This window comes from Brassica napus, chromosome C3, assembly GCF_020379485.1.
Source record: "Brassica napus cultivar Da-Ae chromosome C3, Da-Ae, whole genome shotgun sequence".
Classification (NCBI taxonomy): domain Eukaryota; kingdom Viridiplantae; phylum Streptophyta; class Magnoliopsida; order Brassicales; family Brassicaceae; genus Brassica; species Brassica napus.
Window position 1 is genome coordinate 67,765,786 of NC_063446.1, and position 64,814 is coordinate 67,830,599.

General features: G+C 33.5%; 3 protein-coding genes and 1 long non-coding RNA gene across 4 annotated transcripts in view; all 4 read right to left on the minus strand.

Annotated features, from left to right (window-relative positions):
* Nucleotides 1-422, minus strand: part of LOC106434449 (ethylene-responsive transcription factor ERF109-like) — a 1,127-nt gene extending 705 nt beyond the window's left edge. Inside the window, exon 1 of the mRNA XM_013875322.3 lies at nucleotides 1-422. This exon is cut by the window's left edge and continues 705 nt beyond it. Coding sequence (XP_013730776.2) covers nucleotides 1-340 — 340 coding nt within the window. The 5' untranslated portion in view covers nucleotides 341-422.
* An 11,354-nt stretch (nucleotides 423-11,776) lies between these two features.
* LOC106434472 (extra-large guanine nucleotide-binding protein 2-like) lies at nucleotides 11,777-17,271 on the minus strand. The gene is made up of 7 exons (XM_013875342.3): nucleotides 16,036-17,271; nucleotides 15,816-15,956; nucleotides 15,619-15,723; nucleotides 15,350-15,508; nucleotides 14,894-15,277; nucleotides 14,654-14,817; nucleotides 11,777-12,525 (listed from the first exon to the last, which is right to left on the minus strand). Exons 1-7 carry the CDS (start codon nucleotides 16,987-16,989, stop codon nucleotides 11,931-11,933), a joined length of 2,502 nt encoding a protein of 833 aa, XP_013730796.2. The 5' UTR covers nucleotides 16,990-17,271; the 3' UTR covers nucleotides 11,777-11,930.
* Nucleotides 17,272-38,815: 21,544 nt separating this feature from the next.
* On the minus strand, nucleotides 38,816-41,089 carry LOC106358937 (protein JINGUBANG-like). Its single transcript, XM_013798719.3, has one exon. It carries the CDS (start codon nucleotides 40,794-40,796, stop codon nucleotides 39,327-39,329), a length of 1,470 nt encoding a protein of 489 aa, XP_013654173.2. The 5' UTR covers nucleotides 40,797-41,089; the 3' UTR covers nucleotides 38,816-39,326.
* Nucleotides 41,090-49,887: 8,798 nt separating this feature from the next.
* On the minus strand, nucleotides 49,888-51,153 carry LOC111204122. Its single transcript, XR_007320439.1, has 4 exons — nucleotides 50,832-51,153; nucleotides 50,554-50,670; nucleotides 50,370-50,456; nucleotides 49,888-49,998 (listed from the first exon to the last, which is right to left on the minus strand). It is a non-coding gene; the product is annotated as an uncharacterized LOC111204122 (long non-coding RNA).
* Between the last annotated feature and the right edge of the window lie 13,661 nt (nucleotides 51,154-64,814).

The following is a 64,814-nucleotide window of genomic DNA, read 5'->3' on the forward strand; positions in this document are numbered from 1 at the left end:
TTCCACCACTAGTACTAGTAACCCCATCTTCTTCTACTACGACATGTTGCCTCTTTTCAATTCTCTGATTTGGCGCGAAAAAGTAATCGCAGCCCAGACAACCATCGATTCTACAAACTTGACAAGTGTTAGAATCTGACCGAGGCATTATCACTGTGCTGTCGCTGGAGAAACCTTGATACGGCGTCGTGTCGCTTTCACCTGAGATGACGTGTTGCAAGGCGGAGACTATAACTGACAGTTCTTGCTCCGGGGACAACGGCTCTTGATACTGATACCAGGTCCGGGTCTGGGTATCTGAAGCTCCGATGAATCCGGGTCTGGTGTAAGGATATTGCATGCCCGATTAAAATTTGAATTTGGATTTAAGAAAAAAAAGATTTGGTTCTTTGTGTTTTCTGTTGTGTCTGAGGAAACTGAAAGTGGAAGGAAGCTCTCTTATATATACGGTTCCGTGTTTCCACTTGCCAACTGGCACACTCTTCAGACACGGGGTCGTTTTGTGTTCTGTCTTTTTTTTGAAACACGTGCGTTATTTTCTCGAATGTTTTTTTCGAATAAAAGGATTTTTTTTCTCGAATGTTTTTTTTATTTTATTTTTATTAACCAGGTGTTGACCAGTCTTCGGACAGTCCACCACCTAGGCCCGGCGCCAGCCTGCGCCTATACCGGTTAGGGCCCTGGGCACGCCTGCTCGCCTGCGAATCGAACAGCTGACCTCCCAAAGTTGAGGGGCAGATACCACTGGACTATCGAGTCCGGGTAAGGTTTTGGGTTAGGTTTGATTAAATGACAGTGATAATGACATTTAATTAAACATAAAGTATTTAATCATTAATTATCACGTGTGACGATTTTCACGGACCACTTTTTGTGATTTGTGATTTAATTATCATTACATTATTACAGGGCTTATGTACGTTTTCAATTTGTTTACATTAAAATTTAAACACGTTTAGTGAACTAGGTATCTAAGGTACGTAATTGATTGGCTTAGAATAAATCACGTGCTGTTATTAAATTTTATTATTTTGGCCTGCGCTATTATCTTCGCATGTATCCATTATAGATACCAACTTGTCTTTGTAGATGACTAGATCCATCGTCTCAAACCTCATTTGCAAATCTATCTTTTTGTCTTTTTATACTTTAAAGTTAAACTGTGGTACGTCGAATCAATCCAACAACAATTCTTTTTCAAATTATGTCAAAAGACATGTGTAACATTACAATAACATGGCGGTTACACAAATGGTAAATTTGAGACTGAATAAATTATACAAAGAACGCATGTTCATCTCATTGGCACATATATAAACTTTTTTTTTTTCGAACAACCAAAGACATTTCATAGAAGAAAGCTACGGAAGTAGGACATAGTTTGCATGATACAAAGCAGATTTAGTCAGAGCATCTGCAGCAGAGCTTAAATTTCTTGGAACATAAGAGAAAAAAACAGATGAAAAAGATGAAAATAGGTTTTCAATATCCAAGTTGATTTTTAGCAAAAAAAAAAAAAAAAAAAAATCAAAGTTGATTTCGTAGATTTCCACCGGATGTTGCTTTACTCAAATTTCTGTTTTGGGGACTAGATTTATCAAACTGCTTTTATAGACTTGATAATTCATTTTTTCTTTGAAAAGATTTTATGAATAGTTCAAAACAGATATTATTCCATATCCCACTAACACGATTATGTCTTAAGTTCAAACAGAAAAAACAAAACATGATAACAAAGGTCTAAAAACGCCTTATGAGATGAAACATTAAATTATTGTAGTAAAGATATGGGTGTTATTTCACTAATTGTTGATTTTTACCATAGTCATATTGACCAAAGTATGGTATTATAGATTCTAAAGTTGGATACAATTTAGAAGATCGTAAAGTTCGTATCTCAAAAAAAATGTGTCAAAAGACTCACCAGATTATTATCTAAAATAATATATAAATTGTATTAACTATCTACTTAATTTCAATTAGTTTTAAGTCAACAATCTATAAAACTTAACATTTGGTATCGTTTTTTAGAGTTTGCATTGTCTTTAAGATCTACAAATTAACACCACTCTTTGGCATCTACATTCAGTGTCTCTTACTTCAAACCATGGTTGTAAATTCATTTCCGTCTTAGTTTTCAATTAGTATAAATTAATGATGAGTTTTAAAAGGCTTTTTACACAAATATATGAAACTAACATTGCAAAAAATATTATTTGAAAATTGTAGGAAAATTACATTGAAAAGAATTACGTTAGTAAGTTACAATTCATCATTAATTTATCACATGAGCATTAAATCCAAGTTAAAGAAGATAAAGGCCATATGAGAAATTCAACTAACATGAGACAAAATGACATTTTGGATAATATTCTTCTTATGGTTAAATAAGAAAAATAAAGATGGATCAAAAGAAATGGAGGAGAAAATGAGTTTAAAGGTAATGAATGAAAGTGAATGTCTCACTGTTTCTCACTATTCTCAGATATTACAATGATTTATTTATTTTTTCGTTTTCGGGGTCAAATATTTCAATGATTTAGAAGTTGAAGTGTATATATACACATCGTGATGCTAAGCTGGCATCTGGATTCAGTAAGCTCTTACCTCATTTTTATTAGGACTGGACACGGATCGGATATCCGGGTTTTGAATGTATTTGTGATTTGCTTCGTATGTTACGGATATCTAATTTTTTTATTTGCTTTGCTTCGGAAAAATACGGATATCCGTTTTCCGGATATCCGAAAAATAAATAGATATTTGCGGATATTTACGAATACTTGCGGATATTTACGAATACTTACGGATATCTCATCCGCTTTGATTAATATAAACAATCTTAAAAATTCAATACAGATTTATTTTTTTTCATATATTTTTTTGCATGATATATAAAATAAAAACTAAAAGAAATAGTGAAACTACATATTTTGTTAATTTTAAACTTAGTTAACAATTATAGTTATCATAAATATTTTCTCTTCTTTTTATGTAATACTTTTATATAAGTAATAATGTGAACAGAATTTGTTAAATCATATGTTATAATAATAACAAAATTTTGATGCGCGCTTTAAAAGCGCGGGATATAAAACTTGTAAAAATATAATAAAAATTCATCGAATGCTTAAATAAAAAATGATAAAATGGTAGATTCACCTTATTTAAAGCCGTCTCATTTTCGACGAAAACATATACGTCTCGGCCGTTTGAACCCATTTACTTTTAAGTTTTCATTAATATTATCTATTTAGATTCATGAAATTGTATTGATCATCTATTTTGACCGGTTTGGGTTTATTTTGAGAGACCAAAATCATTTAGTTTTGCGAAAATATATTTTTATTGTATTTTTCTTAAGAAATGTTTAGTTCATTTCTAAAAATTGAAAACAATGTTTAGATTTTTTATTTAAAAAAATAGAAAATTAAATCAATGTAATTCATGTATAAAAATCTTTACATATATGGTTGTCATGCTTAGTGGGTAAATTTAGTTAAAAACCATAAAATAAAAGTTAGTAAAAAAAAATTGATACACGTGCAAATTTACATTGTGAAAGTGAACCGGCCTCCACATTGATCAAACGAAATCAAATAATTATTCACAATAATTTATAACCTAGATTCGAGAATATTCAATAAATTTAAAATTAGATATGATTATATGTATATGTTATTGATAAAATCGTTTTTGTTAAGTATTAAATTGAAAGATTGCAATCCTTTAAAATGGCTAAATATTAGGTAATTTAATATAATACCTATGATTTATAAGGAAACTCATATTCATCATGTTTTTTTTAATTCATTTATTAAAATTAATTATATTTATGAGTGAAAAAGAAATGACATTAGATGTAAATATAATAAAAATTCAAGGGTAGAATCCAAAATTTTTAAAATAGAATTCTGCTTTAATATTATAGATTATATAAATGTATACATTTAAAACATTAAGTATAATCAAGATGTACATGTATTTATATATTTCTGGATCGGAGCGGATATTCGTTTCCCAAAATTTTGATATTTGTGATTTGTTTCGATTTTAACGGATATTGATTTTTATTATTTGCTTTGGTTCAGAAGTTTACAGAAATCCAAAAATTTCGGATCGAATCGAGACGGATAACAAATCGAATCTAATTTAACAGATAAAATGTTCGGCCCTAACTTTTAGAACTGTGTTGACCCTTTCTCGACGCTGATCCACCACGTCTTCGCGTTCCAGACTCCCTTCACGCTGACCTTTGATTATTTATGTTTTCTTCCGGGTCTTTGACTTGGTCTCTAGCCAATTATATACAAACACATACATTGACTCTTCTGAATATCATAGGGGTATAAAGTACTTTATTTGATAAAGGAATATGAACAAATTTTACTTTCTATTAGTATACTTTTTCATCTATAAAACTTATTTATGGAGAACTTTTATTGTTAAGGAAATATGTAGGAAAACTACTTCAAAACATAGAATACTATCATGTCCACTTTTCTTGATATAGTATTAATTCTAAAAAATATTGGTTTAACATATGTTTTTATTCGATGTGATCCAATTTGATAACTTCTTATACTTCATTTGTTCATATGCATAATGTTGTGTCTCAGTGCATATATAATACATATATATAATACACATATATTATAGGGGGTTTTGCCAAAACTAACCCACAACTTGATTTTAATCCCAAACCTATACCCAAACTTGAATCAAATGCAAAACTAACCTAAAAGTCTAGTGAAATTACAGCTCAACCCCTTGTGACCAAACAAAAAAACAGAAGTCATTTTTACGAATATAGCCCCAGTAAATCGTCTAAGTCGTCTGAGATGTTGGAAGTCGTCTGGACGACTGAAGTGTAAGTCGTCTGGTACCAGTTTATTTTAAAAATAATTTATAAAGCTTGTAAAAAAATATTTTGATGCGTGAAAAATAAAAATCAAGTAATTATAAACAGTTTTAAGTGATATAAATTAAGATATGATAAAATTAATTTGTTTTAAAGATAGATGAGTGGAAGTAGTGAATCATGAAATACTTTGGTTTAGGAGTTTGGCAAACATATGTTGTAGTATTGTATGTATTGTTAGGGTTAGATTTTGGAAAACTAAAATGTTTTTTTCAAAAATTAGTTTTCACCTATATGTGTTTATTTCTGTGTATAGTAAACACTTTTCAAGTTTGATTTGGTTTTATGAAGTGCTTAATTAGATAAATAAGTTTAGGGGTTATGTTTAGGGTGTGGACGACTTATATTTCAGTCGTCTGTTGAATAATTTACCCGGACGACGTATATTTCAGTCGTCCACATCGTACCGAACCTTTAATTTTACCAATGTACGTTTTAACCTAACCGGATCATTTTACTCGGACGACTTACATTTCAGTCGTCTGGTGAAGAAATTAAAACAGACGACTTACATGTAAGTCGTCCAAATATTCCCGCCTAAATTTTTTCTTAAAAATTATTTTCCCGCTTAAATAATTTAAACCAGACGACTTACTTGTAAGTCGTCTGGAAAGTCTTCTATTTTAGTTTCCCGCTAAAAATATTTAATTTCCCACTAAAAATATTAAACTCTTCTAGATTACTTACATGTAAGTCGTCTGTTTTAATTTCTTCAACAGACGACTGAAATGTAAGTCGTCTAGGAAGTCGTCTGAGTCAAAAATATTTAACCTAATTGGATTTTTTGTCTCCCTATATAAAAAAAATTTTACACATTCTCTCTCCTCCTCTCAAATGGCTGCAACAAAAATGTAATGTTCATCATTCTAAAACTCTCCAACCTCTCTCTAATCTCTTTGACTTGAAAACACCAAACTTTATATGAATTTTTCAGTTTTGTCTCATGTATTTCTTACTAATCTATCTCTTTTGCAGGTTTTTAATCAAATGGTACTCATCTTCCACTAATTTAAAGGTAGATCTATTAATTTTAGATATGTATTTTTGTGTGTTCTATAAATGTAGATTTATCTAATTTTTCACTCATTTTCTCTATTTTTAAGTTATTTGAACGTTTTTGGATATGCAGGTTTTTCAGATCTGGATTTGATATGCAGGTTTTTCAGATCTGGAAGACTTTTGAGACAACTTACTTGTTAGTCGTCTGGAAGTCGTCTGGAAGTCGTCTGGACTTCTTAGAAGTCTTCTGACAAAGTCGTCTGGACTTCCAGGAAGTCGTCTGGACTTCCAGGAAGTCGTCTGGACTTCCAGGAAGTCGTCTGGATTTTTCTGAGCGTTTTGGTAAGTTCTTATGTCTGATTTTTCTTCATTTGGTAACTTCTTGTTGTATAAAGTTCTTACTTTTTTCCCAAACTAAAACTCTCCAAACCCACTCTAATCTCTTTGACTTGAAAACACCAAACTTTATATGAATTTTTCAGTTTTGTCTCATGTCTTTCTTACTAATATATCTTTTTTGCAGGTTTTTAATTAGATGGTACTCATCTTCCACTAATTTAAAGGTAGATATATTATTTTTAGATATGTATTTTTGTGTGTTCTGTAAAGGTAGATTTATCTAATCTTCCACTCATTTTTCTGTTTTTAAGCCATTTGAACGTTTTTGAATGTGCAGGTTTTTCAGATCTGGAAGACTTCTGGGACGACTTACTTGTTAGTCGTTTGGAAGTCGTCTGGAAGTCGTCTGAAAGTCATCTGGAAGTCGTCCGGAAGTCTGGAAGTCGTCCGGAAGTCGTCTGAAAGTCGTCTGGACTTCCTAAAAGTCGTCTGGACTTCCTAAAAGTCGTCTGGACTTCCTGTAAAGTCGTCTGGAAGTCGTCTGAACTTCCTAAAAGTCTTCTGACAAAGTCGTCTGAACTTCCTGGAAGTCGTCTGGACTTCTTAAAAGTCGTCTGGTCTTGTCTACTCAAGTGGAATCCAAGCTTGTCTTTGTAGAGGAATGATCTATAATAGTTTTGTTTGTGGTCTGTTTTGTGAATTGCATGTCTACTCTTTTAGTTGTGATTTTTTTGTAAAATCAGTAATAATGTTTTCCAAGATGTATTAAATGTGCTATCAATGTGTTTAAACATTTACAAATCAATGAAATAATAAACTTCAGTAGCTTTTTTCTTATCTTTGGATCTCTCATATGCAATAATAAACTCCAATGGCCTTTTCTCATCTTAATAAACAAGAATGTTGGTAGCTTCATATTGATACAATATTTTAAGAAGCATTTAACCCTTCTTCCAACTCATAACAATAGTCATCATTATTGTCTATAACAATAATACTTAAGAGATAGAAACAAACAATAGTAACTAGTCAAAACATATCATATTTTTTTATAAGTTTGCGTTGAAAAACTTAGTCAAATTTAGTAAAACTAAGGGAGAGAACATATTTTGTAAATATGAGTTTTACATATCTTGAAGTTACTTATCACTCTTAAAAATACAAGTTATTCAAAAACTAACGTAGAAGACTTAAAAACTAGCGGAGAAGACGTGGACGACTTCAATCTAAGTTGTCCAGACGACTAAACTATACGTCGTCTTGTCAACGCAGAGGTTATTTTTGTAATTGACTTTGAAATCTGTTATTTCGGACGACTGAAAAATAAGTCGTCTACTATTGTTTGGTTAAAATAAAAACTCCAAAAAAGCTAGACGACTTACATTTCAGTCGTCATAGGTTAGTTTTGCATTTGACTGGATTATTTCAGAAGTTTGACTTTTCTGGACGACTTACATTTCAGTCGTCTAGTGAAAATTAAAATAATAATATTTTTTTTAAAAGTAGACGACTTACAGTTAAGTCGTCATAGGTTAGTTTTGCAATTGAAAAAAAAAACTTCAAGATTTAATTATATGCAGACGACTTATAATTCAGTCATCCACGAGACGACTGAAATGTAAGTCGTCGAGGATTTACGAGGTTTGACCAGAATCTCGGAAAAAAATCCTCGACGACTTACAAGTAAGTCGTCTGGTGGATGACTGAATTATAAGTCGTCTGTGTATAATTAAATCTTGAAGTTTTTTTTTCAATTACAAAACTAACCTATGACTACTTAATTGTAAGTCGTTTACTTTTAAAAAAATATTATTATTTTAATTTTCGACAGACGACTGAAATGTAAGTCGTCTGGGGAAGTCAAACTTCTGTAATTATCCAGTCAAATGCAAAACTAACCTATGACGACTGAAATGTAAGTCGTCTAGGTTCTTTGGAAATTTTTTTGAAACCAAACAATAGTAGACGACTTAACTTTCAGTCGTCTCAGGTTACAGATTTCAAAGTCAATTGCAAAAATAACCTTTGCGTTGACCAGACGACTTCCAGGTAAGTCGTCTACAGCCAGACGACTTCCAGTTAAGTCGTCTACAGCCAGACGACTTCCCAAGTAAGTCGTCTGACGAACAGATCTGGAAAAAAACTCGATGTCATACCTTAAATTGGTGAGATAAGTTCCTTAGCATACATAAGGCTTCTCCAAGCACACAGAATCACAAACGAAAGTCACCCACCCAGAATTGTTAGCTTCTATGACTCTATGAACCATAAAAATTTTAGAATCAAAATCTTGGGTTTTTTAGCTCATTGTGGAGAGAAAGTGAGAGATATGTTGTGTTTAGTTCACAAGAATGAAAAAAGAAGAAGTGTAAATCGATTTTGGGAGCATTAAGAGCTTCAAATTGGTTGTTCGTGGTGGTTGTGGTATTGATGACAATGTCAATCTTGTAATTACTTGAAGATGATGAGGGTGAGAGAGTAAAGATGTCATTTTCGAAAAAAAAGAAAAAAAAATTGATGGCATTTTCATAAATTATATGAACTTGTGGGGTGAATAGGGCAAAACCAATTTTCAAAAAAAAAGAGGTTAGTTTTGTGTTTGACTTTAAGTTGTAGGTCAATTTTGCAAAAAGTCCTATATTATATATATATATATATATATTTTTTAAAACTACCACTAATATAATTTAAAATCAATTTATATAACCATAAATAAATAGTAAAAATGCAATTAATTATACAGTTTTTTATGAATTTAAAATTATCTAGAATATAAAAACATATATATTATGAAATAACAAAAAATTCATAAACATCTTACATATTAAAACGGAGAAAGTATAATAATAACTAAGCCTTGAGATTTAACATCCTCGGTAAACTTTAGTTGTTACTTATGCTCACATTTTACCCTAGAATTCTGTAGCCAGAAGGTTAAGGCATCACTAGTTTCTTCTGTTCAGGTGTCTAAGCCAAAGTAATATAAACATTGACAGCATCAAAATTTTGGGAACTTTTTTTATGGAAAAATTGCTTTAGTGTACTGTATTTTAATGTATAAAACATTTCTTCTAACAAGTATGTGATTAAGAGACTTCAGACGACAGGTAGGCGTGGGCATAATAACCAAAACCCGAATCCGAACCAACCCGAAAAATCCGAACCGAAAACTGAACCGAAGTTAAAAAAAACCCAAACGGGTTTAGAATTTAATCAGTCCGGATACCCGTACCCGATCAGTTATATCTGATACCCGAACCAATTTCTCGAAGTACCTGAATATATATATCACTAACTCTAAACTTACATCTTCCATTCTCATTTATCTTTCCGTCTTCTCCTTCTTCAACGTATATGTTCAGTACATACTCAAACCTATTTTATAACCGATACATGTATGAATTACTATACTTTGCGATTTTTATTTATGTTTGATTTCAAGTAGGATTTGCGATTTGTTTTCTCTTTGCTCTTTTATTTGCTCTTTACATATGCATGAGCTCATAACATGCATGAGCTCATAACATTCATGATTATTCAGGTTTGATTTCTGTTTGATTTTGATGCCTCTTTGATTTTGATTTATGAATAGATAGTTTTTTTACCATTTTCTATTCAAGATAATACAAATTGAAATTACACGAAGAAAAAAAATACAGGATCATGTTCATCAACGTAATAACAAATCAGAAAGATCATAAATCTTATATTAAGTCGTTTAATCTTTTAACTTCAACAGTAATGTTTCTAGTCTCACAAGGTCAAATAAAAGATACATAGAATTTTTTGTATGATTTGTCACAGAGTTCAGTTATATCCGAAATAACCTGAATCCGAACCCGATCCGAAGTATAAAATAATCCGAAAGAGTTCTGTATCTCTCCATCCGAAAACCCGAAAATCTTAAGTACCCGATCCGAATCCGAACGGGTATCCGAGCGCACATGTCTAAAGACAGACTCGAATACAAGTAAAATTTAATTAAAAGAAAAAACAAAAATAGGAACGAGAAGTAAAAGCACTAGCCATCAAAGGCAGAAACGCACGTTGAGCACATGCATAATGATTAAAACACGTTTTTGCGCTGACCAACGTTTTCCTTCATTTCTCGCCGCGTCATTACCTTTTTCACTTTATCTTCTCTTAGATTCTATGGGTTAGTAGTACTACTAAACACTGATATACCTTCAATATTTTAACTGCTAACGGTCAATCACCAACCAATCTCTTTATCCTTTTACTTTTTCTAATGTTTATTTTTCATTCCCAATATAATCATGAATCATTCATCTATTCTAATTTATTAACTATAAATAAGTATCTCAGCAACTTGAATACTTGGACAGTCAATCTTATTATGTAAAACTTGAATCTTCATAATTACTTCTCTTAAATAAGTATCTCAGCAACTTGAATACTTGAACAGTCAATCTTATTATGTAAAACTCGAATCTTCATAATTACTTCTCTTTAACTACAATCTTCCATGTACAAGATCTACTCACTCTCCTGTTTAGTTCGCCTTGTGTCTGTTTCTTTGCTTGGAAGAACTTTTTTTTTTTGAAAAAAGAGCGCCTAAGAACTCTTTTTGTTTGCCAAATATTAGAATATCATATTAGTAAAGTGAGAAGGGGATGTTTTTTTTAAAAAATATAAACAAGAGAAATACTCTAACATAAATCTAAAAAATAAAAAAAATAAATATTTTAAATAATAGTTTTAGAAAGCATTTTCGAATTTCAAAAAGAATTTTTTTTAAAAATTATAAAAAATTATAAAAAATAGAAAAAATCCGAATTTGAAAACATATAATTCAGAATTTGTCTTTTTATATTTTATTTATATATATATATATAAGCAATGGATAATAACGTATTTTGGCTCTTTAATAAAACTTATGTTGGTGATTTTTCTCTTTGTGCGATTTTTTACGAGAAAAACATAAAAATAGTCTATTTGGGAGAATTGCCCATATAACAAATAGTTAAAGAAATTTTAGGATTATCTTGGTTAATATCATAAAAAAAGTTGATGTCCAGATGACTGATAATCTGTGATGGTTTACTCATTTGCGAGCAAGAATTGCATTAGATAGCCAATTTTTTTCGTTTTCTCAGCATTTCAATCCATCTCTATATTTTCTTAATAGGATTTAAAAACAAAATTACCCTAGTCCATATTTAATTATTTCTCTAAAATAGATCTTACTATTTTTCCTTTACAATTAGGAGAAAAATAGCATTTCTTTGTTTTTCACTATATATTTGAATGAATGTTATTTGATAGAAATACATTCTATCTCTATTGTAAAATTCATTTATTTTAGAGAAAAAATAGCTTAAAGACGGAATCTTGTATGAATTGGTCAATGATCTTGAAGATTGCAACGGCAATGTATGCAGTCTTTTATTTCTCTCTGACTAGATGCTCTAGATGGTTGCCAGAGACAGTATAGACAAAAATTTGCTTTGAGGATATGTGTACTGTACCCTTTCACATTGGAGTTCAAAGACTGAATCTCCCAACTGTAATCACTTTATTTCTCATTTTCTTCTTCAGAAAAATCAAATTACATGTATATTTCTTCTCCTACGCTTGAAGATTAACTATTGTACACACGCACACATAATGCAAACAAACATGGTAATACACTACACAAAAATTAAAAGAATCAAGAGGATAAGCTGGCGTCGATGCTAGTAGTAGACGTTTCTTGGATCATAGACGTCTCTTCAACATGCCACTTGAGAATCTCTCTCGCATACTTCATTGCATTGTCCACAGTATCACTCTCCAAACTCACTTGAGAAACAAACAGCTTCGGTCTAAACGTCCTTCCACGCATCCAGAAGGGTCCCACAAGTGAGTCATACAGTCTCTTGAACTGATATCCAACGTAATGAAAAGCACGCTGAGCCATTGGAGGGTTATATCTGCTCGTCTGGTTCTGGCTTATCAACGGGTTGAAGTCTTTGAACCACTCACATGTTCTTAGAGGAACCTCTTCGATTTTCTCTTGTAAGAGATCGAATTTGGTTAGAACTAGAAGGAACCTTTTGTTAGCTAGGCTAGGGTGAGTCACCATTCTCTCGAAGAGTTGCTTGTTAGCTATCATCTTGTTCACAAGAACACCATCACCGTCTTCCATGTACTCTCCATAATCTGTTAGGGAGACGCAGAATATCACCAAGTCAGCATCTTCAAACATCTCCAGCCATTTCCAGTTTTCTCCTAGCCTTCTCGGATTTAACCTGATGAGTTGGTACCTAAAGAAAGAAAGAGAGTAAGTTCAACGGTTATCATTAGGCCTGCGATTTTGAACCAAACCGAACCCGCTTCGGTGGGAAGTTTGTTTCGATTCGGTAGGTTTATAAAAAAACTTTGGTTTTTGGTTTGATAATCAGCTAGTTCGGTTTTTGAAAAAGAAAAAAAATTGTTAACCATTCGGACCGAACTAACCATATTAACCAAAATTTCAAACTGAAGTTGTTAGATCCGGGTTTATTATGTGCTTCCAACTTAAAACCAACTAGATTTTAACGTGCGGATATTTTTTCCTTTTATAAATATATTTGACATTATTACAAATGTTTTAAATATAATTTCTATTTTAGTATTATGTATTGTGTAACTCTATAATATTATTGTTTATATTTCTTATTTGACATTATTAATATATATTTATTTGTTTAATACATTTTATTTTGTTATTAATTTTTATTACTTGTTAATATATTTCAAAAAGGTACAATAAAATAACATTATGAAATAATCAAATAGATAACCTCCTTCAAAATATGTTTTTTCTTTAATTTATATATTTTGCTATAATACATTTTTAAATTTTATTTATTTATATTATAGAAAAGAAATATGTTTAAGATAATTTATATTTAAATGTTGTGTTTTAAAAATATACTTTAACATATATTATTTTATTATTTTACGGGATTTATAAGTAAAAATATTGTTTTGTTTAAATAATATAGCTCTATTATTTTTCATAGTAGCATCTATCATATTACTTTAGTAAATTTTATTGATATAAGATATTTTTGGATGTTATGATATTATGTTTTCTTTTCATTTTTAATTAAGATTTCAAAATATTATATTGCCTTAATTTTTACAACATATATAGTTTATTTTTTCGTGGTCATTTCAAAAAGTTATTCTTTATTATCAATGATTTTATCTTTTGTCAAATTTGAAATATTATCATTTTGAGTTTGAATATTTATTTTCAAAATCTTATATTTTGTCAAGAAAACTTTTAAAGATTACACTACTATTTTTGAATTTGGAAGTATACATAAATTTGAATTTGCTTTTGTTACTACATTAATACATTATTTTATAAACTTTTTTTGAATTTTTGGTAATATTGTCTAAATTTTTCTCAACATATTTTGTTATAATTTTTAAAAGAATTATAATTACAATTTTATTTGTCATTAATATTTGTCATTATATACTATTATATTTTTGTATATAAACATTTTAAACAATATACTGTTGAGAATAGATTTAAAATTTTAGCCTATGTTAATAAATTTATTTTTATTTAATGTATTATATAGTTTACGAATTTTAACCTATTTTAATGATGAGTGATAAATTTTTTCAATGAAACAATTTTAAAAAAATAAATTTGTTAATTTACGTATTTAATATAATTTTTTCATATTTAATTCATATAGCACTTCTATTTTTATATAATACCAAATATAATTATAGAATTTATAAAAAAAGTATATAATTTTTATTTTCTTTTTTCATAATAAAATTTTAGTTAACATTGATTTATAACAATATTATATTACTAATTACAAAATTAATTAATATGTTATTTTATAAAAATATTTAAATTTTTAAGTAAGATTTTGTTAGATTTTTTCTCAACAGATTTTGTTAGATTTTTTCTCAACAGATTTTGTTATAATTTAGAAAAATTGAAATTTATAGTTGGTTTTATTAATGTAAATAATCAAATATGTCATATTAATTAATTCTCTAAGTTGCCCTATTGAGACTTGTTAATGGTAGATAAAATATGACCCTACATTAATAGATTAGATTGGTGATAAGTGAATTGACCATATCCCTTTATATATTAGTTAAGGTTGCCTTAAATTTCCGATGTATGATACTTATCCCTAATAGAAGTAACCAAACTAACCAATACTTTCCCAATTTAACCGATTTTTAACCAAAATATAATCGAAACCAAAAACCTCGGTTAGTTTCAGTAAAATTTTCAAAAAACGAACTAATTACCGAACTGAAATTTTTCTGGTTCAATTCGGCGAGATTTTGGTTGAACCGAACTACCCAAACCCCATGCCTAGTTTCATATAGCTAGAATGCAACTCAAGGAAAAGATACAGAACTAACTTCATGTTTGGATCATGTTGATCATCGGTATCAAGAGAGACTTCTTGAGTATTTGATGGGAATGAGAAGTCCACACAAGAAAGTCCTTCCATAGAAGAGAGTCCTTCCGCTTGCAATATGTCCATATCAGAAGGTTCGTACTCTGATCTCGAGACCTCAAGAATCTGAAAACATAAGTTTAGGTTAGACCTCAAAAAAACGTTTATAGACAAAGAAAGCATTTGAAGAAAACAAACTCACTCGTTCGAGAAAATAAACAGCGTTTCTAGGAAGTGTATCACGAAGTAGCTTGTATGTGTCTTGAATGGCTGGTACTCTCCATAGATCTGCAACGGTTTGTGCATTCTCTCGGCTTGATGCTGGAAATATCTTGAGGTTTCCGTCTTCCTTTTCTTTCAGAAGCCAATCTGCAAAATGTTTTAGTCTCGGGCTGATTGAGCTAACAGTTATAGCAGTGATCTCATCTCCTGTTTGGTCAGAGTAGTGGTTATTGTTCATCTCTTCTTCAAATCTTTCGTGTGCCTCAAGAACCATGGCGAGATAAGCATAGAGATTTGTTTGGATTATGAATTTGATTCTTTCACGATCGTCTTCAGAGAATGGGATTCCATAGAGAGACCTTGCCTGAAACAAAAAGAAGTCATTAGTACATATGAAACATTTCGAGTGGAGGGCATTAAAAGATGAATAGCTCACTTGTTTGTAAACGGTAGTGGCGCCACATGTGTCGTTACCAACCAGAAGAAGCTTGTTAAGCTTTTTCTTATTAGATATGGGCTCAACATTTGGCTCTACTGCAGATGAAGTCGGAGGTAATGGCAGTGAGAACATAGCACAAGCAAGCTTAGCTCTTTTCTGAAGAAAAAAACATCCATAACGGTTTAATGTTCAAGAAATCGCTAGACGGTAACTAAGCGCTCTGGAGAGGACTAACGACTAGGCGGATTATATACAAGAGATCATACCTTATTCCAAATGTTCCCAAGGACACGGTTCTGACCTTCTTCTAAGTATGTTCCATCTGGATTGACCCAAAAATGAGGCTTTCCTTCACAGTGCACACCAACCATCTACAACAAAGCAAAGAGACATTCACTTTCACATGAAAAAAAGAAAGAAAAACAGTAACATCTTAATTCTTAAGGTAGTCCAGGCAAAGAACCTTGAGCATCATGAGCTCTGTCTTAGTTATTTCCCGGTTGTTAATACAAATCTCAGTGTCACCATTGCTTGCTTCCTTCTTGATGTTACTGCCTCCTATTTTCATATCAGGACTTATAATATGGCAAGGTTTCTCTCCTACCTGTAATAAATACATAGAACCTGTCTTTCAGCTGAGTACTCAAGATAATAAACCTGATGATAACTACAAGAGATCTTACCTTGCCCCAGTATCCAGCAACTTTATCATACCAATAGTCCCCAGGTTTAAGCTTTTTAGGCGGATGTGGACAATTCTGCAACATGAAAAGCTCATCTTCATTCAAAGGCTTGCCATTAACAGCGATAAGCCGCGAAGGCATCTGATTCGCCCTGCAGGACATCTCATCGCTCATGACATGTTTAAGCTCTGAATCCGTGAGAACACGCTTCAGCATTCTCGAGCACTTCCCAAGACTCCTTCTATTGGACTCATCGATACCGAGACCAATACAAGTCACACACTTCCTTCCTTCAGGCATGGCACCCATAGCACGCCGCACGCAGTTGAAACAGTACTTGGCGTGGCAGACAATGCAGAGCTCCTTCTCAGTGAAGCGGTTCCCCATCAGGCATCGGTAGCACGACCCTTTCTTACCTTTCCTCTCAGCTCTAGGCGTTGGAGCTACACTCTCTTCTCCGTAAAAGTAAGAGCTCTCATCACCTTCACTGCCTTGACTTGGTGGTACAACGAATCTCACACGGTTCCCATTTCCTCCAGTGGAAGAATCCTCACCATCGGAGTCCTCCACATCCACAGCTAATGTAACCTCTGATGAAGATGCGGATGAGCCAGAAACCACGTGACGCGGCTTTAAGACCACACTAGGACAAGCTGCAGACTCAACCAAACCGTTCTTCTTCTTCTTCTTCTTGGTGACCTTAACGAGAGGCTGGACCACAGGGTAAGAGACACCACGCGACAAGGAAGAGAAGGAAACGGGAAGAGCGGTGGGAATCTGATCGATTTCGACGGGATCAGCTCGTGGGAGATTAGCGATAAGAGGACCTTTGTACTCGTTGGCGAATGAATAATCAATCTGAAAACTATTGCTATCGTCACTGCTATCGTGATCATCCTTTTTAGGAATCGGTGGTGATGCTAAAGGTAGTAACTTTCTTAAAACAGCAGCCATCTTCTCTACCTAATATAGATACAGAAATGGACGAAATTTGGAGTTTTTTTAATGCAAGGAGGAAGGGATTTTCCGGGAAAGTGGCGACGGGAGAAAGAAGAAGAAGAAGATATTGTTTTTTTTTTTTTTTGCGGGGAGAGGAGTTTGTAAGAGTGAACAAGAAGAAGAGAGACAGATGGTTTATCTCTCTCGGTAGTAAAAGACGAATCATGGACTGAAAGGGAAGACTTTCTCTTTTGTTTTTTCTTCTCTCTCTGTGTCCCCCAAAAGAAAGGGAAGTTGAAAGTTCTTTTTCCGGGAAAATTCTCGCCGTCAACGCGGGTTTGTGAGTTAGTAAACGGTGCGTTTTGCGGATGGCGTTGAGCGGGTCAAAGAGAGGGGTAGTTTAGTAAACCCGTCTTCTTTCCTAGCCAACACGTTCGAATCTTGGTTTAGTATTGGTTCAATTATAAATGTCTAATATCGGTTAAGTTTGGTTTAGGAGCACGGGGATTACGCGGTTATTAGTAAACAGAGGTGATGTTTCTATTTTGAACCTCTTAATCTATACTAATAAAAGGGACTTTTTGAAGAGATTCCATAGCGCGTCCACATCAGCGGAAAAAATTTATTCTAAAAGATGACACGTGGCATTAACAAAAAATAAAAATAAAAATACATATAAATAAAAATAAATAATAAGTAAATATATAATATAAGAAATAGAAATGTTACATTAAACAACAATAAGTAAATATACAATATAAGGAAAATAAATAAAAACTAAATATACAATAAAAGAAATAGAAATATTACATTAAACATCTATCATAATTTATAATCTATACTAATAAAAGGGATCTTTTGAGGCTCCATAAGACGTCCACATCAGCAAAAAAAACTTCTCCCGAAAGATGACACGTGGCATAAAATATAGCTTTTCATTTTAATATTACTAATTTTCAAAAATTATAAATAATATGTAAACATACAACATAAAAAATGGAAAAACTACATTAAACATATGTAAAATTACCATTTTTCACTTAGAAAAAAGACGGCTTATCTCCATAATGTAACATTACCGCTTTATAAAAAAAAACAAAAAACATTATATATAATTTCGAAAATAATAAATATATGTAAACATAAAACATAAAAAATGGAAATACTACATTAAACATATGTAAGATTACCATTTTACATTTTTATTTTTAAAAAATAATATGTAAACATACAGCATAAAAAATGGAAAAATTACATTAAACGTATGTAAGATTACAATTTATAGTTTAATCAATAATAAGTGAATATACAATATAAAAATATTACACTAAACATTTATTATAATATTACAATAAGTAAATATAAAACATAAAAAATAATAAGTAAATATACAATATAAAAAATACAAAAAAATACATTAAACTTCTATCTGAAAAAATATATTATAAAATAAATAATAAGTAAATATATAATATAAGAAATAGAAATATTATATTAAACATCTATCGTAATATTACAATTTGATATAAAAGAAAAACAATTAGATAAGTAAATATAACATATAAGACATAGAAACACTACATTAAACATCTATCTGAAAAATGTATAGTTTTACATTTTTATTATTTCCAAATATTTTATAAATAAATATACAATATAAGTAAAACAAGCATACAATATATGTAAAAGAAGCATACAATATGAAATATAAATATTACATTAAACCTCTATCATAATACTAATATTTGGTATAAAAGGAAGAAAATTAAAATAAATAAATATACAATATAAGAAAAAATAAAAAATAGGTAAAATAAAATTAAGAAATTAAAAACTAAATTAAACATTTCTCTAAAAAAAATGTTTAGTAAAATGAATAATAAGTAAATATACAATTTAACAAATAGAAATATTATATTAAACATCTATCGTAATATTAGAATTAATAAATATATAATATAAGAAAAAATACACAATAAGTAAATATACAATATTATAACTTAAACAACTAAATTAAACATCAATCTGAAAAATGTATAGTAAAATAAATAATAATTAAGTATATTTTTTTGACAACAATAATTAAGTATAAGAAATAAAAATATTACATTAAGCATCTATCATAATATTAGAATAAAAAAGCAAATATACAATATATAAAAAATAAATTATAAGTAAATATACAATATAAGATATAAAAACTAATATCAAACATCTATCTGAAAAATGTATTTTTACATTTTTATTATTTACAAATACTTTTATAAGTAAATATATATACAATATTGGAAGAAATAAATAGTAAGTAAATATACAATATAAGAGATAGAAATGTTACATATTATAATAAGTAAAAATATAATAAAAAAAATAATTAGTAAATATTGTATATAAAAACTAAAAATATTACATTAAATATATATCATAATATTATCATTGATATAAAATCAAGAAATTTAGAAAAAGTAAATATACAAAATAATAAAAGATAAATAGTAAGTAAATATACAATAAAAAAATATATACATTTATCTCAAAAATGTATAGTTAAATGGAAAATGTATAGTTAAATAAATAATAAGCAAATATACAATATAAGACATAGAAATATTACTTTAAATATCTATTGTAATTTTACCATTTGATATAAAATCAAGAAAATTAAAATAAATAAATATACAATATAGAGAAATTCCTTAAGATGACTAGTTTAACTTTTTGTCACAAAATAGCCTTAATTAGAAAAATGACCAAAAGAAGTTTTATTAAAGAGTAAAAATACATTTATGCCGTAGGGTTAACTAATCTCGATTTAGGGTTTAAAGTTAAGGGTGAAGTTTTGAGTATAGGATTTCAAATTAAAAAAAAAAAATTAAAATTTTCAAAATAAAAAGTGGCTATTTTGGTCATTTTACTTATTTAATGTTATTTTTGTAACAAAAACTTAAAAAAAATATTTGAGAGAGTTGCCCTACAATATAAGAAAACCTAAATAATAAGTAAATATATAATATAAGAAATGAAAAACTATATTAAACATTTATCTGAAAAAGTATAGTTTTCCGTTTTTTCCAAAGAAATATATATTCACACAAACATATAATTCAGAATTTTGTTGTTGTTTAGAATACAATGTAAAAAAAAACTATATAGTTAACATTTGAAAATCAAAATAGCTCCGCGCGTAGCGCGGATTAACTCCTATTCCTTACTAATAAAAATGACCTTTTGAGGCTCCATAGAGCGTCCACATCAGCGAAAAAAAATTCTCCCAATAGATGACACGTGGCATAAAATATAGTTTTACATTTTAATATTACTAATTTTCGAAAATTATAAATAATATGTAAACATACATCATAAAAAAAAGAAAAACTACATTAAACATATGTAAAATTACCATTTTCCACTTAAAAAAAAGACGGCCTATCTCCATAATGTAACATTACCGTTTTATAAAAAAAAAACAAAAAACATTATATATAATTTCGAAAATAATAAATATATGTAAACATACAACATAAAAAATGGAAATACTACATTAAACATATGTAAGATTACCATTTTACATTTAAAAATAACAAAAATATGTAAACATACAACTTAAAAAAAATAGAAAAACTACATTAAACATATGTAAGATTACTATTTTTCACTAAAAAATGGCTTATCTCCATAATGTAACACTACCATTTTATAAAAAAAGAAAAAAACATAAATATAACTATTTGACTATTTGTCCAAGTTCTTCTATTAAACATTGCCGTTTTACAATAAAAATAGAAAAAAACATTAAGATATCTATCTTAAAATATAAAATATAGATATTAACTAAATATAAAGTATAAGAAAGAAAAATACTCAATATATAGAAAAATAAATAATAAGTAAATATTATAAATATATAAATATATGAATTATATATACAATAATAAGTAAATGCATAATTTTTAAAATATGGAAAGAGTACATTAAATATTAAACATCTATCTTAAAATGTAAAATATAGATATTAAGTAAATAGAAAGTATAAGAAAAAGAAATACGCAACTTAAAAACAGTGGAAAAAGTATATTAATATTTAAACATTTATCTTAAAATGTAAATATAGATATTACGCAAATAGAAAGTATAAGAAAAGGAAATACACAGTTTAAAAAAATGGAAAAAGTACATTAGTATTTAAACATCTATATTAAAATGTAAATCTATTTTAAAATATAAAATTATTAGTAAATAGAAAGTATAAGAAATAGAAATACACAATATAAAGAAAAATAAATAATAAGTAAATATATAATATAAGTAAATACACAATTTAAAAATAGAAAATTACTTTAAGATTTAAAAATATATCTTAAAATTTAAAATATAGATATTACGAAAATAGAAAGTATAATAAATGGAAATATACAATTTAAAGAAAATGGAAAATGTACATTAAGATTTAAACATCTATCTTAAAATGTAAAATAGAGATATTAAGTAAATAAAAAGTACAAGAAATAGAAATACATATACAGGAAAACAAATAATAAGTAAATAATGTAAATATATAATATATGAATTATATATATAATAATAAGTAAATACACAATTTTTTTAAAAAAATGGAAAAAATTTCATTCAGCATTAAACATCTATCTTAAAATGTAAAATATATAATATAAGTAAATACACAATTTAAAAAAAAATGGAAAAAGTACATTAAGATTTAAATATCTATTTTAAAATATAAAATATAAATATAGATATTACGTAAATAAAAAATATAAAAAATGGAAATAAACATTTTTAAAAATGGAAAATGTACATTGAGATTTAAACATCTATATTAAAATGTACATCTATCTTAAAATGGTAGTAAATTATATAAAAATGGAAATACCACATCAAACAAAAAAAAAATGTATAGTTTTACATCAAGAAAGTCCATATAAAATTCATTATTCCATCAACATCAACCTCACACTATTAAGGAAAACTTCAAAGCACTCGAGCAAAAAAATGGTTCCACCGTCAACTTTTGCCGTCCTAAAAACCTTTAATGACCTTGAAGGAGATTTTTTATAACAACAAACTTTTTGTTAGGTGGATTCATTGTTGGGAAACCCGCAACTTCCAAAAGTCAAACTTATTCATGGAAATTGAATTGCTTTTCATAGACTCAAAAGTATTCTTACAAATTTAAATTAATCTAATCCATAATTTTATTGTTGATATTCATATTACTCTTTCATGATCAAACCATTACAGTTAATAACCATTCAAGCGTTTATCCCGAAACACTTTTTTCCTCGCCGAATCATGTATTGGTTCATGTTGGTTTAGTATTGTTTTTGGTTTATTAACCGGTTTAGAATGGTCCTATTGTAAATATAATTTAAGTTGGTTTAGCATATATTATGCTTAAAATAACTTAAATTAAATAATAGTAATATTATGCTTAAAATATAATTTTACAGAATTTTCAAATATAGTTTACAAAACATTATAGGTGATGAATTTAATTTATTAAATTCGTTTATTACTTAAAACTAAGTTTTTTTTAAAAAACATACTGAGTTATAAATATCAATGCTGGATTGGTGAGTATAACATGAAGACAAAAATATAAATATTTCATTTTCAAGATAAGAAATTCAGCTTTTATTCAGTTACTCAATATATAATATCTTAAATTATTTTTTAAAAAATATACATAATTTATATATATAGATTAATCTTCCAAACTTAAACTATTATATTATATATGAATAATGTTTTTAAATAAAAATAATTCCTGATTTAAAAAAAAAATAAAAACAACAAATGGTTATTTTCAAATAATGGATGTAATTTACATTATATTATCATTTAACAAGTATTAGATACGTTTTGATATATCATTATTTTCTATTTCCAGAAAAAAATAAATTGTTAAACATCAATATCATCTATGTTAAGTATACTAACAACACAAATTCAAACATCACAAAAAATATTTACATAAACATTATAATACAATAATTTAATCAAAAAATACAATTCAAAAAAAAAATATTCAAAAGAATAGTTATATACTTAATATTTGATAATCAAAGATATTTTTACTAAAATTGTACTTACCTGGCCAAGGAGATCGACCATCTTTTTACGGATCGATCGATTGTTGAGCATGTGGTCGATCCGAAAATACTTTGCAGTTTAATTAAATATCTAAAACATTTATTCCAACACTCAACATATAGTTTTGCTAAATATGATAACTAGATAGCCAACAAAATTACAAAATATATATTTAAATAGTAAAAAACATGTTAATTTAATGTGTTAAAATTTAAAAATAAATTTTAATTATGACATGCATCTTAACATTTATATAAATATATATCATAACCTAAATATAAATAATTTAACAACTTAAATTAGAAAAAAAAAAAATTCGGGCGTAGCCCGGGTTAATCCCTAGTTATATATATGAAGAATGATAATAACAATTTGATAGTTTTTTTTTGGTCCATGTTGTATATTGAGTTGTTTTCTATGGTCCCATATGTCACCAAGGAGATAGGTCTCAGTGATCCATCGTACTCTAAATTTTCTAACGTATTGCCAAACAAAACAAAAAATCCACAATACTACTTTTTCCAATTATTGTTGTAGTTTGAATTTTTTAACCATGAAATATTTGTTATATGACTAGTATGTGTATATCAAAAGAGTAGGTATATTCTTTCTTTTACCTTAAAAGATAGATTAGGTATAACTATGGTAACTGTGAATTCACAGATTTACCATTTCTAACAACTATGGGTTAGTCCACTCTGTAACACTAAGAGCGTTCCTCCCGGAGCCGACCGGATCAGCCGACGGAATTTATCAAAAAAAAAAAAAAAAACAACAACTATGGGTTACAAGTTAAGTTGAACAGAAATGAAATTTGACAGTTAAATTTTAATTTCATGGTTTATCAAGGGGTATGTAAACCCTATTCTACACAACAAATTCAAACACGTTCAAATTGATTACCATTTCATTCACGGAAAATAGGGCTCCTTTTGGTTCAATCATCACGAAACATGCATACATAATATGTCTGGAACAAATGATACATTGAACTTAGTTGGTGATATTTTATGTTTTGATCTCTAAATGAAAAGAAGAAGAATTTTTTAAGACACTTTCTCACATTAAAATTACACTATAAGACACTTATCACTTGAGACACACTTCCTTTTGTCAAAAAGACTCTTATGACCCTAAATTAAAGAGAAACTCTCTCCTTTTCTTATTTCATTTTATTATTTTTCTTATTCTACTTTATGTATTTATTTACTTTTATCTCAAGTTCTAAAATATATTAAACAAAAATAATTATCATAATAAACTATATATAATATTCTCTATCTTTTAAGATCTATGTTCATATATATATTATATATATTAATGTGGACGTGGACATCAAAGCGTGGATAACAGAATTATAAATTAGTTGTGGATATGAATCTTAACATAATTATAAACTAGTTGTGGATATGAACAATATTCCTTCGATTCCATTCATCATCTCGGGATCTAAATTCAACTCTAATCAAAATTACATCCATCCACATCATGACAAAGCGCAAATTCCTTAGATCAGAAATCTCTGACGTGAAAGATCTATTACTCTCCGACAAAAGGTAAACGCTTCTTCGATTTTTCTCTCCGCTCATACTCACAATATCATCTCTTTCTCATCTTGATTAAAGTTTAACTGCAGATAATTTATCAATAGAGCTGAAGAAGCCAAGTGTTTGTATTAGAGATAATAGAGTCCACTACAAGAAAACAGAAGCCTAACGAGGAAATATAACGAGGAAAAACAATCTTCGTAAATTTACGTCGATTTTACGAGAAACTTACGTGGAAAGATAGTGTCATCGTTATTTCCTCGTAAAGTAACGACAAAAGCGTTTCGTCGTAAAATCGATGTAAATTGATGTGTCTTTTACGAGGAAATACTATTTCCTCGTAAATACGACGTAAACGTCGCGTGTTATTTACGAGGAAATAATTTACGTGTATTTAGCGAGGCAATTTTGAATCCACCAACTTTGTAGGTGTTACACGTTTTTTTCCACCTAATTAATTTTCGTCGTAAATTCATAGGAAAATTACAACTACCAGATTCGAAATTTCCTATAAATATGGATGTTTGAACATCATTTTAAACACACCAACAACAAAAAACGTGAAAGAAAAAAATGGTTGGCTCCAGGACTATTTATGAGTTGCGGAAGTGATGTATATGCATAGAGATGCTAGCGGGAGAGTGACGAAAGAATACCTTGTGGGGCTGGAGACATTTATGCATCAAGCAGATTCAACACAGCTCGCCCAAGAAAGTGGTAAGATGTTCTGTCCTTGTCGGAAATGCAATAATTCGAAACTGGCAAACCGTGAAAATGTTTGGAAGCATTTAATAAATAGAGGTTTCACGCCAAATTACTATATCTGGTTTCAACATGGAGAAGGTTTTAATTATGATCAGAACAAAGCTAGTAGTAGTAATAGCAATTTTCAGGAAAAAGAACCGGTTGATCATCATTTGCATAATGAACATAGTTACCATCAGGAGGAGATAGTAGATTATGATAGGGTTCATGATATGGTAGCTGATGCATTCGTAGCTCATGATGAAGATGAAAAACCTAATATAGATACAAAAAAGTTTTACGAAATGTTAAACGCGGCGAATCAACCACTTTACAGTGGTTGTAGAGAAGGTCTCTCTAAATTGTCGTTGGCTGCTAGAATGATAAATATTAAAACTGATCACAATCTACCTGAAAGTTGCATGAACAAATGGGCAGACTTGTTTAAAGAGTATTTGCCGGAAGACAATGTGTCTGCTGATTCTTATTATGAGATTCAAAAACTGGTTTATAGTCTTGGGTTGCGTTCGGAGATGATAGATGTTTGCATCGACAACTGCATGATCTATTGGGGAGATGATGAGAAGCTAGAAGAATGTCGATTCTGCAAGAAGCCACGATTCAAGCCGCAAGGACGGGGACGTAATAGGGTACCGTACCAAAGGATGTGGTACCTTCCAATTACAGACAGATTGAAAAGATTGTATCAATCAGAGCAGTTTGCTGGAAAGATGAGATGGCATGCCGAGTATACTCAGACGGATAGTGAGATGACTCATCCATCAGATGCAAGAGCCTGGAAATATTTAAACAAAGTACATCCGGATTTTGCTAGCAATAGCCGGAATGTGTATCTCGGACTATGCACAGATGGATTTAGTCCGTTCGGAATGTCAGGGAGACAATATTCATTGTGGCCAGTCTTTCTTACACCATACAACCTGACACCGAAGATGTGCATGCAACGGGAGTTGCTATTCTTGACCATATTAATACCTGGTCTGAACCATCCAAAAAGGTCCCTGGATGTTTTCCTACAACCATTGATAAAAGAGTTGAACGATTTGTGGTCAACAGGGGTGAGGACGTATGACTGTTCAACGAAGATGAATTTTACGATGCGAGAGGTGCTTTTGTGGACCATAAGTGATTTTCCTACCTATGGGATGTTGTCTGGATGGACTACACACGGGAGATTAGCTTGTCCATATTGTAATGGAACGACAGATGCGTTTCAACTGAAGAATGGTAGGAAGACAAGTTGGTTTGATTGTCACCGTCGATTTCTTCCCATTGGCCATCCTTACCGAAGAAACAAGAATTTGTTTAAGCACAAAAGGGTTGTGAGAGACACTCCTCCTCCATATCTAACTGGAGAACAAATTGAAGCGCAAATTGACTACTACGGAGCTAACGAAACAGTTCGTTGGGGTGGTAATTGGCATATCCCTCGTAATATGCCTGATTCTTACGGTGTTCATCACAACTGGCACAAGAAGAGTATATTTTGGTAGTTGCCATATTGGAAGGATCTTCTTCTGCGCCACAACCTCGATGTGATGCATATAGAGAAGAATTTCTTTGAGAACATTATGAATACAATATTGAATGTCCCAGGGAAGACAAAAGAAAACATAAAATCGAGGTTGGACTTGCCGGATATTTGCTCAAGAAGCGAGTTACATATTAAAAGCAATGGACAAGTTCTCGTTCCGATATTCAGATTATCTTCAGAAAAAAAGTCGGTGTTGTTCAACTGGATGGCATCAGAAGTGAAGTTCCCCGATGGGTATGTTTCGAATCTCTCTAAATGTGTTGAAAAGGGTCAAAAGTTCTCCGGGATGAAGAGTCATGAATGTCATGAAGCACTTGCAGGTACGTAGTTTATTATATCACATTAATTTTATAACGGTCTAATTTGCAAAATAATATATGACTAACAATGTGTTTAATTTTTTTGGAATATAAAAGGCATTGGAGCATTTTTCAGGGATCTGAGCACACACACTCTTAAAGAAGAAGTTGTGGAACAGCTTCAGTAGAACATTCCCATCTTATTGTGCAACTTGGAGAAGATATTTCCTCCCGGATTTTTTGCATCTAGCTGTCCACTGATTACGCGTTTAAGCACACACCAATTAACCTAATGTGCCAACAATACCACAATCGAATGGTATGTCATTGTAGCATTTTAGGATCGAATCCACAGAGAACTAGAGACTTATAACACCAAGAATACACAAACCTTCCTAATCTAAGCAAACAAGAAGATAGATGATTTGTAACAAACTAATATCCTAGAAATATAAACAAGTGAATCCATGGGCTAAGGGAATTGACTTCAAGTAACTAAGATCCAATCTAGGTGACAAGCTTTCAATCAAAGTAATCTCTTAAGTCTAAACACAATTTTAGACAAGTCCTATGTCTAGGTAAATGTCCATTTGCTTAGAAATCATTAAACATCAAATGTCTTTGGCTTAATTCAATCAAGCAATCTTTAAGTTCAAGTTTAATAACTATCTAGCAATTTTAACATCAAGTGTCCTTGGCTAATCTCACTAGAGCTTAGTTGAGTTGATTCAAACACTTCATCTAATCATGTCTGATGAGAAGTGTTTAGAAATCAGGTTTAGAGTGATCAAGACTAAACAAGCATTAAAAATACTCAACAAGCAAGTTCATACAAGGATCTAATACAATAACACCATAGATCTTCACTAAGTTACTCTAATCTCCCTAACCCATGAATTCTTAAGGAAACTACTCACTAATCTCCATGAAAACACTTAATCTCATAATAGATTGAAGCATATTCAAGTAGATACAACAGAGAATAAAGATAAACAAGGATTAAACAAGCAAATTCAAGAGAATAAGAAGAAAAGAAACTAAAGATTCAAGCTTTCTCTCTCAAGAGTTCTTGTGTTCTTCATAAAAAAGTAGATAGATCCCCCATTATTGTCTGAAAAGTAGTTATATATTACTAAAACTCGAGCTGGGGTTGACCCATAAAAACAGATATTTTTCTCCGTAGTGACCATAAAAGGTCGCTACAAGAGGTCACTACGCCTGTAGCGACCTGAAATGCCCGCTACGGGTGGCCGCTAGGACACTTAGACGATTTTTTCGCATTCTTGAACTCATAGCAACCTCATTATGCCGCTACGGAAGACCGCTACAGAAAGCGCTTCAACTATAGCGGTCTCTCTAACCCGCTAAACACTCCCGCTACGGTACTTAGGCGCCTCAGCTCTATCTTCTGTAGCGACCATCTTTTGCCGCTACGCCTGGCCGCTAGGAATGTCATATTGATATGTGTGTTGTATTTTGATCATAAATCCCTCAATACAGCTCCAAACGACTTGAAACCACCTCCATTGTAAAGCTAACTCAATTTCCAGTGTCTCCACAAATTTTGAGCTTCAGAAGAGATCTTTAAGGCCTTCATCCGTGTTCATCTTTCACTCTTTGGACTCAAAATCCCTCCAATGGTCTTCTAACTCATCCATGGTGCTCTCCAACACCTGATATGTACAAATGCAATGATATGCAACCTAAATGTGCCTAAATGATACTCTAAATGACCAAACCATGCAAGAATAAGAAGTTAAAAACATGTAAATTCACAAGATATCAACTCCCCCACACTAGTCCTTTACTTGTCCTCAAGTAAACTTTCAAGTCCTAAGAAGGAAGAAGTTTGAAAAAGGGAGCTCATATCCAAAAGACACACATCCTAGCTCTTCTACAACATTCCAAATGATCATAGCAAACAATCATTGGTCATTCTTTTACCAGTCTAGCTTCTCAATGCCTATCAAACTCTTTTTATTTCTTTATACAAAGTGCAATGCTCATCAATCAACAAGTAACTTCAACCAATTCTCACATTCATTCACACACACACATGGTGGATTCTCACAAATGGGCACATGATCTCAATCACTTGGCTAGGTAGATTAATGGTCTTTTATGAATGAAAAGAAAGGTTCAAATACAATCTTTTTAATGGTGGTAATCACTCAAGAACAAGGAGCATGATCATTATGCAAAATTTATCTAAGACTAGGAGCAATTCATGCATACATAGCTCATTCACATCATTCTACTCTTCTTCCTAAGTGATTACAAATTCTACCCATCTTTTATATTTCAAAACCCAAGTATATACACTTCACTCACATTTCTCACCAAGTGAACTCTCTTTTTTTTTTTTTATTTACATGATCAACCAACTAAGAACTTGACACTCTTTTTCTTTCCCCATTATGATCTTTCATTCATTTTTTTTTTACTTTGGGGAATTCTAATTGACACACTTAAGAGTTTTTCTTCTTTTATTTTCTTGGTTCCTATTGGTTTTCTTTTCTTATTGACACTCTTTGATCTTTTTTTTTTTTTTTCTTCTCTCAAACCCAAGATATAACAACTTAAAAACACACAAACTCACTCACCATCCTAGATGCTAGTTCAAATGAGGATCTTATGCTAGCAATAGATGAGAAGAAACATATGTCGCTCCCAATACTCTCAAGATTTTGCACATAACAAGCTATCAATAAGAGACCTCACTCAACAAATCAATATTGGTTTCAAAGAATGGCAAGGGTTCAAGGGTAGGGGAGTGCCATTTGGGTTAATCAAAGGATAATACATGGAATAAGATAACCCAAATGTGTATGAAATCCATGATCAAGTATGCAAGTGCCCATATGCAAGAGAGATTAAATTCATTATGCCCAAGTTCAGTTTGTAATTGGTTTCAAGAACAATGTCAATATCATATGAGCAACATGTTTCAAAAAGAGTTTTCAAGGCTCAAGAGATGCTTGTAGATATGTTCTTTTCATGGCAATTTCAATCATGGCTCCCTATGCATAATTCAAAACACACAACTCTTTTTTTTATTTTTTTTTTTTTTTTTTTTTTTTTTTTTTTGAAATTTTCTATGCAATGCAATGCATGAGACTCATGACAAGTAAACAAAACAAAACACAATGTGAGATAGTAGACTCTCCCTCAAACTTACTTCACACAGTCCCTTGTGTGAGAGTAAGCTCAAAGAAGAGATCTAAGATAAACATGAAAACTAAATATGTACAAGGTTGATTGACACTTACTTGGAGTTATTGGCTGGTTCAGAGGAGGGTAGACAGAGAAAGCATCGTCTTTTGACCTCTAGCGATTTTGATTGACCTTTGAAAGATAACAGTGGACTGCCTCCCAAGTGCGCTTGTTTTAAGTCTTTAAGCTTGACTGCAGAGCCTTTTCAGGCAAGAGGTGGCCCACAGAAGGCCTTATCGAGACAACCATGATCACCAGGATCATACTCGTCGTAGAACCATCCCCTGAATTCGTTCATCCTGATTTCCTCAAATGGTATCTTCCTTGGATCATCACGTTTAAGTTCTTTGGTGGAGAGAATACCAAAGTGATTCTGAAAGGGCTTTTCTACTGGAGACTCTTCTTCTTGTACCTCTTCGGAGGATTCTTTGATGTAATTCATTTGATTCTCCACAGACTCTTCACCCTTTGCTTCTTCCTTGGCTACAGGGATCACACGCGTTTCTTCTTCACTCAAGAGCTCGTTTATAAAAACCAAGCTCTCTTTTGTCTCCTCAACGCATTCAACAACCAAATTCTCATCACCCAGATCTTCAAGAGTGTTCTCAACAAAGCCTACTTCTTCTTCATCGATGTTTGCATAATGACTCATGAATGTCATAGTCTTGGTTTGTTCTTCAGATCTTATAATAAGATTCTCATCTACCATGCATTCAGAGAGTGATTTAGACTCGTATATAGGCTCTTCAGCTTCATGTTGAAAATCATCCTCAAGCTGAGCATCCTCTTCAAAATCACATTCCATGTATGTGGTATGTGCTTCATAAGTGTTGGCGTTGTGAAGAGGAGTGGCGCTTTCTTCTTGGTCTTCGATCATGTGAGAGATGTTGTTGTTGAAAGACTTCACATGTGCTACAACTCTATCCAACCTTGAGCTAAGAGCTTTGCCATTAGCATCTATCTTGTTAGAAAGAGAATCAAGTTGCCTTTCCATCTCAATCCTTCCCCTTTCTTGATTCTCCAACAACTTCTCAAGCATGTTGGTGATGTCTTCTTCATTTGAGTCTTGGGGGAAGTTATCTTCTTCTTCTTCATACTCTAAATCCCAAGGTTGGTGTCTCTCACCATATCTATATTGGTGTCCTTGACCAAAGTCTCCGTGTGGTTGATACTCCAATGAGGTGGTTGGTTCATAAGCTCTTTCACAAGATGTGGAGCTTCTAGATATCACCCTTTCTTGACTCTCTAAAATAGCCTTGAGCATTGATTCCAAGTCAAGAGACATGATCTTCCTCTCTTGTGGATGTATCTTGCAAAAGAGCAATCACTTGAAAGGGAATTAGTAACCAAACAAAGCAAAATAAAACATATGAAAATAAAACTTAGTCTCAAGAAAGTTTGAAATCCTAATGACAAATCTACTTAGTTCCCCGGCAACGGCGCCAAATTGATTACGCGTTTAAGCACACACCAATTAACCTAATGTGCCAACAATACCACAATCGAATGGTATGTCATTGTAGCATTTTAGGATCGAATCCACAGAGAACTAGAGACTTATAACACCAAGAATACACAAACCTTCCTAATCTAAGCAAACAAGAAGATAGATGATTTGTAACAAACTAATATCCTAGAAATATAAACAAGTGAATCCATGGGCTAAGGGAATTGACTTCAAGTAACTAAGATCCAATCTAGGTGACAAGCTTTCAATCAAAGTAATCTCTTAAGTCTAAACACAATTTTAGACAAGTCCTATGTCTAGGTAAATGTCCATTTGCTTAGAAATCATTAAACATCAAATGTCTTTGGCTTAATTCAATCAAGCAATCTTTAAGTTCAAGTTTAATAACTATCTAGCAATTTTAACATCAAGTGTCCTTGGCTAATCTCACTAGAGCTTAGTTGAGTTGATTCAAACACTTCATCTAATCATGTCTGATGAGAAGTGTTTAGAAATCAGGTTTAGAGTGATCAAGACTAAACAAGCATTAAAAATACTCAACAAGCAAGTTCATACAAGGATCTAATACAATAACACCATAGATCTTCACTAAGTTACTCTAATCTCCCTAACCCATGAATTCTTAAGGAAACTACTCACTAATCTCCATGAAAACACTTAATCTCATAATAGATTGAAGCATATTCAAGTAGATACAACAGAGAATAAAGATAAACAAGGATTAAACAAGCAAATTCAAGAGAATAAGAAGAAAAGAAACTAAAGATTCAAGCTTTCTCTCTCAAGAGTTCTTGTGTTCTTCATAAAAAAGTAGATACATCCCCCATTATTGTCTGAAAAGTAGTTATATATTACTAAAACTCGAGCTGGGGTTGACCCATAAAAACAGATATTTTTCTCCGTAGTGACCATAAAAGGTCGCTACAAGAGGTCACTACGCCTGTAGCGACCTGAAATGCCCGCTACGGGTGGCCGCTAGGACACTTAGACGATTTTTTCGCATTCTTGAACTCATAGCGACCTCATTATGCCGCTACGGAAGACCGCTACAGAAAGCGCTTCAACTATAGCGGTCTCTCTAACCCGCTAAACACTCCCGCTACGGTACTTAGGCGCCTCAGCTCTATCTTCTGTAGCGACCATCTTTTGCCGCTACGCCTGGCCGCTAGGAATGTCATATTGATATGTGTGTTGTATTTTGATCATAAATCCCTCAATACAGCTCCAAACGACTTGAAACCACCTCCATTGTAAAGCTAACTCAATTTCCAGTGTCTCCACAAATTTTGAGCTTCAGAAGAGATCTTTAAGGCCTTCATCCGTGTTCATCTTTCACTCTTTGGACTCAAAATCCCTCCAATGGTCTTCTAACTCATCCATGGTGCTCTCCAACACCTGATATGTACAAATTCAATGATATGCAACCTAAATGTGCCTAAATGATACTCTAAATGACCAAACCATGCAAGAATAAGAAGTTAAAAACATGTAAATTCACAAGATATCATCCACCTCCCATATGAGGCATTGCTTCGTGGACCTGTACATTACGGATGGATGTATCAGTATGAGCGAGCCATGAAATATTTGAAGGGAAAAGCAAAGAACCTCGCCAAAGTTGAAGGTTATATAATTGCTGGAAGTTTGGCGAAAGAAATTTCTCACTTCACATCGTACTACTTTGCGTCAAAAGTACGTACCCGGAGAAGAGCTCCAAGAAGATATGATGATGGTGGTGTTGCGCCAACATATGCAGTTGCTGGTGTTCCAGACATCTTTAGCTAGATTGGGCGACTCGGTGGGAAATCTAAAGAGGTTTGGTGGTCGAGTGAACAAGACGCTCATAGTGCACACACCTATATTCTACTCAATTGCGAGGATCTATTGATGCGTTATTTTGAAAGGTAACATATATTGACACTTCGAAACACATATAAGTATAATTAATTATATAATTGCGAGAGATTCATTCCTATAAAATGTGATTTTACAGCATATTTGTTTCTCAAGTCGAAGAAACATTTCCTGGTATATCCACAAGTGACGTAGACAAAAGGAAAGATCAACACTTCATTAAGTGGTTGCGGAATCAGGTATTAACTCAAACTCTCTTTTCATACATGATCTGTATTTCATTAACATTCTCTTTATTTTTGCAGGTTGATTATGACGACGACGATGCAGATTATCCTAAGTGGTTACACGAAGTAATTCAATCTCCACTTGTAAAGGTCACCACATCACATATGTATTTCACACGAGGCTATACTTTTCATACATATGAGTATGGTAGACAACGGACGACCAGTAACTATGAAATATGTGTGAAAGGGGAAACATATTTCTACGGAAACATATTTCTACGGGATCTTGACGGAGATTATTGAAGTCGAATTTCCAGGGATACTGAAGCTGAAATGCGTCCTTTTCAAATGTGAATGGTTCGACCCCGTCGTCAACAGAGGTGTTCGGTCTAACAAATTCGGTGTAGTTGATGTCAACGGAGGACGAAGGTACAACAAATTTGAGCCTTTCATCTTAGCTTCACAAGCAGACCAAGTTAGCTTCCTTCCATAGCCTCGGATGAGAGATTCATGTATAAATTGGTTAGCAGTGATCAAAGTTACACCTCGAGGACGAATGATCAGTGGAGAAGAACCACCATTGCAAGAAGAATAGATAAATGAAGTCGAGGAACCTGAACAAGAAATTGATGACATCCTTCTCATTGATCCGTATAATCACGAGTACGAAGATCTTACCGATGATGCCACAGACGAATCTGTTGAAGACGAGTTTAATGAAAATGATGATGTTTCTAGTGATGACGAGAACGTTGATGTATCCGATTGATGTATTTGTTTTATGAATAAGATGTGGGAGTTTGTTTTATGAATAAGGTAATGTGGGGTTTGTTTTATGAATAAGGTAATGTGGGAGTTTATTTTATGAATAAGCAAATGTGGGAATTGTGGTTTGGAATGAAAATAAAGATGGGGTTTGGAGTATATGAAGTAGAAAATAAGGAATTGGGGTTTGGGGTTTCGGATTCTAGGGATTTAAACATAACACTCGTTAATTCCACGTAAGTAAAAATTGTCGTAAAGGACTCGTAAGCCAACGAGGAAATAACGACGAAATATAAAAATAAAGAACGCGGGGCTCGTTAATTCCACGTAAGCGAAATCGTCGTAAACACCACGTAGGATGAAATCGTCGTAAATACCACGTATGCGAAATCGTCGTAAACACCACGTAAGCCAACGACGAAATAACGACGAAATTTTAAAATAAAGATGGGGTTTGGACTATATGAAGTAGAAAATAAGGAATATGGGGTTTAGGGTTTTGGATTTGGGGTTTGGGGTTTGGGGTTTGGGGTTGGGGTTTGGAGTTTCGGATTTTAGGGATTTAAACATAACACTCGTTAATTCCACGTAAGCGGAAATCGTCGTAAACACCTCGTAAAAGGATTTAAACAAAACACTCGTAAATTCCACGTAAGCAGAAATCGTCGTAAACACCACGTAAGCAGAAATCGTCGTAAATACCTCATAAGCAGAAATCGTCGTAAATACCTTGTAGTGTGAAAACTAGCAAAAAAAGAAAAAGGAGAAAGATACCAGATTCACATGTGGCAAGACTTCCAGCAATTATAATACGTAAGTCTCACCCACATGAATTCTAATATCTTCTCCTTTTCCTTTTTTTTTCAAATATTTATAATTTGAATAGGATTTTGCTGAAGAATGTGATTTGAGATAGGGTGTGATCTGAGATAGGGTGATTTGGGAGTTTGTGTGTGGTTTGAGAATGAGAGTTGTGGGTATATTTATAAGAAACCAAGGCTCGTTAATTCCACGTAAGTAAAATCGTCGTTAATACCTCGTATATAAAAACACGGGCCTTTGTGATTCCTCGTAATTTCCTCGTACAGAAAAACATGGGCCTTTGTAACTGCTCGCTATTTCGTCGTAACCTTACGAGGAATTTGCGACGATATGTAATCTTTTATATACCCCCGAGCGCTCACTCTTTCTTTCCTCTCTACTTCCTCTCCACTTTCTCTCCATTTCGTAGCAATGGTAAGCCTCTCTAATTCCTCTCTAATTTGGTTAGTTTAGGATAGATTAGGTGGTTAGTATAGGGAATTTAGATAGGTTTACGGATTTTATGTTATTTAGTGTTGATTAGGTGGATAATGTTGGGAAATATACTATTGATGTTAATTTTAAAAATTAAATTTTTTTTCAAGGTTCGAAAAGGAAGACTTACTGCCCATTACAGAGAGATGTTCGGTGAGCCGAGTCGCCGTTTAGACCCGGCCTCTTCTTCAGCTCCCGGTTCTTCGGGTCAGGAGACTGTCCCCGAGACTCAGGACACTCAGAGAGTCTCTGGGTTTACTTCTTCTAGTGCACCATCGGCTCCTCATGTGCCTTCCCTGATGGCTCATCCGACGATGCCTCCTCCTGTGCCTCCTCCGATGGCCGCCGATATTCATCCCGATTTGATGGTGCCTCCGAGTGCTCCTTACTCGCAGTACACTGTAGAGGACATTCTCCGTCTGCCAGGCAGAGAAGGTTTACCAGTCATCGACCCCGACCGACCGGACAGAACTTTGTGGTATGTTGCATTAATTTTTTTTTTTTAATTCGTTTAAAATTCTTTTATAACATTAAAAAATAATTTATATTTTAAATTTGTATTTTCCAGGTGGGGGGTTGACGGATGTCTTGCATCGGACATAACCGACACGATCAAAGGTTACTTCTCCATGGCACATCCGAACTGGAGTAAGACGCCTCACTACGTCAGAAAGACGTGGTTCAAAATTTACGCTGTAAGTTTCTATTAATTAATTATATATACTTTAATTTTTTCATGATTTATATATATACTTTCTAAAAAACTAATTGTTAATTTATTTTTTTCAACAGCAAAAATATAATTGGGCTTTGGGGATCACTGAGAAGGTGAAGAAGAAGTTTAACGCGAAGGCAAAAGTTCGCTTGTTGGACACGGTCTCCAACTGGAAGGGTGACTGGATCTTGAAGGGATATGAGCGTGGCAAACCCGCTGAGCTCACCACGGATGTGTGGGATGGCCTCATCCGTTATTGGCGTCTTCCTGATTCCATTAGAATCGCCCAGTCTTGCTCTAACTCCTGTAACACGGTCGATGAGCACGGAAACGGGCCGATGCTTCACACTACGGGCCAAAACCCCCACGCCGGTGTCCGTTTGGAAATGGTAATTAAATATTTTATTAAATAAATTTTTTAATATATATACTTTTATTCTAACTTTTTTAAATGTTTTTTTGGCCAAAGAGACGGGACATCTCCCGTCTCTTATGGAACTTTACGAGAAGACCCACAAGAACAAGGCGGGCGTATTTGTAGATGGCAAGTCCGAGCAAATCTACAACGACGTGGTTGCTCGGGTTGAAGACCGCCAGACCCAGCTGACCCAGCAGTCTACCGAAGGATTACCCGTCACCTTATCCACACTTGAAGTGGATAAGATTTACGAGGAGGTAAATTTTCAAAAATTTTGATTTTTTATTATTTATTTAATATAACTTTAAATTTTTACTAACAATATTTATTTTTTGTTTTTAAGGTTGTCCCTAAAAAAAGGGACAGACGTTGGGGATTGGTTCCGTCAACGATGTTCCGAGAGCGACATCGTCTTATGGTCAGCGACGGTATGATGAAGTCACTGAGCTGCGTAACGAGTTGGCCGCTACAAAATCTCGTATGGGTGGAGTCGAGGGCTTCTTGGATGTTATAGCGGCCACAAATCCGGAATGGGAGTCCATGTTGAGGAACATGCAACTACAACATCCCATTCGAGGCGAGTCATCCGACATACATAACAAGGCGGATGTTGCGAGGAGGAGTGATGAATTCTACCAGGCGATGAACGACCCTTAGTTCTTTTTTTTTTCTGGTTGTTGTATTATAAATTCAAAACTTATTTAGATATAAAATATTTTCGTATTGATTTATTTTATTTTAAATTATAATTTTTTTAATAAATTAAATAATTTTAATTATTTTTTAATTATATTTTTAAATTCTGTAAAATAATAAAAACGAAGTAAATTCTTAGCTAATGTACGACCTATTTACGTGGAAACCTTACGAGGAAATGACGAGAAATAATAAATGAATATTTTACCAGAAAACATTTACGAGGAAATGACGAGGAAAGATAAACGAGTATTTTACGAGGAAATACTTTCGTGGTAGTTACGTGTATTTTGCGAGGAAACACTTTCAAGGTATTTACGTGTAGTTTACGAGGAACTCGTTTCGACGTATTTACGAGGAAATATAGCGACCTCCTTACGTGGAATATTTACGTGGTCTTTACGACGAAATGCTTGCTTCGTCTTTACGACGAAATATTGTCCTCGCTAAGTTACGACGAATTGGCGAGGAAATATGTGTTACGACGGATGAGTAACGAGCAAACGTGTTTCCTCGTTAATTCGTCGTAAAGCCTCTTTTACGACGAAGTCACGAGGAAAACCGTCCTCGTTAAGATTATGTTTTCTTGTAGTGGTCTGTGTCCACGTTTTATGGTATAATTTTATTAACATGAGTCCATGTCCATGTATTGTTGTATAGTTTTGTGGAATCAAAACAGAGAGTTTGTCCACGTTATCTACTATAAACACATTAACATCACATATCCACACATTACTCATCATCCATCCACACATCACCCGTCCACAAATCACCCAACCACGCATCACTCGTACACAAATCACCTATCCACAAGTGTCTTTTCCATTAAGGACAAAATTGTCTACAATCTATTGCTGGTTCACAACAAAGTGTGTCACATGTAAAAAGTGTCTCTAGATGTAATAGAAAATAAAAAAATGTAATCAACTCACAAAGAAGAAGCACAACAAACAATAAAGATATTTTCTTACAAACCTCTTATCAAGATCTGGTTGCCATGAACAAAAAACTAAACAAACTATAGAAATCATATATTCATGAATATAATTTAGAAAAGACTAATTCTAGCGCGATTCTAGCGAAGACTAAACGACTCATCTAATTTCCAAATCATAACGTTGAAACCACGACAAAGAACACAAAAAGAAACACAAACGTGATTGATTCAGTCCTTTTTCTTGTAAGTTGAAATAATAATACAATTTGATTTTCCAAACATTTTTTCTTTTAGAAACAAAAGAAAGAAGCAAAATTCATTACGTGAAAACCATCAACCCGACATTGACTTACTCACCAGCTGACTTGCCACAAACCCCTTCGTGATATGGTCATAGAATTAAAAAATTCGAGTATTTTTATTCGAAGACGGTCATCGTGACAGATCAACAACGTGACATTTACGTGAATAGCCAAACTATGCTCCGACCCACTCCTTGTCATTTTATTATTCCAAATCTCCTATACTCCACGCGCCACTCCCTTCACGCATAGACGAAGAGCTCTCCCAGCCAGAAGATGCTGCTGGCTCGTCCATCTCCCTCCAAGTCGCCATCCTCTCCGTCACGCGCCACACTTTAACAGATTTGTCCAAACTTCCGCTGTATATAATCCACTTCCGGTCACCTTCATTGACCATACAGACTTCTGCTTCTTTACCGCGGCAAGCTTGTTCCTCCTCCACAGCTAGACACTTGACTGGTCCCATGTGACCCGTCAAAACAGTCAGACAGTGATGAGATCCATCAGACGGCTCCCTCCTCCAGACACATATGTTCTTGTCGGCTGAACCACTCAATAACATGTTCCCCGCTACAGTGAGACATAGCACGGCGGACTTATGCCCTTTGAGTACTCCGCCGACGAATACACGCGTGGAACGCTCCCAATAGTTCACCACCCCGTCCGAAGAACCGGAATATATCATTGAAGACTTCGATATTACGGCCAATGCGGTTACCGCGTGTTCTTGCTTGAGCAAAACTTGAACCAAAATGTGCCTAGTTCCTTTAACTTGCATCTCACGTTTCCACACTTTAACCGTACCATCCGCAGATCCCGTGAACACCAAGTCATCAAAGCCATACATCACCGAGTTTATCGCGTCATCATGCGCTTGTATCGATTCCAAACACTTCGAATCCGAGACTCTCCACACTTTAATCGTCCTATCCCAAGAACTGGAGTACAGCAAACCGAGCTCTACGTCCATGCTAAGACTCGAAACTGCGTCCTTATGCTTCTTTTTCACGGAGTTTCTATTGAAATGCTTAGGGTTTATGGAGCTCTTGACCATCGATTTAAGCGTCGGCAATGTTCCAACCCTTTTGTACTTTCCCGGTTTTTTCTTGGAAACTTTCCAGACCCGGATCTTACCGTCCTGGTGGCCGGTAAATATCCGGTCTACAGATATCACAATAGCCTTAATGAGACCACTGCTTGCTTTAAACCCGGTGTAATCCTTCAAATTCTTCCAAACCCTAATGTTCTTGGAGTCCGAGCCGGTATAGAGAAGGTCACCAGAAGCGGCTAGCGAGTATATATGCCCTTCTTCACGTACAATAGAGCCAATGAGACCGTTGGTCTCGAGGGCATTGTCTTCATTAAAATTTGCGGGCCAAGGGGTCGACATACGGGCCCAAGGAGACATTACGCAAGGAGAACCTTCTCCGCTGGCCGGACCAATACTGCTCATGGTCGAGGCTGAGACGTTGCTAAACCGGGGGTGAGTTAAGTTGGTGTTGACAATGATGGGATCTTCAGGAGAGAATATTCCGTCGTGGTCAGCTTTCAATATATCACCAAATTTAGACCTCGGTTTGTGACCATTATCGCCAAGGTCGTGGCGATTGTGATTGTTGTTGTATGAATCGGTTTGGAGATCGACGACCATGGTACCACCCGTTTCGTTCCTCATCTCTTTGTTCAAATATTTGTCACAGAAGTCAAATTCCTGATTTTAAAACAAGAAAGTTATAGAATAATGAAAAACTCTTGTTATTTTTTTTTGTTTAGTGAGTTTTTGTTTGTTGGAGCTGTGATAGCTATGAATAAGAAAGATGAGGATGTGCTTCAAGATTTTGGTTGGCAAGGAGGGATAGAGATTTATATGGAGTTTTTAACGGGGAAATGGATGGTCAAGAGAATGTTTTGACTTTTTGAGGAGTTTTTTTTTTGTTTTGTCAACGACTCTTGAGGAGTTGTTTATGGATTTGCGAGAATTGATCTTATTAATGCACACTTATATAACGAAATATCAAGACTGGTTATCATTGAGGCACGCAAGCCGAAAGAAACTTAAATCTCCTTCATAGTTCATTTCACATATATATCTTACTACCTAAATACCTTTTTAAGACATTAAACGAATGTACCATGTTGTCAAGCATTTGTTGTCCTTGTCCCACAAGGCCACAACACTTGATATATCCATATAATTTGTCTAAACAAATATTGATATGGAAGGACTATACACCACTTGACAAGATTAGGCAGATAATTTTAGGCATGTTTCCACTATTGGTTAGTTGACAATGTTAACTATTTTTGCTAATCTCCATTCGATTGGCTTTTACATAGAAACTCACTATTCTGTTCTTGCTACAAAGTTGCATCTTAGCATCATTTTTGTGGGTAATGGTTTTCCAAGTTGAAACCGTACTAGTATCATTATGCATTCAACATATAAATCTCATGCTGATTAAATATTTATGTAGTAAAAACTATTGTACAATCGCAAACTCTTGCGGAATTCAATAGTTTCTCTTTGGATTTATGTACTGTACAGAAAGCTAGTGTGCATCTACATATCATATGCACATCTTCAAATCGACAAGCTAATCCCTTAATAAGGCCCCGATGGTAGATCATTAGCATTAACATTAGCATTAGCAGTATGCTTAGCATTAGCAGTAGCAGTATGCTATAGAAACAGTATGGTGCAGGAGCTGTATGGTTTTGCTAAACTGTTTAACAGGATGATTGGTAGAAAAATATGAGTATGCTATTTAAAATTATTATAAAAATTAGTATATAATATAATATATTTATTTTTAATGAATATATTTATACTATATATATATATATAAATATATTAACATATAAACTAAAAATATAAATAATTTATTTATTTTATTAATAATTTAAAAATTATGTTTATATCAAAAAACATTATTTTAAAATAATTTTTATAATTAAAATATCTATTTTTAAAAATAATTTTCACATTTAAAATAAATTATATTATATTTTAAATGTGAAATACTATTTTAAAAAAAATATTTTTATTGTAAATTAATTTTAGAAATCAAAATTTTATTTTCTAGATATAAAAATAATTTTATGATATTATTAAATAAAATAAATGAATTAATTATATATTTTTCTTAATTTTATAAATTATAAATGCAAATGCTTTTCTAAAAGCTTCATATGAGAACATTGACGAGGGAGCATTTGGAAAGCATTAGCATTTAGCAAAGTTTTTCTAAATGATTTTCTAACAATTGTTAATTGGATAATGTAAAGAATAATGTTAATGCTAATGATCTACCAATCAAGACCTAAGTAGCCGTCTTTATTCATTCAGAGCATCTAATTACATAGATATCGGTTATTATACATTAATAATGATCAGTGTTAATCCAAATTTGATATATGGGATCGTAAAAACAGATTTTCTATTCATTTGTAATATTTAAATTAAGAATTAAAGGTGTCATTTTAGTTTTATTATATCTGTAGATGTTAAGATTTCTGAGTAATGTTTACAAACCATGCACATTATTTTTTAATTTAGTTAGATTATTTTTAATTTATATGTTAAATTATATATTAGATTTCAGTTTTATTATAATTATAGATATTTTTTTATTTTGTAAATAGAAATTGAATTTTTATCTTCAAATATCAACGTCTCATTCTTTCCAGATTTTTAAGCTTCTTCGATTATTTTCATCAATATCTTCGCCGATCAACGTCGAACCGAGGATGACCATCAATGAGTTTCTGAAACCAGACTTCCTAAAAAGGTTCTATTGAAACTAAAAATTGTCAGATGTGGTGGTTAGAGTGTGACCGTTCAAATGAGAATAAGTATATAGTTTAACTTTTTCCTAATCAGCAAAGCAACATATATTTAAATACTTAGAAAATAATAATATTTGCAACAAAAAATTTGGAAATGTTATAAAAAGAACTGGAATTTATTTGTATCGCAGGAATTTATATAAGGGGAAAATTTTATACCCGTAGAAAATTATAACACTGAAAGAAAGTGTTTATCTGAGAGAGAAGGGAAGATTGAAGTGTGTATTTGAAACGATCGAACTTGATCGTATATATAAAGAAAAAATCTACTGTGCAAATAGTGCAGCGGGCCCCACATCATTTATAATTTCAACTTATGCGGTGCTGTGTTCTCTGACTTTCATAACACTCCCCCTTGGGGGCCGGTGACACTATCCGCCCCCGCTTAACGTCTTTGTTGCCTCGTTAAAAACCTTTCCAGGAAAACCCAATGGGAAAAACCATAGTAAGGTAAAAAGAGTACAACCACGTAAGCTCCCCCTCGAATAAGCAGTCATAGATCCTTTTGATGACGCATTCCAATGTTATGGATGTGTTTTCTGAATACCGAGGTAGGGAGTGATTTTGTGAAGAGGTCGGCTGCATTGTCGCATGATTGGACATATCTTACTTCAATCTCTTTCTTCTTCACGAGCTCTTGAGTGTATGAGAAGAACTTCGGATGAATATGCTTCGTTCTATCGCTTTTGATATATCCGTCCTTTGTTTGAGCAACACATGCTGCATTATCTTCATATAAAATAGTTGGCTCCGTATTTTCGCCAATCCCGCTGCTTGAACAGATGTGTCGGCTCATTGATCTCAGCCATACACATTCTCTACTTGCTTCATGGAGTGCAATGATCTCAGCATGATTTGAAGAAGTAGCCACGAGCGTTTGTTTCTGGGAACGCCAAGATATAGCAGTGCCTCCGATCGTAAAAACGTATCCTGTTTGCGATCGGGCTTTGTGTGGATCTGAAAGATATCCTGCATCTGCAAAACCAACCATTTGACCTTTTGAACTTTTAGGATAAAATAAGCCTAAATCAATGGTCCCTTGGAGGTAACGAAAAACATGTTTGATCCCATTCCAATGTCTTCGGGTTGGAGATGAGCTGAATCTTGCCAAAAGATTCACAGCAAATGATATATCAGGCCGTGTACAATTTGCAAGGTACATCAGCGCTCCAATTGCACTTAGATATGGTACTTCCGGACCAAGTATCTTTTCTTTCTCCTCAGGTGGTCGAAATGGATCACTTTCAATATTAAGTGACCTAACGACCATCGGGGTGCTAAGAGGAGTTGATTTATCCATGTTAAATCGTTTCAACACTCTTTTAGTGTATGTGGATTGATGCACAAATATACCATTTTGTGAATGTTCTATTTGTAGGCCAAGACAGTACTGTGTCTGTCCTAGATCTTTCATCTCAAATTCTCCTTTGAGATAGTCTGATGCCTTTTGTATTTCCTTTTGAGTTCCGATAATGTTAAGATCATCAACATATACCGCGATTATTACAAATCCGGATATTGTTTTCTTGATGAAAACACATGGACATATAGGATCATTCACATATCCTTCTTTTGTTAAATGTTCACTGAGACGATTGTACCACATACGTCCAGATTGTTTTAACCCATATAATGATCTTTGCAATTTTATTGCACATAACTCTTTAGGTTTGGAACTTAATGCTTCTGGCATTTTAAATCCATCAGGGATTTTCATGTAGATATCAGTATCTAATGATCCGTATAGATAAGCTGTAACAACATCCATGAGACGCATCTCTAGATTTTTATCAGCTGCTAGACTCATCAGGAATCTAAATGTAATGGCATCCATAACTGGAGAATACGTTTCTTCATAATCGATTCCAGGTCTTTGAGAAAAACCTTGAGCCACTAGACGAGCTTTGTATCTCGTAATCTCATTTTTCTCATTTCGCTTTCGAACGAAAACCCATTTGTACCCAACTGGTCTCACATCTGCAGGTGTGAGCACAATAGATCCAAATACTTTTCGTTTATTAAGCGAATCAAGTTCAGCTTGTATTGCATTTTTCCATTGTTCCCAATCATGTCTCTTTTGACATTCATAGACAGATTTTGGTTCTGGATCATCGATTTCTTCATTTATTTCACTTGACACAATATATGAGAAAGCATCATCAAGGTCATTTTGTTCATTTCTATTCCATATCCTTTTATTATGGATGTAATTAATAGAAATCTCATGATTATCTTTCGATTCATGATGCTCTGATTCATGATGCTCTGATTCATCAGAATCCTTATCATTTATTTCCTCCAAAATATTTTCTGCTATTTTGGGTGCATCATATATTTCAGCTTTCTTCTGTTTCCTAGGATTCTTATCCTTAGAACCAACAGGTCTACCACGCTTCAGGCGTGTTTTTGGCTCTCGTGTGTCATCCTCCTTTTCTTGTTCATTTGGCATTTTGATACGAGCAGGAGCATTTGCAGCTGGTATATGAGATTTAGTTACCGTCTTGGTATCTACAAATGCATCAGGTAGCTGGTTAGCTATACTCTGTAAATGCATAATTCGTCGAACTTCTAGTTCTGACTCTTTAGTGGGAGGATCAAGATATAACAATGATGGTACACTCCATTTTATATCACTTCCAACATTTTTGTTTTCTCCCCCTAGAACTGGGAATACATTTTCGTCAAAATGACAATCAGCAAAACGTGCTGTAAAAACGTCACCAGTCTGTGGTTCTAGGTATCTTATAATCGATGGAGAGTCACAACCAACATATATTCCCAACCTTCTTTGTGGTCCCATCTTTGTTCGTTGTGGTGGTGCTACAGGCACATATACTGCACAACCAAAGATTCTTAAATGGGAAATATTTGGTTCTCGACCAAACGCTAATTGTAGTGGGGAATACTTGTGGTATGCACTCGGTCTGATTCGAATGAGTGCTTCTGCATGCAAAATAGCATGTCCCCATACAGAGGTTGGAAGTTTTGATTTCATGATCAATGGTCTTGCAATCAGTTGCAGACGCTTAATTAACGATTCAGCCAAACCATTTTGCGTATGAACATGAGCCACAGAATGTTCAACTTCAATTCCCGTTACCATACAATAATCATTGAATGCTTGGGATGTGAATTCACCAGCGTTGTCTAATCTAACCCTTTTAATATTATAATCAGGGAACTGTGTCCGCAGTTTGATTATCTGAGTTAGAAATCTCGCAAATGCCATGTTTCGAGATGATAATAGACAAACGTGTGACCATCTACTGGATGCGTCAATTAATACCATAAAATAGTGGAATGGTCCACATGGTGGATGTATCGGTCCACATATATCACCTTGAATTCTTTCAAGGAACTTTGGTGATTCTTTATCGATTTTGGTTGGCGATGGTCTTACGATCAATTTTCCTAGAGAACATGCAACACATGTCATTTTATTCCCTTGAGAAATCTCCTGGATTTTCAGTGAATGACCATGTGAACTTTCTATGATTTTACGCATCATTGTAGTGCCTGGATGGCCAAGGCGATTATGCCATAATGTGAACTCTTCTGGGTTCTGTTTTACTAAAAGATTTGATTCGATCTCATCGATATAAGTATGATGTAACCCCGAAGGAAGTTCTGGAAACTTTTCCAATATGTGTTTTCTGCCACATTTCTCAGAAGTTACATACATGTATTTCTTTCCATCCTCAGTTGCAGACTGAGTATCATATCCGTGAAGATATATATCTTTAAAACTCAATAAATTCCTTTTAGAACTTGGAGAATATAGAGCATTATTTATGGAAAATTTTGTTCCATTCGGTAAAGTAAAATTTGCTTTACCAGTTCCTTCAATCACGTCTGCAGGACCTGATATTGTATTGACGACAATTCTTGTTGGTTTTATATCAGAGAAATATCTCTTTTGTCTCAGAATAGTGTGTGTTGTTCCACTATCTGGTATGCATATTTCACGAATCCGTTTCTTGGATTTTGCTTCATTACCATTCTGATCCATTTCTGAAATTGTCATAAATATTAATAAAAGAGAAACATAAAATTCATTCATATAAGGAAACACATAATTATACAATAAGATGACGTTAAAAACATCATTATTTTTTTTTTTTTTTTTTTTAAAACATGAAATATAATAATTATACATGGTAATACTAAAACTATTCAATACTCTTATCATAGGCATTTCGATTCTCTTCAGGAGTAATCTAGTCCAGCTCATTAGCGAAGTCGGAGGATTCAAGGTATGAGGTCCCTTCAACATTTTCCGTGAGGTTCACCTCTTTAGCCTTTCCTTTTATGGACTCTTGATATAACTTGCACAAATGTGGGGGAGTACGACAGGTACGGGACCAATGTCCTTTACATCCACATCTGTAACATACAGTCTCACTTTTCTTTGTGGTATCCTCTTCGGTTTCTTTTCCTTTAGGAGGTTGTTCAGATCTAACCCATTTGTTAGATCTAATACTTTTAGGATAGTAAGGCTTTCCACGTTTGTTGTTGAAACGCCGACCACGACCTCGGTTGGTCTGGTTTCTCCTTCCCGAATATTCTACCGCCGTAGCATTCACTTCGGGAAATGCCTTGGCTCCCGTAGGTCGGGAATTATGGTTTTTGATTAGTAACTCATCGTTCTTTTCAGCCAACATGAGTGTTACCATCAATTCAGAAAATTTGGTGTACCCACATTTTCTGTAAATTCGGGATAAGACGTTGTGTTCTTTGTGGAAAGTATTGTATGTCTTGTCAAGCATTTCTGCTTCGGTGACAGGGTTACCACAATATTTTAATTGTGCAACTATCCTTAAGATAGTGGAATTGTAATCTCTAACCCTTTGGAAATCCTGAAACCTGAGGGTTTTCCACTCTTCAAGAGCGTGAGGGAGATTGATTTCCTTTTGATTATCGAATCTGTCTTTCAAGGCTTGCCATAGTACGGCTGGATCCTCAACGTCTCCATAGTCGTGAGTTAGATTCTCATCTAAGTGCTTCTTCAGGAAGATTATCGCTTCGGCTATATGCTCGGGTGGCGATTTGTTACCGACTTTTATCGCTTCGGTTATCTTTTTTATTACAAGATAGGGTTTCACATTTGTGACCCATCTGACATAGTTTTCGCCGGTTACTTTCAGAGCCGGGAACTGGAGTTTCTCGATGTTTGCCATTTGTATTTCTAAAACACAAAATAATAATTTTATTAGAACTTCATAATTTAAAAACCGTTTACATTAATCATACATGCAATTACAAAGAGAAGCGATGTAAAGAAAAGTAAACCGATATTCATCCTAAATTCTCTTGGAGTAAATTCTCCAACGGATAAACCATAAATAGAAACACAAATAAAAATGGCACATAAAAACAAAAGTGCGCGAATCATCTTTCTTGAAATAAAAAAATCGGAGGAGAGCGATTTGAAATTTTTGAGAGAAGATGAAATGTTTTGGATGAAGAAATGGAGTGAAAATGAGTTGTATTTATAGATGAAAATTACTGTTCATGACCGTTGGAGAAAGAGGAAATTTTTGAAAAAAAATCTTTGTGACCGTTGGGTTAAATCGAGTGTACTAAAAATCAGTCTGAAAATATCGTATTAAACAGTCAATCAAATCTATAAAATTTCATAAAAGTAAAAATTATAGCAATGAAATATTTATGTTATGACAACAAATCATGCGACGGCTCAGCCGATCAATGCAGAGTAATAAATAAATTATACGGCGGCTCGGCCGACCAATTAATAACAAACACAATATAAGGCGGCTCGGCCGACCAATAAATAATAAACAGAATATAAGGCGGCTCGGCCGACCAATAAATAAATTAAATTAATAGTAAATAATATAGGCGGTATTCCGGCCATTATAACATGATATAAATAATAGTAGAGGCGGTATACCGACCATTATAACAGGGTATAAATGATACAAATAAATTTTACCGAATCGCAGAGTGATCGTGCTGATAACGTGTTATAAAAAGAACTGGAATTTATTTGTATCGCAGGAATTTATATAAGGGGAAAATTTTATACCCGTAGAAAATTGTAACACTGAAAGAAAGTGTTTATCTGAGAGAGAAGGGAAGATTGAAGTGTGTATTTGAAACGATCGAACTTGATCGTATATATAAAGAAAAAATCTACTGTGCAAATAGTGCAGCGGGCCCCACATCATTTATAATTTCAACTTATGCGGCGCTGTGTTCTCTGACTTTCATAACAGGAAAATAATAATTCACCTCACTCTAAGAAATAGAAGAAAAAAGTTGTTACAATTTTCTTTTAATTATTTGATCAAAATACTCATTTTAATACTATTTTTACTTTCATTCTTTAATATCTATGATTACAAATAAAATTATAGAAAAATGTTCACAAACAATATTATAGAAATATCAGTTTATGCCAATTAACTTAATAAAAGAGAAGAAGGAGAGACCACTTGATTGTGCATACCCCGATTTACAATTTGTGACTTTGTCTCCTCCAAATGTTAATTATTTGATCAAAAATACACATTTAAAACTATTTTTACTTTCATGGTTTAATATCTATGATTACAAATAAAATTATAGAAAATGAGTTCACAACAATATTCTAGATATGCCATTTTATACCAACTAACTTAATAAAAGAAAAGAAGAAGAGACCAACTTGATTGTGAATACTCCGATTTACAATATATTTGTCTCGTCCAAATGTTCATATAGTCCTCGAATAGCTAAAACGGTATAGTTTATTTGTTGATTCTCAAATCTGTAATCTACTGGATTGTAAACTGTAGGTCACGGAGTAGAAGTGTGGTTCACCTCATCTCTTTGATTTCATCCTCAACTTAGTCTAAAAAGATTGATTCGACAACTAAAATTACAAATCAAGATTAGATAGAACACTGCACATCATCTATGTTTGTTTGAAAGATGTATTAATTCTTCACCTTCAAGTTCATCTTGATACATGTTTATTGATGATCATTATATATCTTATTTTCTACTTTGTCATCATTAAGTCTCTTCTCCTGAAAAAATAAAAATGAAAATTGTTGGATTCTTAGTTGAAAGTATGGAAGACAACTTTTACTCTGAGAATATCACAAGTTTGTTTTGTGAGAAGTTAATCAAAATCATATCTATGAAACTACTACCACTATGTTTAGGCAGTTTCAAACGTTGTGAATGATTAAATAGTAATCAACTACAGCCTCTATATGTAAAAGACTCTTATATTAGGAAATGTAATGAAACTTATAATCAGTTTTAAAAAATCTCAAATCTCTATATAATGACTAATTTTGATCATGATACTTGGTTGAAAATAGCATACAAAACCCTTTCTCGTCAGAGATTCAGTTCAACTAGAACGAGGCTTTGTGATACTTTGAGTACTTACCTTTGTATGGAAAAATTAATGGAATCCATCGCCAAAAGTGTTATCTCCAAGGAGCAAGTTAACTTGGGATCCATAAACAAAGGACGCCTGAAATGTGGTTGCATGATAAAGAAAAAGGGGTGTTTTAGAGCTAATAATTGAGTTAATGCAAGAATATGATATATCATATATTCGCTTATAATACCTGGCCAAATGCAATGGAAATGAAAACCCCATCTGGATTCAAAACCCGGTGAACTCCATCAAGAGTTGCCATGACTTTGCTAACGTTTTCTTAACCAGCATCCACAAACAGTAATTCCTTAGCAAAATCATGAGGTTTCTCTAGTTAGGATTCAAATAAGTATACACTGTTGGAATTCATACCGGTTTATAACAATTTATAAATCAACCTATGAATTCAGCTGCCTAGAATCTCTTGCAAATACTGAAATAAATCTAAATTTAAGGTTTCAAATATACCTGGTTATTCGCAGTGGAAAGATGAGTGAAACAAACCGAAGTTATTTAGCACTCCAAATATTGTGCCTGTACCGGTATCCACACGCACACAAACTGGATCAAGACGGGATGCTAGTATCGTTGAGATCGAATCTCAAAACTTGTCGAACATTTCGCCTTTATGATTAGGTTTCGGCCAGAAGTAAAAACCCCGCCACATATCATAACATACTTTCGTATATATACATATGTGAAGCACGTAACCTAATGCAATTAGGTTTGCTTATGGGCTTAGCCCATTATTAGCTTTGTCCAATAATAATGACCATCATTATATAATTCAAAGTAATGTTAACCTCTTTTATAAACTCACATCACGTATGTGAATATATATATACATATATTATATTATATATAATAATTAGTATAAAACCTAATACATAAATGATTCAGTTTGCTTAGGTGTGTGACCATGTAGAATCATATAATATTAGTAATGAATTCACAATTCTTAGATTATAATCGGTTTCTAGCAAAACATTATAACCACCAATATTATACGATTGTCGAACCTCGACGTTACAACTTTATTAAGAGTAAGTACAATGATTTTAGGACATTCCCAACAATCTCCCACTTGTACTAGAATCATCTATTCTCATAATCCCTTTGTCTCAATATCTCGATCTCAGCATAAGACAAGAACTAGTGTCATCCTTATTAAGCTAGATCACGTTTATCGAACTCTGATTTATACTGATAAAACAAACGACTGACATTCACCTCGTCTGAGCATGGCCATGCATTCTCAGTATCAAATCTTCGATAGGCCCAAAGATATTTATCTCCTGTTATATGGGAGGGACAAATTCCATCTTGTTCCATCCATGTTCCTTACAAACTTCATAGAACACCTAATCAATGCCTTTATAATCACTAGTTACGGCTGACGTTTGACAAGGTCAAAGTGAACTAATCCACAAGTAAAGAATCATGACGAACTCAGGTCTAAGGACTATACTCTATAGTCGTAATGAGAAACTCTTATGACACTCATATAACAATCTTGTAGAGTTCTCATAGCGGGTGAGTCCGATCATGTGTTCTCTAACACATATCCATGTGATTGACTTCAATACCACATATTGAATGACTACATGAAACTTAATCATCAATCACCTCACATACTAGCCATTCATGGTTATTAATGTCCCACATTAACAACCTTGACTAGGGACCTCAATAATTTGTAGAATCTTTCACTTATAGAGTTTCATGATCAAGTCACATACTTGATGACCTATAAGAATGATATAAATTATTTTGGGACATTTATTTAATTATCCAATAATCAAATAAATCTGAAACAATTTCATTTGTTTGAATACATAATCAAATGTATGTCAATGTGAACATCATATCATAAGCATAAAGCCTCCCACTAAAATCAAGATCACATATTAAGATAATTAATACCCGTGGCTGCAGTATCACTCTCATACTTAGGCCATGGAAGAGGCTTGGTCAATGGATCAACAAAATTTGCATCCATTGAGACTATACTATGGTGCTTTGCTTGGAACTCTTCCAACCCACTACTCTCCATTAAGACAAAAGATGAAACCATCTCGTGATCGAAAATCACCTTTGTCATTCTGAAAAATTGGCATCGCTGTAACCACTTACAACAAGCTCATAAATTCCTCCATAGACCAAGAATTTATCCTTAGTATTTCTCAAATACTTGAGGATATTCTTGATTGTTGTCCAGTGACTTTCACCTGGATCAGATTAGTATCGACTCGTCATGCTCAAAGCACATGCAACATCTGGACGAGTACAGATCATGGCATACATGATAGATCCTTTAGCAGAAGCATATGGGATTTTACTCATGCGCTCTCGCTCATACTGTGTCGAAGGACACTGAGTCTTGCTAAGAGTTATGCCGTGAGACATTGGCAAAAAGCTTTTCTTGGAATCATGCATCTTGAATCTATGTAAGACCTTATCGATATAAGTATCTTGAAATAATCCAATAGTCTTATTTAATCTATCTCTATAGATTCTTATTCCAAGGATATAAGTAGCCTTTTCCATGTCTTTCATTAAGAAACAACCTCAAAGTATGTCATCTACATACAACACCAAGGAAAACTGCGCTCCCACTAGTCTTCTTGTAAATGCAAGGTTCTTCTTTATTTCTAATGAAATCAAACTCTTTGATTGCCTCATTAAAACAAAGATTCCAACTCCGAGATGCTTGCTTAAAGCAATATATTGGAGCCAGGGCCCATCATAGCTTCCTCAAAGGACGTAGGTTCATCACTCTCTATTATCAATAGATCATGATGATCCCTCACCCAAACCTCAGATCTATCAGGTTCGTGACGTGTCCTTTCGGACCTACGCACTTCAGGTTCCACAGGTGTAGATTCTACGACTCTTCATAAATCTAATTGATCATCTTCCTAAAATGATGAAACCATCTCCTGTGTTTCTCGAACTTCTTCGAGTAGTACTTTACTCCCACTGTTCTTCTTAGAAAGAAATTCTCTCTCAAGAAAAACACCACTATGAGCAACAAACACTTTGTTCTCGGTGGGGTAGTAAAAGTAATAACCTTTGGTGTCGTTAGGACAACCAATGAAGTAGCATTCATCAGATTTAGGTCCAAGCTTAACAGTAAACATACGTTTGACATGCATTAGAACCTCAAGTTTCAGAAAAGACAAATTTGGAACATTTTCAGTCCACATCTCATATGGTGTCTTCTCAACTGATTTTTGTGAACATCTATTTAGCGTAAACGCAGACGTTTCTAGAGCGTATCTCCAAAAGGATGGTGGAAGATCTGCATGACTCATCATAGATCGAACCATATCTAATAAAGTTCGATTTCTCCTTTCGGACACACCATTCCATTGTGGTGTTCCTGGAGGAGTGAGTTGTGAAACAATTCCACATTCTCTCAGATGATCATTAAACGCTTGACTCAAATATTCTCCACCTCGATCAGATCGAAGAGCTTTTATTTTTCTTGTCAAGCTGATTTTGTACTTCATTCTGAAGTCGTCAGTAAATGTAATGAAGTACTGATAGTTTCCTCTAGCATGTATACTCATTGGTCCACATACATCAGTATGTATAAGTTCCAACAAGTCTTTGACTCTTTCACCGTGTCCAGTAAAAGGAGCCTTAGCCATTTTACCCAAAAAACAAGATTCACATTTTTCATATGATTCATAATCAAATGAGCTCAAAAGTCCATCACTATGAAGCTTTTGAATGTGTTTCTCATTTATGTGGCTCAAACGACAATGCCAAAGAAAAGTCTGATTCGTGTCGTTAGACTTGAATCTTTTGGTACTGATATTATAGACATGCACGCTTTGGTCTAGAATATAAAGTATATTCTCTAATGGACCGCTACCATAAAATATATCATTACGATCAAAGGAACAACACTTGTTTTTGATCGAAAAATGAAATCCTTCCAAATCCAAACAAGGAATGGAAATAATATTTCTACTTATAGCAGGTACATAGTAGCAATTCTTAAATTCTAAAACCAAACCTGAAGGTAGTAAGGACAAGTGTCCCACGGCTAATGCAGCAACTCTTGCTCCATTTCCCACACGTAGGTCCATTTGTCCTTTCTCCAAAATTCTATTGTTGCTTTGGCCATTCATATTCGTACAAATATGAGCACCACCGCCGGTATTCAGTACCCAAGAAGTAGAGACAGAAGTAGTAACATTTACTTCTATAACATAAATACCCCTAGACGATGTTTCAAAAGTCTTTTTCTTTTTCAGATCTTCCAAGTAGGGTTTAAACTTAGGAGAAGGATCATGCTGGCTAGGATTCGCAATCCAGCTTGGCTTATCCTTTCCTTTAAAGTTGTACACTCTTGTTTGAGAACAATTCTCGGGTTTCGATACCATTGGAGGAAATTTTATCCATTCAATATGTCCTTCTCAAGGGCATATCGCAATGAAAGTGGATTGTGAGGAGTTAACTTTTCAGGAATGGAAGAATAGCAAATATTAATATGATGTTCATGAATTAGAGGAATCTCAACAATTAAGAGAACTCATATTATATTTAAAACACTTTCCTCAAATGAATATAATAATCCAAGATCCATATTTCGCAAAAATCCGAGTGAGCTTTGGCTCATCGCCCGAATGTCTAGCTATTTAGGTAAGCAACACTTTGCTAATCATATCCAATATAATTCTTGGTTGTCAGATGACATCTTTTGTCTTATCCAACCTATGTCTCTAAGCCCAAAACCGTTTTAATAGCTTAGTCAAGTGAACCAATCTTATATTCATATGGTAACCGTTACCACCTACCTCACTCATGTAATTGCAGACACCTTGCTTTGGCAAGTCCATCTTACAACGAAACGAGCCTTGATAGTTGAAAAGATTGGGTAGAAATAAAAAAATACTTGAAATTAATTGAGGAACAAATTTTAAATCAATTATATTATATATTTAAAATTTTATATCTTATATAAAATATAAATATAACTAATACATATCTAATATGTATTTAATTGAATTATAAATAATTAAATTAACTTTAATATACATAAAATTGTTAATTATCATTTAAATAATCTTAACGTTATTATTAGAATCTAATCAAATTAGATTTCTAATTCAATAAAAGATTGAACCAAACCAATCTCATAAACCAACTAAACAATTCGTTGGTTCAATTGATCTGTACATATCTCATATGTATTTAGTTAATTTAAAACAAGGCATTGAAGCATTACAATAATACGGGTGCCTCTGGTTATATATTAGTCATGCATGTACTAGATTGGATATTCTATACATATGCATAAGGTATGAAAATGTGTGATTTAGATGATATATATTAATTGCATATCTAGCGGATGATCATATCAGCCGTATAATATCTCTATTAACATATATTTTCGACTTCCAAAAGTCAGTGATCCTTAATATATAAATCAACGTATTTGTACCCTAATCAAATTAGGGTTTATATTAACATGCGAGTATATCAATTTCAAATAATCAATACCATTAGAATCATGTATCTCTATACCAGGTTATAGATTTAACAAGATCTAATTTCAGTATTCAACAAGTAGGCTCTGATACCACTGTTGGAATTCATACCGGTTTATAACAATTTATAAATCAACCTATGAATTCAGCTGCCTAGAATCTCATGCAAATACTGAAATAAATCTAGATTTAAGGTTTCGAATATACCAGGTTATTCGGAGAGGTAAGATGAATGAAACAAACTGAGGTTATTTAGCACTCCAAATGTCGTGCCTCTACAGGTATCCACACGCACACAAACTGGACCAAGACGGGATGCTAGTACCGTTGAGATCAAATCTCAAAACTTGACGAACACTTCGCCTTTATGATTAGGTTTCGGCCAGAAGTAAAAAACCTGCCACATATCATAACATACTTTCGTATATATACATATGTGAAGCACGTACCTAATGCAATTAGGTTTGCTTATGGGCTTAGCCCATTATTAACTTTGTCCAATAATAATGACCATCATTATATAATTCAAAGTAATGTTAACCTCTTTTATAAACTCACATCACATATGTGAATATATATATACATATATTATACCATATATAATAATTAGTATAAAACCTAATACATAAATGATTCAGTTTTCTTAGGTGTGTGGTCCTGTAGGATCATATAATATTAGTAATGAATTCTCAATTCATAGATTATAATCGGTTTCTAGCAAACCATTATAACCACTTAATATTATACTATTGTCGAACCTCGACGTTACAACTTTATTAAGAATAAGTACAAATGATTTTAGGACATTCCCAACACACACTCATTTGCAAAACTTGAGTCCTAAACAGTGGATGGAAAGGAAATTTAGCTCAGTTTTAGGTTCATAACATGGTCCATTTCTCAATAACCACATCAAAGCAGTCTAGCATGTCAGCTTGCGCCACTTTTATTTTCTGAAAATATCATCAAATGTAAAGACCCAATGGACTTTTGCTTTAACCAGCGAATAGAAAGCAGCAGAAAAATATTAATGAAGTTATCAGTTAATAATATAAACTATGATATTAGCGTTCAGTGTTTGTTTTCTAGAATCAGAAGAAAGAAACGAAAGCATAGTCTAACTTTGGTTACATCCATGCCTACGGAAATACTCAAAAACTAAATTTATAAGCAAATCAATACTAAGTGGACAAGGACAACATAAATGATGTTTTATTGAAGAGAATCTCGAAATGATGTTTTATTAATTAAAAGAAATGTTAATAATTTCGTTATCCAACAACGGGGTGTCGATCGATACACTTTCCAGCCCGTCGATCGATACAACTAATGAGTTCTCGATCGATGAACCTTCCAGGGAGCGTTACTCACGGGTTTGACGTGTTTACTAGGTTTAACTAAATCAGCTTCCGCTTGTTTCTATCTTCCTAGCACAATCTAAACTAATTCCGACAGAGAACTAAGCTTCCGCTTGCGCCCTAATATCTATAGGTAAGGTTCTAGTTAGCTACTTAACACAGGCATTAAGAACAGTTTAATTGTTGGATATCCAAACACTTAGCAATTCTATATTTTGGGCTAATCCCTCATGAATATCTGAACCCTAAATCTAACAAAGAGAATTACTCAGACATAGCTAAGCAATTCATGACAAAGATATATGAAAACTGCATAAATAGAATAGAGTGGAAAACTAGAGTTCCAATCACAAATCTCTTAAGCGGTTCTTGGATCTTATCTCCAAACCTAAAACTCTAAGTATTTTTCTGTATGAAAGTAAGCAAGCGTATGTTGCCTAGAACAATGGGAGAACACATAAATATTAGGTTAAAACTCGTCAAAGGTAATAAGGTAATTCTTGTGGGACTTGGGCTTAAAGTCGGTTGGAACCAATCTGGCCTATGTGCGCTTACCGTCGATCGAAAACACAGAGTGTGTCAATCGATTATCATCCTTGATCATCAATCGCTAGGCTAGTAGATGGTCAGCTACGTGTCTTAATCATTTTATCTCCAAAATGCACCAAAATCACAACTTTCCACCAAATCACTCCAAAACTTGAAAACATATTAAAAAGACTCCAAATATTAGTAATGAATTCTCAATTCTTAGATTATAATCGGTTTCTAGCAAAACATTATAACCACCAATATTATACGATTGTCGAACCTCGACGTTACAACTTTATTAAGAGTAAGTACAAATGATTTTAGGACATTCCCAACAATCTCCCACTTGTACTAGAATCATCTATTCTCATAATTCTTTTGTCTCTATATCTCGATCTCAGCATAAGACAAGAACTAGTTTCATCCTTATTAAGTTAGATCACGTTTATCGAACTCTGATTTATACTGATAAAACAAATGACTGACATTCACCTCGTCTGAGCATGACTATGCATTTCTCAGTATCAAATCTTCGATAGGCCCAAAGATATTTATCTCCTGTTATGTGGGAGGGACAAATCCCATCTTGTTCCATCCATGTTCCTTACAAACTTCATAGAACACCTAATCAATGCCTTTATAATCACTAGTTACGGCTGACGTTTGACAATGTCAAAGTGAACTAATCCACAAATAAAGAATCATGACGAACTCAGGTCTAAGGACTATACTCTATAGTCATAATGAGAAACTCTTATGACACTCATATAACAATCTTGTAGAGTTCTCATAGCGGGTGAGTCCGATCATGTGTTCTCTAACACATATCCATGTGATTGACTTCAATACCACATATTGAATGAAACTTAATCATCAATCACCTCACATACTAGCCATTTATTCACTACAAGAAAACACCGGCATACCGAGGGAAAAAATCATCGGTATGTCGTCGGAATAACGTTATTCCGACGACATACCGACGAAACAAGTCCACGGAAATAACTAAATCCCTCAAAAATTTTCGACGGAATTCCGAGGAATGAATTTCCGAGGAAACTCCGAGGACCACCAGTTCGTCGGAAAGGTCCTCGGAATATACCGAGGGCGAACTTCCTCGGGATATTTCGATGGATTTTCCGATGGTCCAATCCTCGAAAATTCCGAGGAATGTGTCCGTCGGTATATTCCGAGGAATGTGTCCCTCGGTATATTCCGAGGAAACGTTCGTCGAAAATTTCCGAGGGTTCATTTCCTCGGAATTCAAAAATAAATAATTTTTTTAAAAAAAATAAAATTTTTGAAATTTAAATTCGAAAATATAAAATTAAAATTAAAATAGAAAAAACATATTAGATAATATTCAAAGTTGTACAAATAAAAATAAAACATTCCGAGTTTTTGAAAAAAAAAAAAACTACGGGTCTTCCACGTTCGGGAACACCTCGTTCGGGTACATCCTCTGCATCATCTCCATCATTTGCTGGTTCAGCCTCTTTTGTGCCTCATAGCCCGCCTGCTGAGCCGCCATTTGGGTCTACAACAAAGATATGCGATCATCTTTGTCCTTAAACTGTGCTGTAAGTACTTCTGGATCAACAAAGGGCGGTGGTGCAGAAGAAGGAGGAACCGACCGGGTGCGACGACCCAAACCGAACAAACGTCCCTTCTTCTTTGGAACCGACTGAAATAGAAAATAGCCAAATTTAAATAATATAAGAAGATGATAAAATAAAAATCAAGAAATAAATGAATTGAACTTTAAAAAAAGAACTTACAGATTCAACGATTTCGTTGATTCGAAACCGGGACAAGTTGGTCGAAGCCGTCGAATCGTCATCCTCGGTGTGAAGCTGAGACACTTCGTCTTGCACCTGAGTTTGGACCAGGGTGACCACTTCCCTCACAAGACCGTCATCAATCTGGCCGGTCTTCTTGTTGGTATACGCCCTCTTCATTAGGGCGAGATCATCAACCGGCTCGCCATCATTTTCTACCGCCTTGAAAAAAACATAAATTAAACAAACATTAGAAATTAGAAGAAATGCACAAAAAATAAAATTTCAAAACTTAAATAATTGAAGAAAAAGCGGCTGAACTTACCATGCGATCCCCCAGAGTGGCAATAGATTGAGCACCCAAGTTATGCCTGAAGATGCCCTTCCCTTTACGGTCGCTCCTGCGGTTGGTGGAGTTGGTGGAAGAAGTTTCTTTCGTCTCTTCCTTATCCCAATGCGCACACAACTCCGTCCAGACCGTGTTGTTTATCGACTTTGGGACCTTTTAATAAAAAAAAAAAAAGTTTAATAAATTAAAAAATTGTTTAATAAATTAAAAACAACCTTGTTGATTTCCCACTTCTTCTTCCACTCGTGGATCTGCTTCCCATAGTTGTCCATAACTTTATGGACGAAGTGGTGATAGATAAAGAGCGTCTCATCGGAATTCCAGTTGAATTCTTGCTGAAAAAAAATACAATTAGTAGAAAATTTATATTAAAGATTAAAAATATAAGTAAAAAATTAGAATAGTTACCGCAAACTGACGAAACCACAGATGCTGCTTCTCGGAAGGGAAGTCAGTGAAAGTCGGATGTCCCTTGTCGATGGCCGAGTACATCATACGGTTGATCTATGCGCTGATCCCGTTCCCAGATCGGTTGAACCTAATAAAAAGAACAAATTATTAATAATGAATCAAATTTTAATGAAAAAAAAATACGTTTAATTACCATGTTTGACCCCGTCTATGTGGATACGGAGTGAGATAGGGAAGATGGTCACGACCGGACTGTCAAACCAACTCTGCAACACTCATCACTCCCGGAGGACCCGGAGGAGCAGGAGCGGGTGCAGCAGCGGGAGCGAGAGGAGCAGAAGCGGGAAATGGAGAGGGAGATGTATGGTAGGAGCTGTGGGGCGAAGCGGAATCCTGAATCTGGCTGGAATCCTGAAACTGGCTCCCCGTACCACCACGACCACGACGCTGTCGAGGTCGGGTCTGATCATCAGTAGACCTGTAAATTAAAAAAAACATATTTCAAAATTAGTTCTAATAATTTTAATAAATTAAAAAAACATAATTAAAAAATAGTTTTTAATCACAAATAAATAAATAGTTTTACAAAAAATAGTTTTAATTAATAAATAATAGTTTAATAATTACAAAAAAAGTTTTAATAAATAAAAAATAGTTTAATAATTACAAAAAATAGTTTTTAACAAATAAAAAATAGTTTAATAATTACAAAAAATAGTTTTAATAATATTAAAAATGTTTAATAACTACACAAGTTTTAACAAAATAAAAAATAGTTTAATAATTACAAAAAATAGTTTTAATAATATTAAAAATGTTTAATAATTACAAAAAATAGTTTTAATAAATACAAAATAGTTTAATAATTACAAAAAAATGGTTTTAATAATATTAAAAATGTTAAATAATTACAAAAAATAGTTTTAATAAATAAAAAATAGTTTAATAATTAAAAAAAAATAGTTTTAAAAATATTAAAAATGTTAAATAATTACAAAAAAATAGTTTTAATAAATAAAAAATAGATTTTATATACCAAAAACGTTTTCATATTATATATACATAATTATCAATTAGATTTTTATAACCACAAAATTAATAAAAACTATAAAAAAAATTCCAAATCAAGTGAATACCATAATCAAACTCGATTTTACACAATCCTACCATTCACCCTAACAAAAATCTATAAATATCATTCCATAATCATCAAATCTACTTAAAAACCTAACAAATCTAGGGTTTGTGGGATAGGGTTCATACATGATAAGTGACTGAAATTGAGGAAGGATCGCGAGAGAGAATAGCGAGAGAGAGAATCGCGAGAGAGAGAGAGCGGTCGGCGAGAGAGAGAGAGCGTTCGGCGAGAGAGAATCGCGAGAGAGAGAGAGCGTTCGGCGAGAGAGAGAGAGCGTTCGGCGAGAGAGTGAGAGTGTTCGGCGGAGAGAATCGCGAGAGAGAGAGAGCGTTCGGCGGAGAGAATCGCGAGAGAGAGGAAGAGAGAAGTGGGGAAGAAGATCTGGTGACCTAATAAAATGAGGCGTTCGACGGAAAATGTCCGTCGGAATTTCCTCGGAATAATTAAATATTTCCGTTGGAATTTCCTCGGAAATCATTAATTCAATTTTCGCGAAATATTTGGCGGCTTGGTTTACCCGGTGAAAAACCCTTATCTTCCTCGGAATTCCGTCAGAATATTCCGAGGAAAAAGGGTTTGTGGTTTCAAAACATCGAGTTTTTTTTGTCGTATTTCATTTCTTATACAATTGTAATGAATACCATTGAGGATTCTTTGTATAGATGATCATAAACCATGAGATAAAAAAATTTCAAAAATAATTGTAAGTATTCCTTTTGCCGTTTATTAAAGTGTATAAGTGTTTCTCTTATGTTGTGTGGTTTTCGTTCATGCAATCGTAAAAGTGTTTGATATTGGGTAAAACACCAAAGTTTGACTTCATAATCTGGTTAAGACACTTAATGAAGGTTATATACGTGTTATTCAATCCGCAAAACATTTTTTTCGGTTAAAAACCCCTAGTTGGTTGAGTGCTCCGCATGCCATCTCATTGTTGAGTGCTCCGCATGCCATCTGTTGAGTGCTCCGCATGCCATCTCATTGGTTGCGCTATGCGTTCAGACAGATACAACCTCTGCAACCTTTCCGTCAAAGGCAAATACCACATCCTTTTATATGGCACTGGAACTCTTCCACTCGTATCTTTATAACGAGCCTTCCCACAAAATTTGCATGTAACCCGTTGTTCATCCGCCCTCCAATAAATCATGCAGTTGTCGCTGCATACATCTATTACCTGATACGATAAACCAGGACCAGCTACGAGTTTCTGAACCTCGTAGTATGAACCAGGAGCTACATTATCCTCGGGTAGAATATCTTTTACAAAATCATCAATCGCATCCACACAGTCTTCAGCCAAATTATAATCTGTTTTAATGCCCATCAATCTTGTAGCAGATGATAAAGCTGAATGACCATCTCTGCAACCTTCGTACAATGGTTGCTTTCCAGCATCCAACATATCATAAAATCTCCTAGCTTCTGCATTGGGTAAATCTTCCCCTCTAAAATGATCATTTACCATCTGCTCAGTACCTACACCATAATCTACATCCGTTCTAATTGGTTCTTCTAATCTAACCGCTGGCTGAGGTTCGGTAGTACTATCATGTTCATAATCAGTTTCCCCATGATGATACCAAATTTTGTAACTTCGTGTAAACCCACTCAAATATAGATGAGTCCAAACATCCTATTCTTTAATAACCTTTCTATTTTTACAATTATAGCAAGGACATCTTAACATACCTGTTTTTGCTTCCGGTTGTCGGTGAACTAACCCCATGAATTCGGTTATACCTCGTTGGTATTCTTCCGTAAGCAATCTCGTGTTCGGATCCAAATGAGGTCGATCGATCCAAGAATGAAAATAATTTGAAGAAGACATGTTTTTTATGAATCAAATTTGTGTGTAAAGAGAATAAGAGGGAGGATGAAGATATGAAGTGAATGAAGAGGAAGAGAGGTGCTTGTATTTATAGTTGAATCATGTCGACAGACCGAGGAAATTCCGACGGAATTCTGACGCTAACGGCTAGTTCGTCGGAATTTCCTCAGAATTTTTAAAATCCCCCAACAGCTCTCTAACGGCTATAATATATCCTCGGAATTCATCGGTTTTTTCTGAGGAATACATTTTTCCTCGGTATTCCATAAGAATATTCCGACGGATTGATATTTCCTCGGAATTCCGTCGGTATATTCCGAGAAAATTCCGAGGAACCCAAATTTTGTGTTTCCTCGGAATATCCTCGGAAATTCCTCGGGATATTCCGAGGATTTCATTTTCCGTCAGAATCTCCGTCAGAATACCGCTGTTTTCTTGTAGTGATTGTTATTAATGTCCCACGTTAACAACCTTGACTAGGGACCTCAATAATTTGTAGCATCTTTCACTTATAGAGTTTCATGATCAAGTCACATACTTGATGACCTATAAGAATGATATAAATTATTTTGGGACATTTATTTAATTATCAAATAATCAAATACATCTGAAACAATTTCATTTGTTTGAATACATAATCAAATGTATGTCAATGTGAACATCATATCATAAGCATAAAGCCTCCCACTAAAATCAAGATCACATCTTAAGATAATTAATACCCATGGTTGCAGTATGACTCTCATACTTAGGCCATGGAAGAGGCTTGGTCAATGGATCAACAAAATTTGCATCCATTGAGACTATACTATGGTGCTTTGCTTGGAACTCTTCCAACCCAGTACTCTCCATTAAGACAAAAGATGAACAAACTCATAAATTCCTCCATTGACCAAGAATTTATCCTTAGCATTTCTCAAATTTTTGAGGATATTCTTGATTGTTGTCAGTGACTTTCACCTGGATCAGATTGGTATCGACTCGTCATGCTCAAAGCACATGCAACATGTGGACGAGTACAGATCATGGCATACATGATAGATCCTTTTGCAGAAGCATATGTGATTTTACTCATGCGCTCTCGCTCATACTGTGTCGAAGGACACTGAGTCTTGCTAAGAGTTATGCCGTGAGACATTGGCAAAAAGCCTTTCTTGGAATCATGCATCTTGAATCTATGTAAGACCTTATCGATATAAGTATCTTGAAATAATCCAATAGTCTTATTTAATCTATCTCTATAGATTCTTATTCCAAGGATATAAGTAGCCTTTTCCATGTCTTTCATTAAGAAACAACCTCAAAGTATGTCATCTACATACAACACCAAGGAAAACTGCGCTCCCACTAGTCTTCTTGGAAATGCAAGGTTCTTCTTTTTTCTAATAAAATCAAACTCTTTGATTGCCTCATTAAAACAAAGATTCCAACTCCAAGATGCTTGCTTCAAGCAATATATTGGAGCCAGGGCCCATCATAGCTTCCTCAAAGGACGTAGGTTCATCACTCTCTATTATCAATAGATCATGATGATCCCTCACCCAAACCTCAGAT

What these genes read in the sequence shown, in the direction of transcription:
- LOC106434472 (XM_013875342.3), bottom strand. Translation starts at nt 16,989, where the DNA reads ATGGCTGCTGTTTTAAGAAAGTTACTACCTTTAGCATCACCACCGATT. An exon ending in CCACTACCGTTTACAAACAA is followed by an intron (nt 15,278 to 15,349) that starts GTGAGCTATTCA and finishes TTTTTGTTTCAG; the next exon opens with GCAAGGTCTCTCTATGGAAT. An exon ending in CAACATGATCCAAACATGAA is followed by an intron (nt 12,526 to 14,653) that starts GTTAGTTCTGTA and finishes TTCTTTCTTTAG; the next exon opens with GTACCAACTCATCAGGTTAA.
- LOC106358937 (XM_013798719.3), bottom strand. Translation starts at nt 40,796, where the DNA reads ATGAGGAACGAAACGGGTGGTACCATGGTCGTCGATCTCCAAACCGAT.